General features: G+C 38.7%; 3 protein-coding genes across 4 annotated transcripts; 1 reads left to right on the top strand and 2 right to left on the bottom strand.

Moving 5' to 3' along the window:
- Positions 1–35207: 35207 nt before the first annotated feature.
- On the bottom strand, positions 35208–38335 carry LOC104234212 (SNF1-related protein kinase regulatory subunit gamma-like PV42a). Its single transcript, XM_009787743.2, has 3 exons — positions 37815–38335; positions 36358–36712; positions 35208–35824 (listed from the first exon to the last, which is right to left on the bottom strand). The coding sequence occupies exons 1-3, from the start codon at positions 38240–38242 to the stop codon at positions 35486–35488; spliced, it is 1122 nt and encodes a 373-aa protein (XP_009786045.1). The 5' UTR covers positions 38243–38335; the 3' UTR covers positions 35208–35485.
- A 519-nt stretch (positions 38336–38854) lies between these two features.
- LOC104234213 (uncharacterized) lies at positions 38855–42771 on the bottom strand. Of its 2 annotated transcripts, XR_712908.2 has the most exons (6): positions 42421–42771; positions 42226–42322; positions 41598–41697; positions 40683–40771; positions 39483–39735; positions 38855–39163 (listed from the first exon to the last, which is right to left on the bottom strand). XR_712908.2 is itself a non-coding variant. In XM_009787744.2 (5 exons), the coding sequence occupies exons 1-5, from the start codon at positions 42578–42580 to the stop codon at positions 39561–39563; spliced, it is 621 nt and encodes a 206-aa protein (XP_009786046.1). In that variant the 5' UTR covers positions 42581–42771; the 3' UTR covers positions 39332–39560. The 2 variants fall into 2 exon arrangements, 1 of the variants encoding a protein (XP_009786046.1); XM_009787744.2 differs by lacking the exon at positions 38855–39163 and having other exon boundaries at positions 39332–39735.
- A 14436-nt stretch (positions 42772–57207) lies between these two features.
- Positions 57208–60895, top strand: LOC104234214 (uncharacterized). Its single transcript, XM_009787745.2, has 5 exons — positions 57208–57590; positions 58306–58438; positions 59502–59692; positions 60026–60199; positions 60425–60895. Exons 1-5 carry the CDS (start codon positions 57390–57392, stop codon positions 60509–60511), a joined length of 786 nt encoding a protein of 261 aa, XP_009786047.1. The 5' UTR covers positions 57208–57389; the 3' UTR covers positions 60512–60895.
- Positions 60896–72089: the final 11194 nt, after the last annotated feature.

Below are 72089 nucleotides of genomic sequence, written 5' to 3'. Positions count from 1 at the left end.
TTTCTTTAAAGACTTGTATCTCCCTTCTTTTATACTGCTGGGGATTTTATTTCCTTCAAAACTTGTTTTTATCTTCTTTCTTTCCAAATGGCTATCTGACTTTAAGAAAATTTTCGAGGCAAGAGAAAATTTTCTGCCCCAATTTGATAATCTTCTTTGTGGCCATGTCTTCCCGCTGTCAATAATATTTCATTTCCCTGCTTTAAAAAGAGAAATTTGTTAGTATAAAACATGGTGAGTGGTCGTGACACTTCTGCTGCGGATGGTTTTCCCTTTTCCTTTCCCTGCTTTGCTATAAAACTTGTTGGGGGATGATATTATTTGCTGAGGATGATACTCCTGCTGGGGATGGTTTTTCTTTTCTCTTCCTTCCCCGCTCTGTGTTGTTCGACCTTTGCGAAACTTGGTCGAGAATCTGTCGGAGTTGTTCCTGTATCTCGCAAATCTGCTGGGATTCTCATAACCTTTTAACTGTTGCTTTTCCGTTTTTCTCCAACTTCCCCTGGAAATTTGGTCCTTTTGGGATCTAGACCCATTCATCATTTGGTCTTGCGACCAACTTCTTTTGGCTTTGTCGCCTTATCTTTGGCCTGTCCTATTCGCATTTTACTTTGCACCATTTTGGCAACTAGTAGTAAGCTCTGAAAATCCTTTTTCAAAAACAAACTTTTGGGGAAGTAAAGTCTTTAAACCAAGAAATGAGAAAATGATGATTTCAAAAAATAGAAAAAGAAAAAGCCTTTCTGAGCAAATGCTGGGGAAAAGAAAGAAAAGAACTTATCTGAGATATAACCGATCCCATAGATCATGTCGTGCATTCTGGATTGGTCAACCCAGTCTATTCGTATCAATCAATCTTTCGGATGGCCCCATTTTGCTGGGGATAAACAGGCATTCAACTCTTCGCCAAATGCGGATCCTTTCCGCCAATCTTGTCTTGTCGCCTCATAGTGCCCTTCGAGGGGTTTTCACTGATAAGACTCTCTCGTTTCTCTCAACTCCCGTCGCCTTATGGTGTCTGTGAAGGTTTTCACCGATAAGACTCTCTCATTTTATTTCTCTCAACTTCTGTCGCCTTATGGTGCATGTGAAGGTTTTCACCGATAAGACTCTCTCATTTTATTTTATTTTTTCAGCTGGGGATTGGAGTGCTGCTGATATGACTCTCTCTGTCGGGGATTCTTTCGGCTATCAATTTATTTCCAACTTATGATCTTCTTCTTTGCTGGGGATCGGGGGGGTTATCCTCGACTTCCGTTTGCATGACTTTGCACTTCTCGGATACTGATCGGGAGGTTTTTTTTTGGACATCAATATGGGTTTTCGTGTCTGGCTAAAAGAAAAGGCTATCAAAAATTCAAAAATAATTTTGATGGGTGAAACATTACAACTCTTGGAATCAAACCTCTTTTGAAACTTTAAAACATAACTTCTGCCCCAGTTTTCTTGCTTTGTGGATTTTTATTTTTTTGTTACACTATGACCGAGCCGTGAGGCGCCTACGTATCCTTCTTTGAGGAATCAGGTCAAACGTAGTTCCCACTTCCTTTGTTTTTCTTGTGACTTTTCTTTTGTCTTTATTATCATCATTTTTCTCTTTTTCTTTTTCTTTTATTTTAATTACTGATTCCAAATGAGGGATATGAAAGAATGAATAAGGCTCAAAAAGGAAAGCAAATGATAAAGTGTTTGGATATAAGAAAGAATTGCCTCCGTCATTTCATTCTCCGATAAATGCCAACCACAAACAACAACAATTACAATCAAAAGAAATCACACATAATATCTCTTAACTGCGTCGGAATTGATGGCCATGTCGACGCATTTCCCGTCGATATCTGTTAAATATAAAGCGCCATTGGACAATACTCTGATTATAATGAACGGTCCAAGCCAATTCGGGGCGAACTTGCCTTTTGCTTCGGCCTGATGTGGCAGGATTCGTTTCAACACCTGCTGCCCCACCTCAAATTTTCTGGGGCGTACCTTCTTGTTGTAGGCTCTCGCCATACTCTTTTGATATAACTGGCCATGACACACAACTGCCAATCTTTTTTCATCAATCAAGTTTAACGGTTCCAAACGGGTTTTGACCCACTCGTCATCATCAATCTCAGCCTCAGCGACAATCCAAAGGGATGGAATTTCAACTTCTGCCGGTATTACTGCTTCAGTTCCATATACCAACAAATAAGGGGTTGCCCCTACTGAAGTCCGGACAGTGGTGCGATAACCCAACAATGCAAATAGTAATTTTTCATGCCATTGTCTGGACCCTTCTACCATCTTCCTCAGTATCTTCTTGATGTTCTTGTTGGCTGCTTCAACTGCTCCATTCGCCTTGGGACGATATGGGATGGAATTGCGGTGTGCAATCTTAAACTATTGACATACTTCTTTCATCAAATTGCTATTAAGATTAGCACCATTATCCGAGATGATCACTTTTGGGACCCCAAATCTACAGATGATATGGGAGTGAACAAAATCCACCACTGCCTTCTTGGTTACCGACTTGAAAGTTTTAGCTTCAACCCACTCTTAGTGAAATAGTCGATGGTCACCAGAATGAACCTATGACCGTTGGTAGCTGCCGGCTCAATAGGTCCAATGACATCCATGCCCCATGCAACAAATGGCCATGACGCTGACATTATATGCAATTCTGTCGGCGGAGAATGAATCAAATCTCCGTGTATCTGACATTGATGGCATTTCCGCACGAAACTAATACAATCACGCTCCATAGTGAGCCAATAATACCCTGCTCGAAGAATCTTCTTCGCCAATACATATCCACTCATATGTGGCCCACAAACTCCAGCATGTATCTCCGTCATAACTGTCGTGGCTTGATTGGCATCTATACATCTCAGCAATCCCAAATCTGGAGTTCTTTGTTACAACACTCCTCCACTAAGGAAGAATCCATTTGACAATCGCCGAATGACTCTTTTTTGATCTCTAGTGGCCTGCTCCGGGTATATCCCCATCCTGAGGTACTCCTTGACGTCATGAAACCATGGCTCGCCATCCACTTCTTCTTTTATCATGTTGCAATAGGCATGCTAATCACGAACCTGGATGTGCAACGGGTCAACATAAATTTTGTTTGGGTGGTGCAACATCGATGCTAAAGTGGCCAATGCATCGGCAACCTCATTGTGAACTCTAGGGATGAGTCTGAACTCCATTGACCGAAATCGCTTGCTCAGATCATGCAAACATTGTCGATATGGTATGAGTTTCAAATCCCGTGTTTCCCATTCACCCTGAATCTGATGCACCAGGAGGTCCGAGTCTCCCAAGACCAAAACGTCCTGGACATCCATGTCTGCAGCTAATCGCAGACCCAAAATGCATGCCTCATACTCAGCCATGTTGTTGGTACAATAGAAATGCAGTTGGGCTGTAACAGGATAATGACGTCCTGTTTCGGAAATAAGTACCGCTCCTATTCCAACACCCTTCGCATTTGCGGCTCCATCAAAGAAAAGCTTCCAACCTGGTTCCTCAGGTAATTCCAACTCATTTATATTCATTACTTCCTCATCAGGAAAATACGTCCTCAATGGCTCGTATTCTTCATCAACAGGATTCTCAGCCATGTGATCTGCCAGTGCTTGGGCCTTTATGGATGTCCTCGTCACATAGACGATGTCAAACTCCGTTAGTAATATTTTCCATTTCGCTAACCTCCCTGTGGGCATAGGCTTCTGAAAAATATACTTTAACGGATCCAAGCGGGAAATGAGATAAGTAGTATATGAAGACAAATAATGTTTTAATTTCTGGGCCACCCAAGTTAGGGCGCAACATGTCTTCTCGAGTTGAGTGTACTTAACCTCATATACCGTAAACTTCTTGCTGAGATAATAGATGGCTTGCTCCTTCCTTCCTATAATGTCGTGTTGCCCCAACACACAACCAAACGAATTCTCCAGGACCGTTAGATAAAGAATTAACGGTCTCCCTAGCTCAGGTGGAACCAATACAGGTGGATTTGATAAATATCCTTTGATCTGGTCAAATGTCTCCTGGTATTCCACCGTCCATTTTACCGCGGCATCCTTCTTCAATAGCCGAAAGATGGGTTCACAGGTTGCTGTGAGTTGTGCAATAAATCTGCTGATGTAATTCAACCTTCCCAACAGACTCATTACTTCTGTCTTGTTCTTCGGCGGTGACATATCTTGGATAGGGTGCGTGTACATGTCGATGCTTTATGCTGAGGGCGGCACAAAATTGGGTAGGGGAGAGTGTCATGACCCGCCACATCATCATGCCACATAGGTGTCACTTGGCATATATTTTTGCCATATAGAAAGCTTACATATGAAATAGACTAGCACATGTGGGAAGATTCTAGAGAAATATGGAGATTTTTTGTGGAACACCTTAGAACCCTATGGAATTGCTAGGAAAGTCCTTAGAAGATTCTAACTATATAAAAAATTCTAGAGAATGTACTTACTTGTAAATAATATGGGCCTTGTGTCATAATTATTATTTACTAACTAGTCCCTAGGAGACTATCTCACTTGCTTCTGAACAGTTCTTTTTCTTTTCTTTCTTTCTTTTTCTGGGGTGGGGGTTGGCTTGCAGAAAGCATTAGCTGATGCGGTATTCCCTTTTCGAATAAGACAAAGAAGATTTACAATCTCGGATGAGCCTGTAATTTTCTCTCTGAATTCTTATCTGTTTTCTTGTACGTGGAAAGACAAGGCATTAGTGTAAGTTTACGAATTTTTGTGCATTAGCAGTGCTGTTATCCCTGCAAAAGGATCTATAGATATGTTTGCGTTGGTTTTATTTTCTGAACTTGTCTTCAGTGCTTGTGTCTCAGGGGGCTAAATGTACTTCCCTTTTGGCTTAAAATTTTTTCATCATGTTCATTTGTTGCTCATAACTCCTGGATGGTGAGAATACAAGTCGAAAAAGCTTAGTACGTAGTTTAGTTTTCTGTTCCCATTGAAATCCATGTTAGAAAACTCATAGAGTTGTGGACAAGTAAATTGGATCTTATTTAGCTCGTCTTTTATTGAGTTCAGTCATCAGTGGTCGGGTCAAAAATAAAATGCAAGTGAGGTTTGAAACACTTGCAAATGTTGGAGTTAAACACCACATCATGATGAGATTATAACATTGATATTACAAATATTCTGCTTGTAGCATGTGATTTATTGGTAATTATTTATAGCCTGGTTGGCCAAGCTAGAGAAATCAACTTATTTTGAGAAGTGCATTTTTCAAAAGTGCTTTTGGAAAAAGTACTTTTGGAGAAAAACGGTTTGTGTTTGGCTAATCTGTCTGAAAAGCACTTTTGAACAATAATTTGTGTTTGGCCAAGCTTTTTAGAAAGTGCTTTTAAGTATCAAATTAGACATGAATATATTTACTTAATAGTTAATATTATAAGTAAATAAATAATCTCAAAAATTTGTTATTACATGCAATAATTAAATCTTTTCATTTTATTTTAGTAAACTATAAAAAATAAATTTAAAAGTACTTAATTCTTGTAATATAAGTTAAATATATTAAAAATTATTCAACAAAATATAAAAATATTCACCCCTAAAGTCACAATATATTAGAAAGCTATCCTAAAAATAATAAGAAATATTTATACATTAATATCCTAAGTATTGGGTTTAACGGTTATTTTGGTATATACTATATTTTGTTAAGGGTATTCTTGGTAAGAAGAAAAGTCAAAACTGCTTCTGCTTTTGCTTTTGGGAAGAAGTAGGGGTGACAAACATACGGATCAGATATGAGCGGGTCAAAACGGTTAAATATTTCACCCGGCCCATATTTGAGACGGATAAAAATTGATTTATCCGGCGGATAGTATGGATATTCATATTATCCATGGCTTCTTAAATATGACTACTTATGAAAGAATTTCTTGTCTTCCAAACTTGAGGAACTCCAATTTGAAGCTTTACAAATGTAAAAGTTAAACACATTAGTTATCCATTGGTTATACATTTGGTTAACTATTTACTAAGTGAATAATATGGTTCTTTATCCATGTTTGACCCGTTTTTAAATAGTTCATTATCCAACCCATTTTTTGATGGATAATATGGGTGGATAACTGTTTTTTTTAATCATTTTGCCTCCTCTAGGAAGAAGCTACTTTTTTCTGTTTCTGCTTCTTCTCAAAAGCACCTTCCCCCAAAAAGCTTGGCCAAACAACTCAAGTTAGGAAAGCCAAACAGGCTATTATTCTTTTCAACTCTTGCTTCTTATCTCTATGTGTTTCTAATTCTAATTTCTAATTATGCTTTCTGGTTATTATCAGTTTTGCAGGGGTTACTATAACCTCGACTTGATCAGAGCATGCTCCTTAGCCGATATAGGGTTATTGGTAAAATTCTTCCCTCTATCTTAACTCGTTCACCACTATTGCGTGAATCATATCCAGATTTTGAATCTCTCTCTCTTGTCCTTACTGCTCTATGGTGAAGGTCATATCCGCTTTACTGGATGAGTTTGAAGCTGGATATCGACAAACACGTGAACATTTCATACTCGCAAAGGCTCTTGGAGTTTCAAGGTTTGTTGTTCTTATAAACAAAATGGATGCTCTTGGGTGGCCGGAAGAAAGGTGTTCTTCTCTTTGCTGCATTTTATTATGCATTTACAGATCCTTTTTGTTCTAGCAATTAATCTTGATCCATTTTCATGCAGGTATGCTGAGATCAAGTTGCAAATGAGCTCATTTTTGGTGTCGACTTTACACAAACTAGCGATGGAAGGTGATAAAGCATCTCTTGTTGGTTTATGTTTGTGATTTTAATGGTTAAGTCTATTATCTGAAGCTGATTTCATACCCTCTCATTAAGAGCTTACTCTTGATCCTGGATAGGTAAAAATGTCTCGATGTATATACTGCTTTTCATACATTATACACACGTTACTTATTTCTCAAACCATAAATCATTTATTGTGGTGAATTACAATTTCAACTTTTCCTGCATATAATATTTCAAGCTAGTTATCTAAGTGGAAATAAAACAAAATCACTTTTCAAAATGTTTTAAATATCTATGAAATATAGGCAGTTGAAGGTAGTCTCCGCTGATTTTCTTTGGCAAGTTCTATTATAGATGCAAATTTTCCTTGTAATTATTGGCTTAATAAGTTCTAGATATATCCCTTTTCTACCAAGAACGAAGTGGAATATGGAACTGCCAATCACAAGAAAAAAGAAATGGAATGTTTGATCTTATGTATCATCATTATCGTGAGTGTCAATCTGTTATTCTCTACTTCGTTTGAGGATTCCACATATTAGCTAAGCTGCAAGTGTGCTTCCTGCTCTTTGTGCTGGGATATCAGATGTCGTGTTCCTTCCGATTTCTGGGCGGTTGGCTTTAAATCTGGAAACTCCAGTTGCAAAAGCATGTCCATGGTGGGATGGTCCATGCCTATTGGATGTCCTTGATACGGTCAAAGTTCCACCTCGAGATCCTAGGGGTCCACTGAGGTATGTTCTGAACCCTCTCTTTGCTAATGCTATGAAGTCTTCCTATTTACTATCTTTTATCCTCTTTTCCTAAAACCCTAATTTCAATACTCACCCTCTTGTTAAATTTGCTGAATCTTTCTCTTTTGGCTAACCAAGAATTTTTCGAGGATCAATGGTGAACAGCTCGAAAATTAGGATAATGGCCTCGCTCCTCTTCACTTCTCCACTTAAGTACCATGATTTTGTCTGTGTTATACCCACATATTACTTGTCGCGCTTTTACCACTAGATCAAAGCTCTGAGGCTAAATTTGTTGAGTCTATGTGAAAGTTTGTTATTAAATGTTCTCATTACCTGCTCTACTCCTTGTCCACTTCTTTTTTTCCGAAAAGAAACCTGTTCGGCTTTAGATGGAATGCCATGGTGTTGTTTGTGTGCTGCATGCACCATTGTCATTTGCAACACTTTATATTTTGGGACAAGCATTAAGGGGAAAATATGATGTGTGGAAAGAGAAGAGCTTAGATTTGGAGAAGAAAATTGCAACGAATAGACTAAAGAGCAAGTCTTACCATGGGTCACCATAAACTTAGTTTTTTTTATTGCCTAAATTTTGTTGGATAAAGTTACCAGATACATGTATTGATGGGAGATAGTAGGTACCAGTACAATAGTAGAGGTGCAAGCAGGGCTGCCCAGACACCACCATTAATTAAATAACAAAAACAGAAAAGAAAGTAAATACTAAGGAGCACACTTATAGATTGAGAAAAGAAAATGTGAAGAGAAATTAGTTATAGAAAAACATTTGCGAGAGAGATTGGAGTCTAGGTCTTGAGAAGAAGATGGTGAAGAATGGACTGAGGAGTAAAACTTGCATCAATTATATTTTCATTGTATTTGACTTAGTTTTATTGTGTAGTATTTCTATAAAAGACTTAGTTTTATGTCAAACATTTTTCTTATTTCCCTCACCTGTTTATAAACAATTCCCTCCGCCCCCTTTTTGTTTCCTCCTAATTCTCTTGTTAGTATTTGTCAAGTATTTGACATGTTTTCTAAATTTTTCTTTCTTTCTTTTTTGTGTGTGCAGAATTTCTATAATTGATGTATATACCCCTGATGGAACCCCAGAGGGGACTCCATTTGTCGAGGTTACCGGGAAGGTTTTGTCTGGAACCATACGTGAAGGTGATGAGTTAGTTGTGTTGCCAAACCAGGTGATGTTTTAGATGAAAATTTAGACCCTTCTTCCTGAATAAACTCTGTAATTGATAGAATTCTTTGGTTCTTCCTAAATAAACTCTGTAATTGATAGAATTCTTTGGTATTCACCTTGCAAATTGATTTTTAGGTGGATGTTAGAGTTGAATACATCATTTTCTTTGGAGATGAGCCCAATACAAGATGTGCAGGCCCTGGTGCAACAATACATGTCGGGTTACGTGGAGTTGTGGAAGCTCAAATCTCCCCCGGCTTCGTCTTATCTGATATAGGTATATAACAATGACATATTGCTGATGAATAGGTTGGAGGTTTTTGTGATCAAATGAAAACCTAGGGACTGAATTTCTCCTATTCGTTATCTGGCAAACCAACATTAACCCTTAGCTGTTTTTGAGGTAGCATACATTATGGTCAATCAGTGTACTGACAAGTAAAGATAAAGGAGGAAGATAAATACTTCATTTTGTTAGTGAAAAGTTTCTTTACATTTTCTTTTTGTAACCAAAGCGAATAATGAATTTCCATATTGGTCTAAGCTTTTGTATGTTTTTAACAAGTTTCACATTTGCAGCAAGTCCAGTACATGCAGCTACAGAGTTTAATGTAGAATTAGAGTTTCTGGAAGGGCGGCCACACATTGTATGCGTCAAACCCTGATTTAGCATTTCATTCCCTCTTGGTTTCAAATTATACATTTGTAAATGATCCCTTCTTGTCTCAGGTTCGTATGCAAGACTACTTCAGTGGTGTACTGTATATTCATGCTATTGAGGTGGAATGTCATGTTTGGCTGTCGTATCAGCTTGATCACCCCCTTCAATACTCTCCGGTTGGCCATATGTGTTCAACTGATAGGTTACATGATTGGGATCTGGAGGAGTACAATATCTCTTATTGTTGTCGTCCGTTTCTTCAGAGGCAGAGGGAGGACGGTGTTAAGTTCCTTGGCCATATTGAGGTTAGGTCTCTTGTTGACTTGTTATTTATAGATCATTATGTTGTATTATGTTTGATCCCTCCAAAATAATCATGCCAGGTGGATAATGCTATATGTATAGATCTCAAACAAGGACCTGCTGGATTTGTCTTGATTCGTAATGGTAAGTTTATAGTAGTACTTGTGAGCACGTGATTTTTGTTTCACACGACAATCACTCCAAAAAGAAATAAAAAAACAAATATAATTGGCCCTGCTGTACAATTTCGGATTTTTGTGCGACACTTTGTTGATTTATTTATGACTTTGGCCCATTTTTATTTATTTACTTTATTAAAATAAAATTCAAAAAAAATATGTGTCCTGCATAATTCAAACCGTAATCCGGTCGTTAAATAGAAAATCGTGATTAGGCATTTTCGTCCGTGATTTTATTTGGTTTGACCTTACCTGTTTTGAAATATTTTAGTATGTGTGCAAATAATTGTATTTGAGTGTGTATTTAATTTTAATTTGATTTTTGGCTTAGTTTTGTTTTAAAATAAATAAGAAAAGAAATAAAAAAAAAAAAGGAAAGACCCCTTCCGGACTTGGGCCAATTTGTTAAAATTGGCCCAACAAACTCAGCCCAAACGGACAGCCCAAGCCACCAGTCCAAACAGCCCACCCCCAGGCCATGAAACGACGTAGTTTAACACCAAAGCTACGTCGTTTCGATGCCAACCCATCACAACCGTTTAAACCAAGCCGATCCAACGGTCCAAGATCAATCCCCATAACCCATCAACAAACCCGACCCGTTTACACCCGGACCAAACCCAAACCCTCAACACTTGAAACGACACCGTTTCACTTAAGACCATCAGATCCAAACCGTAGATCTAGATTGATCTAACGGTTGAGATCAACCCACCCACTAACTATATAAGCCCAGATCCTTACCCTACCCCCCCTATCCAACACCCCAGCCTCGTCGTCTTCACCCAAACAGCCCTAAAACCCTAGCCGCCCCTGCGTACTTCCGCCATGAAAGCCGGCGGCATGGATGCCGGTGACCTTCCCCTGAACACCATAGAACCCCCATGCCATCCTGAACCCAAATCTACCAACCCCATGATTCGAATCACCCCCCAGGTCCTCGAATCTTCATTCGAAGATTCGAGTCAAAACTCGATCTAACCCAACCAACCCCAGTTTCATACCAGACACTCCCCAGACCCCCCTCGTGACCAAACCATACTTGGTTTGGTCCGAATCTGATCAGGGAAGCATGAATCCCAGATCTGAGTTTTGGAATTTGTGGGTTCTTCGTCACTGGTCCATATCCGTTCGAACCGAAGAGGTTAAGGTCTAATGGACTTTAATCCAAGTGTTTCTCGTCTGAGAAACACTTCGTTTAAAGTCCGTTCAGCCTTAAGAAAGGCCTGACCAAGTCCGAGTTAAGGTTTTGATCTTTTTGCGGTTTAAGGTGAGTTTTCTTTCTTTTCTTAGTTGTTTTGGTTTGTTTGATGGTCTGTTCGTTTGCTGTTTATGTCCTTGACCTCTATCAACTGTGCTTCAACCACTTCGCCTGAACCTCTGTTTGTTTGTCTAAATTCCCCCTCCTATTCTGATAAGGCATTATGTATTTGTTTGTGCAAGTAGCTGATTTTCGAGTTTGGACTGACTAGTTGACTCCTCGAGTGTATTTCTGCTTAGTCAGTATAATGCGAACCATGTATCAATACTGTTTAAATGTCTGATTTTTGGCTACGATTGTGTATGTTAATACTAATATAGTCGAGTCGACATGTGTCGTCAATTAATTTCAACTGTCTGAGCATAGTAAATCGATTTGCTTCTGTTGAACATTTGTTGAAATCAATTCAGAACCAGTTTTGTTTACTTATAGCTGTTTGATTTGGATCAGTCAATGTGAAAAGGATTGTTTATGTTTAAATTCTGAATTGGAAGGCATGTGCACTCGTGCACAGCATGTGCATTGGTGCACCTCATGTGCTTTGTGCACAGCCTGTTTTTTGCATTAAGAAGCTTTTAAGTATTAAACAATCTGACAGTATATGCTGTCAGATATATTCTACTGCCCATACTTGCTTTTAGATAATAAAATGAAAAGTTAAAGCCTGCCAAGGGGATGTCATGGGATTAATACTTAAATAGCTGAGTGGAAACTGAAAAGAGATGGGCACATGGGAGGGGTATCTGATTAATTTAACAGGCTGTAAAAGGTTTGATGTTGAGGCTTATAAAAGAGAGGACATCTGATAGGGGCACACGGAGAGAGATACACATACAGAGAGGAGAGGAAAAGAATACCACCTGATGTTAGGAAAGGAGATAGAGGGAACTGGAAAAGGTTTCTTTTGATAATTCAAGCATAAGTTCAAAACTGAAAAATTGATTTTGGGTTTTGGAAAGAAAGGAGATAGAGAGTGGCTATACAGAAAGCATAAACTGTCTTTTCTTCCTGCTAATTGTTCGATTCCCAGTTTGTTTGACCTGTTTCAAATAAGTGTTGATTTCCTCTCAAGTATCAGTCAGGTTTCTGCTGTTTGGTTCTTATTGGTTTGTTTTCTTTTGGAGTTAGACCATTTGAGTTCTGAGCCTATTCCCCTGCTTGTTGCTCTCATTTTGTTATCTCTTCCCATTGGCTATAACTGCATCTTGCATTGGGATTTTGTACCTGCTATTACTGCTGTTGTTTGGTGTTGCTTCTATTGTCCTGCTGACCCCTTGCTTCTGCTGTTGTATCCGACATCCAGGTACATACTAAGATTTCGCATCTGATGTAACAATGAAAGCATGAAATCAAAGATATGCAGGAGTTTAATCATTCGTTTGCTGCAGTTACAGTTTTACAAATGTTATTAAGATCTGTGTAACTTGTTTAGTTTGTAATTCAATAAAGAAACACGTTAGATAGCCTTGTACTTAACCGTAGCTTAGTTCGTCCTAAATTGTGATTTCATGTGTTTAAGGGGTTGTCTAACGAGGAATGCGTGAGTGTTCTTTAACACATAGATAATTAGGTAATTTTAAACTGACATTCCGCATGTATAGAAAAGATTGCTTTAAGCCTGCCAAATATGATGCTTAGTTTTATTGAATCTTTGTAAATAGTTCACAGGATCCTATTCAAACTCTATTAGTAGTAGTTTCCGATAAGTTAATTCCACTGATTTGGTTTAAATAAGCAAGTTTCAAACTTAGATCTGAAGAATATTTACCATAAGCTTTTTAACGGCTTTATTAATCTTGTATGTTAATTTTCCCTTGACAATTTAGCAACATGCTCATCTATGAAATAAGGCACTAAACAATTCACGCCTCATAAAAATCAGATAATCAAGTAAGGATCCGAAGCTGGTCAAGCATGTAATTAGCACGTAACCCTTTCTTTTTTAGAGACAAATGCATTAGAAATGTAGCCACTTTAGGATACCTTTTCTAAAATAAAGATGAGCCTCGCCAAATAAAAATGCAAGATTGCGGGGCCCTCAATAAATAACCATAATAATTATTTAGAATTCAGGATAGGCCGTTTAGTGAATTTCATGGCCTTCTACAAAATAATAACGCGTTAGACCCTTTAGGCACGGCTTAATTAAATTACATTCTTAAAACTCGGGTGCACATTGATGTGACCCAAATCCAAATCTCAACGGAATCAAAATGTGTTGACGATCACGGGTGCATTGATTGTGACGTGGTTCGAGATGCATTTTCACGACGTTGCAATTCTATAAAAATAAATGATAATAATAAAAGCGGTTTTTTTTAAACTTAATAAAAGCACGTAAGTCATAACATGTATTTGAATCAGATATTTAGCCATTATAACAATTTAAGCGACCGTGCTAGAACCACGGGATTCGAGGGTGCCTAACACCTTCCCTCGGGTCAACAGAATTCCTTACTTAGAATTTCTGGTTCGCAGACTTCATTTGGAAAAGTCGAAAATTTCCTCGATTTGGGATTCAAGATAAACCGGTGACTTGGGACACCAAAAACCAAACCTTTCCCAGGTGGCGACTCTGAATTAAATAAATAATCCCATTTCGAATATTGTCACTTAAATTGGAAAAACTCCACCCGCGCATCTAACCCTTCGGGGCAGGGCGCGCAAAAAGGAGGTGTGACAGCTCTGGCGACTCCGCTGGGGAAACGGACCCAGAACCACTGGTTCAGGGTTCAAGAATTCGAGCTTAGAATAATTATTATATTTGGCTTTATTATCTGATCTTTATTACATGTTTTTGCATAATGTGCCAAATGCTGTCTTTTACCGCTTTGATATTATCTGAACTGTATATAAACTGTGCCGAAACCCTTCTCTTCTTACCTCCGGGGAGAAGCTCGCTGGTCGAGACTCCCTATTCTGTTAATGTCAATACCTAAAATAAGAAAGAGGACGGACAAGTTACAAAGCCGGACGATCTCGCGGGTCCCCGGTACGTAGCCCCCTCCTCGACTCGAGTTGTCCGCTCGGGTACACAGTCTAGAACAAATACCAAGGTTTAAACCTAGTATAACGAAACTTCATGCCGGATCCCTAATAGGAACGCTTATTTGCATCACATTGCATTTGACTTAGGGGACTCAACACAGGGGTTGGGTCCGTCTAGGACAGGCAACCTGAAATGGAAAGACCATCATGCTGCATTCCTATCTGTGTTATGCATTTATTTGCTTCGATTCCGCATGTCGACCGGTTCATAAAAAAAAAAAGGGAAAGTAACAGCGTAGGGGAGATAATTACTTAATTTTGGAAAAATAAAACCAATGTCCAAGTAGTGTCAAAACCTTGCCGAAATTTTCTTAAAAAAAAAAGAAGAAAAAAAACTGTCTTGTTTATTGAGAGTCATTAAAAAAAAAATTTATAAAAATCTTCTTTTATCACTTTCAAAATCAAAAAAAAAGGGGTATTTATTTTTAAAGTAAAAAAAAAAAAGTAAAAAAAAAAAAAAAAAAATTCATAATTCAAAAAAAAATGTGTTGTTTCTTTCGTAGTGCCCCTTTTATGAATTCAGACTAAAGGTCCAAATTTTTCCTAAAAAGAAATACAATATAATCTTTATCTTTTTTCAAAAATGTAAAAAATACGCATTCTTGATTTCTAGGTTTATTCGATTTTTTTCCCTATTTTACGATATCCCCGAACTACGCCGGTTTGATTCTCACCGGATGTGAGATACGTAGGCAACCCTCGTCGGGTTCAACCCCCATTTTGCTAAAATAGCCAAAATCAAAAAAATATATGTTTCAAATTTTTAAAGAGTCATAAATAAGTCAGGTGATGCTGTTTTGACATGAATAGCCGAATGGTCCCGAAAGGGGACGCCGGAAGGCTGACTTTGCATAAATAGCCACTTTTGGGTTTTGCTTAGCATTTTTAGACCCACACAGCCTTAAAATCTTCGTCCCCGAAGTGCTTAAAGGCCGTGTTCAAAGCTTGGTCCCCTCTGTAAAATATTTTGAGTCAGTCATTTTTGTTAAAATCACCTTAATAAATGTGCAGGATGAGCACGATGCAAAATGAACATTTTTCAATAATGACCAAAATCCCTATCAAGTTACGGCTATGGTGGAATGATCTAGGTGTTGAAGGGCAAAATGAGGTTAAGAAAAATCTGAAAGGTCTTGTGGGTCTGTTGGAAATCCAGCCTCGGGGAGATATCATAAGAGCTTTGGTTACCTATTGGGACCCGGCGCACAATGTTTTCCATTTCCCTGATTTTGAGCTCACCCCAACTTTGGAAGAAATGGCCGGATACATCGGGAATACTGAACTTCCGTTGAGGGAAAAATACTTGGTCGCCCCAAGAGTCGTCACGGTACATCGGTTCCTGGATTCATTGAAAATACCTAGAACAGTCCACAACCCGGATCTAGCAGCCGGATTCTGTACTCCAGACTTCATATATGATAGATACGGTCACGAGGGGGGATTCAATAATCCAATCAACAAACTGTGCAGCAAAGGAGTTCGTCAGAAGTGGGACGAGCACAGACGGGTGGCGTTCATGATAACGTTTCTGGGTCTTCTGGTATTTCCCAGGAAAGATGGAAACGTTGATTTGAAGATATCTGGGGTCGTCGGCACTTTACTCACGCAAAGCAACAGTACTCTCGCGCCTATGGTGGTATCCGACATCTTTCGAGCTCTCACAGCTTGTAAAGCTGGGGGAAATTTCTTCGAAGGTTGTAACTTGCTTTTGCAGATATGGATGACCGAGCACCTTTGCCATCATTCCGAGATTTTGAGCCATGGTTCCCCGGGTAAGACCCGCATAGAAGAATCTTACGCAAGAGCCAAAGAGATCAGTTTGCCCGAAGGAGTCCTGGCTTGGACCTCGTTCTTTCAAGCTCTTACTGCCAGCCAAATACAATGGAAGTTGGGATGGTTGCCCGTTGATGAGGTCTTATATATGTCAGCGACTAAAACTCATTTCTTGCTGATGGGGCTTAAGAGCATTCAACCTTACGCACCCGGCCGAGTTTTAAGACAGTTCGGAAAATGCCAGACAGTACCTCATGAGGAAGATCTAAGCACTCAAGCAATCGAGATAAGTCCTAACGGACAGTTCCCAGAAGCAAAGATTCGCCAAATCTGGAATGAGGGTCAATATTTGAAATCAGATACTTGCGTGCGGGATCAAGCCAAAGGAGAAACGGCGCCAGGTTACCTTGCATGGTACAGAAGGGAACTCGAGCATGAAAGGCCAGCTAAGAGACCCCACATCCGGAATTTTACCGAATCATCACAAAAGCAGTGGGATTGGTTAACAAAAGAAAGAGGCTATTGCACCGAAATCAGCAGGTTAAAGCAACAAGTGGAAAACTTGAAATATGAACACAACGTGCAAGTTGCTACCGATCTGGGAGAGCGGAACAGGTTGATTCAAGAAAATGAAATGCTCAGAGCCCAGATCAAACAGATAAGGTTGGATGCAGATAGACAACCAAGGCGTCGATCGGACGAGCAGCTGATAAAAGGGCTAAAAGGTGAAATCAGGGAATGGCGAGATGGTTTGGAGAAATCTGAAAACATCATAGCAGAGCTCAAAGCACAGTGGGATACAAGAACGGATAAGCATCGCAGGTACCTGAATCGATTGGAAAGCGACCATGAGAAGACTGTTGCTAAGATAAAGAGAGAGATGGCTGCACTTGAGATCAAAGCAGCTAATCAGGCCAAGGATTTCCAAATTGAGAGCAGATACTGGTACGACTCAATAGCCCGGATGAAGTTGGAAGTACGACGATTGAAACATCAGCATGTACAAGATGCTCAAGTTTTCAAGATATGCAGCGATCAGACAAAACGCCTGCTCATAGAGAAGAAGCAAACCAGAGATAGGATCAAGGCCATTGCCCATGCCATCACCAGACGATGCCTACGATGTGAGAACATGTCCAGCGCTACCGTCCTCTCGGCAGTAATGGGTTATGTCAAGCAGACTATGCACGAGCTAGATCAACTTGAGAGGGATCTCACGCCTAGGACCGCGGCGAGGCCGAACGACGCCCCGCGGAAACCAATTTTTAAAACCATAATGCATTCATAGGTCAAATCTGTATCTTAGCATCTTCTGCCTGTCCTTCATCAGGGTGATTTTTAGTCTATTTTTGAGTCTAGGTTTATTTTCAAAGTTTGCTTTTTCTTTTGCAAAATGTAGTTTGTAACAGACTGCTTCAATAATAAAGAGTTTGCTTCTTTCACGCTCATTCGTGTTTTCGAACTACGTAATGATCTGATTCACGTGAGTATCGTGATACGTAGGCAATCCTCATCGGATCCGATCGCATTTTATTTTGCTACAAAAAAAATATAAAAGAAAAATAAATGAAAAAAAAAAAGGGGGAAATGAGAGGAAAATACCGGAATGACGCATGCTCTCGTAGCAGACATATAGTAATCCACTTAACTGTATAGGTGCATCATGCCCAACGTGAGATTAACTATCTGTTATTTGCTGCAAATTAACCGTGCGCTTGTCATTGAGCATGTTTCCAGGGTTTTTGAAAAGACGGTTGGTTTGGTGAAAGTCTGGCCTCGCACTCATACTTCACGAGGTCAAGGAGAGGTGTTCAACTACCTATTGTTAGGACCAGAAACAGTACTCACACCTACTTCACCAGGTCAAAAGGAAGTGTGGAAATGTCTTCGGAAATTCCATTGCAAACAGTCCCCGTCTCTGAGGAGAGCTCAATCTCAGCCGTCCTCACGCCTGAATCCGCAACTGCGGAAGAAAATAGAATCCTACGGCTCCGCATGTTGGAAATGCTGGATGATTGGAACAACGGGAAAGAGCCGCCAAGTGTCGTCCCCGGATTCCCTGAATTATTCTCCAGGTCAGGTGGGACTTCTAATGTCCCCATAAATTACCCTGCTACCCCATTCGGGTATCCAGCCAACTCCGTTTTCTCCGCCGGATCACCTTCTGAGCCTCATCCCCGAATGTCGGCCACCGATGCAAGCATGAATATCTTTACTGCATCGCCTTGCCCAGCTACGGCACAGCCTGCCACATACAAGCCAAGCTTTGACTCATCCTCTTTTACATTCCAAGCACCATCGTTCTCAATGGAACCAACCAGGTTCGCTACCAACAATAATCCTCTACCGCCTCAGTGCGAACTCGCACCGGGACAGGAACAGAACCCCAGGATTGCAGAACAAAATGAGATTGCTAAGAGAATGAGAAGCCTTGAACAAAGTTTGAAGAATATGCAAGGTTTGAGCGGGCAAAAGAGCGTCTCTTACGCCGACCTGTGCATGTTCCCTCACGTGCACCTGCCGACGGGTTTCAAGACCCCCAAGTTCGAGAAATACGATGGGCACGGTGACCCCATTGCACACCTTAAAAAATACTGCAACCAATTGCGGGGAGCCGGCGGAAAGGAAGAACTGCTAATGGCGTATTTTGGGGAAAGCTTAGTAGGGATAGCTTCGGAATGGTATATGGATCAGGAAATGTCCCGATGGCATATATGGGATGATCTCGCCAGAGATTTTGTAAAGCAATTCCAGTATAACATCGACATTGCGCCAGACCGAAACTCTCTGTCGAATTTGAAGAAGAAGCCTTCGGAAAGTTTTAGAGAGTATGCTATCAAGTGGCGTGAACAGGCGTCGAGAGTAAAGCCTCCCATGGATGAAGTGGAAATGGTCACTACCTTTCTCCAGGCTCAAGAGTCTGACTATTTCCAAAACATGATGTCGGCCATGGGTAAGCCATTCGCGGAAGCAATCAAGATAGGAGAAATGGTAGAGAATGGGCTGAAAACGGGTCGGATTCTGAGTCAAGCAGCCCTAAGGGCAACCTCTCAGGCCATCCAAAGCGGGTCTGGAGGGACGACAAGGGGGAAGAAGAAGGAAGAAACGGCTATGGCAGCCTCTGAAGCAAGGGAGTATCGTCATCACAGGCCCCATTTTCCGGAAAGGGCCTCACAACACTACTACCCCCACTCAAATGCGGCATATGCTCATCAACCTTATATGGTCATGAATGCCCAACCTTATAACCATTCACCACAACAAGCTAACCGAGGCCCAGCTCCACCTCCCAGAAATCAGCCTCCTTACCGCAACCACTATAACCCACAACCCCCGCAAAATAACTACCGCCCCCAAGAGCCACCTCGACGGCGGACTTTCACGCCCATCGGTGAGCCATACTCGACTTTGTTCCCAAAGTTGGTTCAGTTAGGTTTCCTACAACCCATCCCTCAAACAAGGCAAAACCCGACATCTCCTTCTTACAAAGCCGGAGTCAGATGCGCCTATCATTCAGGGGCCGAGGGGCATGATACAAACGACTGCTGGTCATTGAAAAGAGTGGTCGAAAATTTGATAGAGCAGGGGAAGATAGTGCTAAGGGACGAAGAGATCCCAAATGTAACTAACAATCCATTGCCCGCTCACAATAATGGGCCGCTGATCGGCATGATTTGTGAAGACAAAGAGTTCGACCCTGCCTTGAAAGCCATAATTGCCATTGTCGACACAGCGAGGAGGCCTGAAACAGACCAGAAATCAGAAAGGGGGGAGGAGGCCAAAGCTGCAGAAAGCAAGCCCGAAAAGAAGGTGGAGAAGAAAGTAGTACCAGCAAAGGGTGGAGTTCTTTACATACCACGAGGTCAAGCCAAGAAGACGCAGAACCTCGGGATCAAAAAAGCAAAACCTATGTACGTGCCAAAAGGGGCCTATGTGGTCCGGGGGACGATTCAACCACCTCGGCTGAATGAGCCAGTGGTTATCGGACGCGTGCCACAAAAGCCAATGACCAACCCGTCCACAGTGCCGTGGAATTATCAAAAGACTTTGGTAACGTATAAAGGTAAGGAGGTCAGGGAAGAACTTCCAGAAAATACTTTCGTTGGAGGGTACTCAAATACCCAAGAACTGAACAACGCCACACAAAGGCGCTTCCCTCCAAAGGAGCCTGTGAGTGTTGAAGAAGCGGAAGTATTCTTCAAACAGATGAAGATGCCGGATTACGAAGTGATAGACCAGCTGCGCAAGCACCCTGAGCAAGTGTCCATGCTGTCACTATTAATGAGGTCAACCGAGCATCAAAAGATCCTGTTGAAAACCCTGAATGAAGCATACGTACCGGTCGAAACCTCGGTGGAGCAACTAGAGCGGATGACAGAAAGATTCTTCGCCATCAACCAAATCTCCTTCAGCAAGAACGATCTACCCCCGGAAGGAGCCGCACACAACAAGGCATTGCATTTAACAGTCAAATGTGAGGACTACTATGTCAAGCGGGTGATGCTGGATGGGGGATCAGGTGTTGACATCTGCCCGCTCTCCACGCTGCAAAGAATGGAAATTGAGACCGGAAGAATCCGACCCAACAACGTCTGCGTGAGAGCTTTCGATGGTATCAAGAGAGACACCATGGGAGAAATAGACCTGTTGCTGGTCATAGGACCAGTCGAATCTCGAGTCACTTTCCAAGTGATCGACATGGACACATCTTACAATTTCCTCCTTGGCAGGCCTTGGATCCATGCGGCAGGAGCCGTGCCTTCTACTCTTCACCAGATGGTGAAGTTCGAGTATGAAGACCAAGAGATCGTGGTCCATGGAGAAGATGAACATGCCATTTATCGGGACCCATCTATCCCGTATCTTGAACCAAGAGAAGGGAGTGAGCATACGGTCTATCAAGCTTTCGAGGTGGTATTGGCAGAGCAGCACGAAGAGGGAGTACCTTGCCCCCAGCCTTTCTTGTCTAACGCTTCGGTTATGGTGGCCAAAGAAATGATCCGACACGGATTTAGGCCAGGGAAGGGGCTTGGACGAAATCTTCAGGGAACGACGGAACCCATTACTTTACCAGTCGTCAAGAAACCTTTTGGACTAGGTTTCAAACCTACTCCAGCAGACGAAAAATGGGCAAAGAAAAGGAGAAATGAGGGCTGGAAGTTGCCTCAACCACTGCCGGATTTACATGCGACTTTTGTCAGGCCAGGGTACACTGAAGAAGAAGAAGATGAGGTCTTCACAGTTGAGGAAATCGAGGAAATATGTGGGGCAATGAGGGAAATGCTCTACGAGGTCCACATGGTTCAACCAGGCGAAGGCACGAGCACTGCTGAGATGATATACATGGGGCCAAACGCCAAGCTCCAAAACTGGGAGATCACGCCAGTCCCAACTAGACGGAAGTCCGGGTAGACCTGTCCTGCCACCTTTCCTGTATCACAAGTTATCTCCGGGACATAACTTGAACGTTTTCTTCTTTTCGTTTGTTATTCCGAATTCCTAGTTGTAAACGTTGTTGTCTTCCAATTTTCAAAAGAAAATAATAAAAAAAATCATCATTGCTTTCCTATTCTTTCTTTCGTTCTGATTTTATTACTTTTCCTCTTATCTTCCTTTTCAGTCCTAATAATGCGGCTTTAAATATGACATGCTTGCGGACTTCACGCCCGGATCACAATGAGCTATTTAACTGCGAATTAATGGATCCAGAACCAGAATATGATGCGGAAGAGGCTTTTAGGGAGATAAACCGAGAGTTGGAATATTTCGAGAATAAACCTAAGCCAAATCTGAATGACACTGAACCGGTAAATTTAGGAACCCCGGAAGAAATCCGGGAGACCAAGATAAGCATTCACACGGACAAGAAAACGCGAGAGGCGATAATTCAACTTCTTCTTGAATTTAAAGACGTGTTTGCTTGGTCATATGATGACATGCCGGGACTAGGTGTCGATCTAGTGGTTCACAAATTGCCGATTCATCCTGATTGTCCTCCGGTTCAACAAAAGCAACGAAAGTTCAAAACCGAGGTCAGTGACAAAATTAAAGAGGAGATCACCAAGCAACTGAAAACAGGAGTGATCCGAGTAGTCCAATATACAACATGGTTGGCGAATGTGGTTCCAGTACCGAAAAAGGACGGGAAAACTCGAGTATGTGTAGATTACCGAGATCTGAACAGAGCAAGTCCTAAAGATAATTTCCCGCTGCCCAACATCCACATCCTCGTTGATAATTGCGCCAAGCACGAGATACAGTCTTTCGTAGATTGTTACGCTGGGTATCATCAGGTATTGATGGATGAAGAGGATGCCGAGAAAACTGCCTTCACCACGCCTTGGGGCACCTACTGTTATCGGGTCATGCCGTTTGGTTTAAAGAATGCTGGGGCTACTTACATGAGGGCCATGACCGCCATTTTCCATGACATGATGCATCAGGAAATAGAGGTGTACGTGGACGATGTAATAGTCAAGTCCAGGACACAGGATAATCACATCCAAGACTTGAGGAAATTCTTCGAGAGACTAAGGAAGTATGACTTGAAGCTAAATCCAGCAAAATGCGCTTTCGGAGTTCCGTCAGGTAAACTTTTGGGTTTCATCGTAAGCAGGAGAGGTATCGAGCTAGATCCGACTAAGATAAAATCTATCAAAGATCTACCTCCCCCAAGAACGAAGAAAGACGTGATGAGTCTTTTAGGCAGGCTGAACTACATCAGTCGGTTTATTGCCCAGCTGACAAGCACGTGTGAGCCCATATTCAAGTTGTTAAGAAAGGATGCGGCGATTAAGTGGACAACGGAGTGTCAAGAAGCCTTTGATAAAGTCAAAGAGTACCTTTCGAATCCCCCAGTCTTGGTCCCTCCCGAACCAGGGAGGCCACTTTTCTTGTATCTGACAGTCTTGGAGAACTCCTTTGGCTGCGTCCTGGGGCAACACGATGTGACCGGGAAAAGGGAACAGGCGATCTACTACCTGAGCAAGAAATTCACCAGCTACGAGGCCAAATACACTCTGTTGGAGAAGACATGCTGCGCTCTCACATGGGTTGCTCAAAAGCTGAGGCATTATCTCCAAGCCCACACTACATTCCTCATAAGCAGGTTGGATCCCTTGAAATATATATTTCAGAAACCAATGCCTACTGGGAGACTGGCTAAATGGCAAATCTTGCTTACGGAGTTCGACATAGTTTATATCACTCGCACGGCAATGAAAGCCCAGGCGTTAGCAGATCATTTGGCCGAAAACCCGGTCGATGAGGAATACCAGCCATTGGATACCTATTTTCCAGATGAAGAGGTAAACACCGTAGAAGCGATCTCGGAGGAAGCTCATGTTTGGAAGATGTTCTTTGACGGAGCCGTGAATACCAAGGGTATAGGGATCGGGGCAATTTTGATCTCACCTGCCGGTCAGCATTATCCCGCCACAGCTAGACTTCGTTTCTTCTGCACAAATAATACAGCTGAATATGAAGCCTGCATTATGGGCATACATATGGCAATCGATCAGGATGTCAAAGACTTACTGATTATGGGAGATTCTGACCTGATCATCCGGCAAGTTCAAGGCGAATGGGAAACTCGGGATGTCAAACTTATCCCATACCGACAACATGTGGAGGACCTCAGCAAGCGCTTTAACTCAATAGAATTCAGGTATATTCCGAGGTTTCACAATGAACTGGCAGATGCACTTGCTACTCTGGCTTCTATGCTACCCTACCCGGGCAACGCCCACGTCGATCCTTTGGAAATCCAAATCAAGGAAAGACACGGTTACTGCAGTGTAATCGAGGCGGGATCAAATACGCAGCCTTGGTACCATGACATCAAGAAATTCTTGAAGACACAAGAATACCCCGAGCATGCAACTGGAGATCAAAAGAGGACCATTAGGCGACATGCAAGTGGTTTCTTTTTGAGCAGTGAATTGTTATATAAGAGGACTCCGGACCTCAATCTCTTAAGATGTGTCGATATCGAGGAAGCAAGAAAGATCATGCACGAAGTACACGCAGGTGTATGTGGACCTCACATGAACGGGTATGTCTTAGCGAAGAAGATCCTTAGAGCAGGTTATTACTGGATGACCATGGAAAAGGATTGCTTTAGCTTTGTCCGGAAGTGTCATCAGTGTCAGGTGCACGGTAATTTGATTCATGCACCTCCCACAGAACTGCATCCCATGTCCGCACCTTGGCCATTTGTCGCTTGGGGCATGGACGTCATTGGACCAATTGAACCAAAGGCTTCGAATGGACACAGGTTTATACTGGTTGCCATCGATTACTTCACAAAGTGGGTAGAGGCTGTCACTCTCAAGTCGGTCACCAAGAAAGCTGTAGTGGATTTTGTACACTCAAATCTTATCTGTCGCTTCGGCATTCCTGCGACTATCATTACAGATAATGCAGCAAACTTGAACAGTCACTTGATGGGAGATGTGTGCGAGCAATTCAAGATAACACACAGGAATTCCACTCCTTATCGGCCAAAAGCCAATGGTGCTGTAGAAGCTGCAAATAAAAACATCAAGAAGATTTTGAGGAAAACAATACAAAGTTCCCGACAGTGGCATGAGCAGTTACCTTTTGCGTTATTGGGGTATCGCACTACGGTGCGCACATCGGTGGGAGCGACTCCTTATCTTTTGGTTTATGGAACCGAGGCCGTAATACCGGCAGAGATAGAGATTCCTTCACTTCGAATCATTGTCGAAGCAGAAATCGAGGACAGCGAGTGGGTTAAGACTCGACTGGAGCAATTGACGTTGATTGATGAAAAGCGGATGGCTGCAGTTTGTCACGGACAGTTATACCAACGAAGGATGGCCCGTGCTTACAACAAGAAAGTCCGACCTCGGAATTTCGAAGTAGGACAATTGGTACTGAGGCGTATTCTGCCGCATCATGAAGAAGCAAAAGGAAAGTTTGCCCCAAATTGGAAAGGCCCATACATTGTGAGGAAGATACTGCCGCGGGGAGCATTGTATTTAGGTGATATCGAAGGAAATGACCCCGACACAGCAGTAAATGCATATGCAGTCAAGAGGTACTACGTCTAAATCATACTCCGGTGGTCCTGACACATTCGAAAATGGCAAAGGTGTTTATTCCCCACTACTCCCTAAACACTACCCAATTCTCGCTACCACCTTTTGAGCCGTTATATATATAAAAAAAAAAAAAAAAAAAAACAAAACATTGATTGAGGCCTGAACTACGTTTGACTTGATTCCGAAAGGATACGTAGGCAGCCTCTCCCTGAGGTTCAGTCACACCAACAACAAAATCCCATTCACCCTGAAATGGAAAACCGGGGCATGTCAGACACTTTGAGAAGTTTAGTATCAGCTACCTCTCTTCACCAGGTACAAGCCTTCAAATCAATTACCAAAGATGGTGGGAAACCAATAAGCATCACAAAAGGAAACCAGCACACCCTGAGTTGAGAGAAATAAAATGAGAGAGTCTCGGCGGTGAAAACCTTCGGGCACCACGAGGCGACGGGAGAAGAGAAACCAAAATGAGAGAGCTTGTTTAGTAAAAACTCGCAAAGAGTGCTATCAAGCGACGACAGGAAGAGAAATGAGAGAGGTCAGCCAGCGAAAACCCGCAAAGGGCGCTGTTGGCCGAAAAGAATGACGCCACCCCAAGAAGGTCGCGGCAAAGTTCCACCAGTTTTGGAACCACAGATCTGTTCTGGTCTAGGAAAACGCAAGTTCATGGAAGGTCAGACGTCCAGTCCAAAAGGCATGTCATGTCATTTAAAGCCAGCATTATCTTCCTCAGATAAGTCTTTCTCTCCCCGAAAAGGGTATTTCTTTTCTGATTTGTTTTCCCCTTTTGTTTCTTTTCGAATCCCTTTCGCATTTTAACCCCGAGTTCAGGACACACCGGAAAGGGTAGGTGGCATGGTTTGTTTACACGGAATCCCGTCTCATGAAGGAAAGCACCTCATCTCGTTGATATGATTACCCAAGCATGATGAATCATGACGTTTGATGGTGTTCCGGAGAAAAGGAAAAGAGAGAAATCTTGAAATCTTCCCCAGCAAGTCCACCTTCGGACAAATCCCCACAGAGTCTCCCCCTGTACAAATCCCAACAGAGTCTTGTACAATCTCCCACAGAATCTCCCCAAATTATAAAATTATAAGAAAAAAAAAAGAAAGAAAAAAATGGAATCTCCCCAGCACATCCCAGCGGGTCCTTTGGTAGACATCCCCAACAAGCTTACCCCAACAAATTCTAGAAATCCCACTTTGAAATAAATCCCCCAGCATGCCCATTGTACAAAATCCACACAAAGAATCCACTTTGTAAATATTCCCCACAAAGCTTCCCTTTTGTACAAATCCCCACAAAATACCTCCAATAAAACCCCCGTTGAGAACCTCCAAGCAAAACGGGACACAAAAAAAAAGAGAGCCTTACGAGGCAAATCATCACAGAATCTGGAAATACAAGCCTGAGCGGTCCAAAGGGTTTCGGCATATGAATCAAATCAATGGCGGGACTTCACAACAGAAATGAAGACGCAACAAAGCAACTGGGAACGATCGAGGTCACCGAACCGACCGTCATTTCCGAACTAACAATTGTTCTTTATCTGAAAAGTTGAAACAGGTATAATCCAAGACAACCGTGCAAGAAGCAGGTGTCGCCCAAAGAGGAAGGTACAAGAAACATTTTGGCAATAAGGAATTCACTCGAAAGGTAAGCTTCCACGAAACTCCCTTTTATCTAAAACAAGAAAACTCAAAAATAGATCGTGTAGTATTCTCGAGCTTTATCCCCAGCCAGTCAGCATTAGGGTTTTAAACCCTAAACTGAACTTTTCCCTTTCAGCCAGCATTAGAGTTTTAAACTCTAAACTGAGCTTTTCCATGCAATCAGCATTAGGGTTTTAAACCCTAAACTGAATTTTCCTTTAGTCAGCATTAGGGTTTTAAACTCTAAACTGAACTTTTCCTTCTAGCCAGCATTAGAGTTTTAAACTCTAAACTGAGCTCTTCCATGCAATCAGCATTAGGGTTTTAAACCCTAAACTGAATTTTCCTTTAGTCAGCATTAGGGTTTTAAACCCTAAACTGAACTTTTTCCTTTTAGCCAGCATTAGAGTTTTAAACTCTAAACTGAGCTTTTCCATGCAATCAGCATTAGGGTTTTAAACCCTAAACTGAATTTTCCTTTAGTCAGCATTAGGGTTTTAAACCCTAAACTGAATTTTCCTTTAGTCAGCATTAGGGTTTTAAACCCTAAACTGAATTTTCCTTTAGTCAGCATTAGGGTTTTAAACCCTAAACTGAACTTTTTCCTTTTAGCCAGCATTAGAGTTTTAAACTCTAAACTGAGCTTTTCCATGCAATCAGCATTAGGGTTTTAAACCCTAAACTGAATTTTCCTTTAGTCAGCATTAGGGTTTTAAACCCTAAACTGAACTTTTTCCTTTTAGCCAGCATTAGAGTTTTAAACTCTAAACTGAGCTTTTCCATGCAATCAGCATTAGGGTTTTAAACCCTAAACTGAATTTTCCATGCAATCAGCATTAGGGTTTTAAACCCTAAACTGAATTTTCCTTTAGTCAGCATTAGGGTTTTAAACCCTAAACTGAATTTTCCTTTAGTCAGCATTAGGGTTTTAAACCCTAAACTGAACTTTTTCCTTTTAGCCAGCATTAGAGTTTTAAACTCTAAACTGAGCTTTTCCATGCAATCAGCATTAGGGTTTTAAACCCTAAACTGAATTTTCCTTTAGTCAGCATTAGGGTTTTAAACCCTAAACTGAACTTTTTCCTTTTAGCCAGCATTAGAGTTTTAAACTCTAAACTGAGCTTTTCCATGCAATCAGCATTAGGGTTTTAAACCCTAAACTGAATTTTCCTTTAGTCAGCATTAGGGTTTTAAACCCTAAACTGAATTTTCCTTTAGTCAGCATTAGGGTTTTAAACCCTAAACTGAATTTTCCTTTAGTCAGCATTAGGGTTTTAAACCCTAAACTGAACTTTTTCCTTTTAGCCAGCATTAGAGTTTTAAACTCTAAACTGAGCTTTTCCATGCAATCAGCATTAGGGTTTTAAACCCTAAACTGAATTTTCCTTTAGTCAGCATTAGGGTTTTAAACCCTAAACTGAATTTTCCTTTAGTCAGCATTAGGGTTTTAAACCCTAAACTGAATTTTCCTTTAGTCAGCATTAGGGTTTTAAACCCTAAACTGAATTTTCCTTTAGTCAGCATTAGGGTTTTAAACCCTAAACTGAACTTTTTCCTTTTAGCCAGCATTAGAGTTTTAAACTCTAAACTGAGCTTTTCCATGCAATCAGCATTAGGGTTTTAAACCCTAAACTGAATTTTCCTTTAGTCAGCATTAGGGTTTTAAACCCTAAACTGAACTTTTTCCTTTTAGCCAGCATTAGAGTTTTAAACTCTAAACTGAGCTTTTCCATGCAATCAGCATTAGGGTTTTAAACCCTAAACTGAATTTTCCTTTAGTCAGCATTAGGGTTTTAAACTCTAAACTGAATTCTCTTTAGTCAGCATTAGGGTTTTAAACCCTAAACTGAACTTTTTCCTTTTAGCCAGCATTAGAGTTTTAAACTCTAAACTGAGCTTTTTCCAATGCAATCAGCATTAGGGTTTTAAACCCTAAACTGAATTTTCCTTTTAGTCAGCATTAGGGTTTTAAACCCTAAACTGAACTTTTTCCTTTTAGCCAGCATTAGAGTTTTAAACTCTAAACTGAGCTTTTCCATGCAATCAACATTAGGGTTTTAAACCCTAAACTGAATTTTCCTTTAGTCAGCATTAGGGTTTTAAACCCTAAACTGAACTTTTTCCTTTTAGCCAGCATTAGAGTTTTAAACTCTAAACTGAGCTTTTCCATGCAATCAGCATTAGGGTTTTAAACCCTAAACTGAGTTTTCCTTTAGTCAGCATTAGGGTTTTAAACCCTAAACTGAACTTTTTCCTTTTAGCCAGCATTAGAGTTTTAAACTCTAAACTGAGCTTTTCCATGCAATCAGCATTAGGGTTTTAAACCCTAAACTGAATTCTCTTTTAGTCAGCATCAGGGTTTTAAACCCTAAACTGAACTTTTTTCCTTTTAGGCAGCATTAGGGTTTTAAACCCTAAACTGAATTCTTCCTTTGTTTGGCGTAAGGGTTTTAAAACCCTACACTGAACCTTTCCCCAGCTAGTCGATATTAGGGCTCCAACCCTGAACTGAGCACGCATATCCTCTTTCATCAATTTTATGAACTTCCTGGTGAATAAGTAACGAAATTTTCCTAGTGGAACTGGGGCAGAAAATTTCGTTTGTTTGTTTCTTTTCTCCCACAGGTCTGACCTCGAGCCACATGGATCGAAATGACCCACGAGATAAATCCCAGTTCGGAATCAAAGAAGAAAAAAAAAAAAAAAAAAAAAAAAAGAGATATCCCGAGATATCAGAGTAAAGGGAAAGCAAATCGACTCCAACATTTGACTAAGGTCCTGACCTCTGCCAGTCACATTTTATTCGGTATCCCGGAGATTAAAAACAAGTCGCCGCAACTCGCAAGCATCAAGATTCAGATCAGAGTCTACAAGCAGAATCAGCTAAGACCCAAGATCAAGTCGTAAAAGAATCATAGATAGGAATCTTGTAACTAGCAGTTGACATGCATATAAGTAGTTAGTTCAGTTTCCAATTTTCGTTTGGTTGTAATAAGGCGGTCAGTGACGTAGCAGTGACAACAGCAGCAGCAGTAGCAGCAAGCATTGCAGTCCCATGGTAGCCCCAGCTACCAAAACTTCTCGAACTACATTGACCTGATTCCTGTTTAGCCCAGGATATGTAGGAAATCTTTGAAGCAAGATTCGGTCAGATCTTTCAAAAAAAAAACATGCTTCATACGGAGTGGTCCATAGGCAAAAATCGTTCATACACGCTCACTTTATCTTTGCGCGAAAACTCTTCGTGTTTCCGAACAAAGAGGGGCAGCTGTGAGCACGTGATTTTTGTTTCACACGACAATCACTCCAAAAAGAAATAAAAAAACAAATATAATTGGCCCTGCTGTACAATTTCGGATTTTTGTGCGACACTTTGTTGATTTATTTATGACTTTGGCCCATTTTTATTTATTTACTTTATTAAAATAAAATTCAAAAAAAATATGTGTCCTGCATAATTCAAACCGTAATCCGGTCGTTAAATAGAAAATCGTGATTAGGCATTTTCGTCCGTGATTTTATTTGGTTTGACCTTACCTGTTTTGAAATATTTTAGTATGTGTGCAAATAATTGTATTTGAGTGTGTATTTAATTTTAATTTGATTTTTGGCTTAGTTTTGTTTTAAAATAAATAAGAAAAGAAATAAAAAAAAAAAGAAAAGACCCCTTCCGGACTTGGGCCAATTTGTTAAAATTGGCCCAACAAACTCAGCCCAAACGGACAGCCCAAGCCACCAGTCCAAACAGCCCACCCCCCAGGCCATGAAACGACGTAGCTTAACACCAAAACTACGTCGTTTCGATGCCAACCCATCACAACCGTTTAAACCAAGCCGATCCAACGGTCCAAGATCAATCCCCATAACCCATCAACAAACCCGACCCGTTTACACCCGGACCAAACCCAAACCCTCAACACTTGAAACGACACCGTTTCACTTAAGACCATCAGATCCAAACCGTAGATCTAGATTGATCTAACGGTTGAGATCAACCCACCCACTAACTATATAAGCCCAGATCCTTACCCTACCCCCCTATCCAATACCCCAGCCTCGTCTCCCCAAACAAACAGCCCTAAAACCCTAGCCGCCCCTGCGTACTTCCGCCATGAAAGCCGGCGGCATGGATGCCGGTGACCTTCCCCTGAACACCATAGAACCCCCATGCCATCCTGAACCCAAATCTACCAACCCCATGATTCGAATCACCCCCCAGGTCCTCGAATCTTCATTCGAAGATTCGAGTCAAAACTCGATCTAACCCAACCAACCCCAGTTTCATACCAGACACTCCCCAGACCCCCCTCGTGACCAAACCATACTTGGTTTGGTCCGAATCTGATCAGGGAAGCATGAATCCCAGATCTGAGTTTTGGAATTTGTGGGTTCTTCGTCACTGGTCCATATCCGTTCGAACCGAAGAGGTTAAGGTCTAATGGACTTTAATCCAAGTGTTTCTCGTCTGAGAAACACTTCGTTTAAAGTCCGTTCAGCCTTAAGAAAGGCCTGACCAAGTCCGAGTTAAGGTTTTGATCTTTTTGCGGTTTAAGGTGAGTTTTCTTTCTTTTCTTAGTTGTTTTGGTTTGTTTGATGGTCTGTTCGTTTGCTGTTTATGTCCTTGACCTCTATCAACTGTGCTTCAACCACTTCGCCTGAACCTCTGTTTGTTTGTCTAAATTCCCCCTCCTATTCTGATAAGGCATTATGTATTTGTTTGTGCAAGTAGCTGATTTTCGAGTTTGGACTGACTAGTTGACTCCTCGAGTGTATTTCTGCTTAGTCAGTATAATGCGAACCATGTATCAATACTGTTTAAATGTCTGATTTTTGGCTACGATTGTGTATGTTAATACTAATATAGTCGAGTCGACATGTGTCGTCAATTAATTTCAACTGTCTGAGCATAGTAAATCGATTTGCTTCTGTTGAACATTTGTTGAAATCAATTCAGAACCAGTTTTGTTTACTTATAGCTGTTTGATTTGGATCAGTCAATGTGAAAAGGATTGTTTATGTTTAAATTCTGAATTGGAAGGCATGTGCACTCGTGCACAGCATGTGCATTGGTGCACCTCATGTGCTTTGTGCACAGCCTGTTTTTTGCATTAAGAAGCTTTTAAGTATTAAACAATCTGACAGTATATGCTGTCAGATATATTCTACTGCCCATACTTGCTTTTAGATAATAAAATGAAAAGTTAAAGCCTGCCAAGGGGATGTCATGGGATTAATACTTAAATAGCTGAGTGGAAACTGAAAAGAGATGGGCACATGGGAGGGGTATCTGATTAATTTAACAGGCTGTAAAAGGTTTGATGTTGAGGCTTATAAAAGAGAGGACATCTGATAGGGGCACACGGAGAGAGATACACATACAGAGAGGAGAGGAAAAGAATACCACCTGATGTTAGGAAAGGAGATAGAGGGAACTGGAAAAGGTTTCTTTTGATAATTCAAGCATAAGTTCAAAACTGAAAAATTGATTTTGGGTTTTGGAAAGAAAGGAGATAGAGAGTGGCTATACAGAAAGCATAAACTGTCTTTTCTTCCTGCTAATTGTTCGATTCCCAGTTTGTTTGACCTGTTTCAAATAAGTGTTGATTTCCTCTCAAGTATCAGTCAGGTTTCTGCTGTTTGGTTCTTATTGGTTTGTTTTCTTTTGGAGTTAGACCATTTGAGTTCTGAGCCTATTCCCCTGCTTGTTGCTCTCATTTTGTTATCTCTTCCCATTGGCTATAACTGCATCTTGCATTGGGATTTTGTACCTGCTATTACTGCTGTTGTTTGGTGTTGCTTCTATTGTCCTGCTGACCCCTTGCTTCTGCTGTTGTATCCGACATCCAGGTACATACTAAGATTTCGCATCTGATGTAACAATGAAAGCATGAAATCAAAGATATGCAGGAGTTTAATCATTCGTTTGCTGCAGTTACAGTTTTACAAATGTTATTAAGATCTGTGTAACTTGTTTAGTTTGTAATTCAATAAAGAAACACGTTAGATAGCCTTGTACTTAACCGTAGCTTAGTTCGTCCTAAATTGTGATTTCATGTGTTTAAGGGGTTGTCTAACGAGGAATGCGTGAGTGTTCTTTAACACATAGATAATTAGGTAATTTTAAACTGACATTCCGCATGTATAGAAAAGATTGCTTTAAGCCTGCCAAATATGATGCTTAGTTTTATTGAATCTTTGTAAATAGTTCACAGGATCCTATTCAAACTCTATTAGTAGTAGTTTCCGATAAGTTAATTCCACTGATTTGGTTTAAATAAGCAAGTTTCAAACTTAGATCTGAAGAATATTTACCATAAGCTTTTTAACGGCTTTATTAATCTTGTATGTTAATTTTCCCTTGACAATTTAGCAACATGCTCATCTATGAAATAAGGCACTAAACAATTCACGCCTCATAAAAATCAGATAATCAAGTAAGGATCCGAAGCTGGTCAAGCATGTAATTAGCACGTAACCCTTTCTTTTTTAGAGACAAATGCATTAGAAATGTAGCCACTTTAGGATACCTTTTCTAAAATAAAGATGAGCCTCGCCAAATAAAAATGCAAGATTGCGGGGCCCTCAATAAATAACCATAATAATTATTTAGAATTCAGGATAGGCCGTTTAGTGAATTTCATGGCCTTCTACAAAATAATAACGCGTTAGACCCTTTAGGCACGGCTTAATTAAATTACATTCTTAAAACTCGGGTGCACATTGATGTGACCCAAATCCAAATCTCAACGGAATCAAAATGTGTTGACGATCACGGGTGCATTGATTGTGACGTGGTTCGAGATGCATTTTCACGACGTTGCAATTCTATAAAAATAAATGATAATAATAAAAGCGGTTTTTTTTAAACTTAATAAAAGCACGTAAGTCATAACATGTATTTGAATCAGATATTTAGCCATTATAACAATTTAAGCGACCGTGCTAGAACCACGGGATTCGAGGGTGCCTAACACCTTCCCTCGGGTCAACAGAATTCCTTACTTAGAATTTCTGGTTCGCAGACTTCATTTGGAAAAGTCGAAAATTTCCTCGATTTGGGATTCAAGATAAACCGGTGACTTGGGACACCAAAAACCAAACCTTTCCCAGGTGGCGACTCTGAATTAAATAAATAATCTCATTTCGAATATTGTCACTTAAATTGGAAAAACTCCACCCGCGCATCTAACCCTTCGGGGCAGGGCGCGCAAAAAGGAGGTGTGACAGTACTTATCTTTTTGCACCACGAAATGGATTTAAGAGAAATATATATTTCTAGCCGCCTCCAAAAATAATAACCAATAAAATGTATTATTTTTTTGCATATTTATATATTGTATGCATATAATATACATATTTTGTACACTTTTTAGTTAGCGAATGCAATTAGTTTATGTTGTAATTTGCCCAATCATAATAGCTGCTAGTTGTGCAGGGATATTTGCGGCCAAGGGGACTATAATGGGCGTTGCTGGGTAACTAAATTGCGACAATGGCTCATGTTTGCCCACTCTGATATCTTGTTCGTCCCGAATTAAATATAAAATGTTTTCTTTCTTTTCGATAGTCAATTATACTGCAATACTAGCTTCCTTGTGGCTTCACACATCAAATTGTCTTAACTGGTGCTTCTATGTCCTGTCGTTAATTATCTCGATTTTCAAGCTTTTAACCTCTATTTTTCTTAAGTTGCATATATTTCTCTTTTGCCCTTCTTGTCCTTTCTTCATGGTTAGGTTTGGTTTTACCAAAAACCTAGCAAATCAAACCGTGAATACGCGTAGGTAGGGGTGGGCATAGTTTGGGCAAATCCGAAATTCGAATTTTTAAAATTTTTGGTTTGAATTTTCGGATTACGGATTGGATTTTGAATTTAATTTTTAAATTTTTTGAATTTCGGATTGGATGTTGGATATGGTACTTTGGATTTTTGGATATCCGAAAATTTCGTACTTTATATTTCGTACGTTATCTATATGTCAATAATAATAAGTTAAATACCCTATCCATTAGATATTATTTCATATATGTAATATTAATTACTAAGATACTGTTAGAATATATTCTATTTGGGCATGATTTACTATTACTGCTTCTTATCAGCCGTATTAATGTCTCTGTTGCATTTTCTTGATTGTAATTTCATTACTTGAATACTTTATTTGGATGATTGCGGTGAGAATGAGTAACTTTTCAGGTAATTTAATATGAATACTTCATTAGGATATTAATTTTTGTAAAAAGAAGAAACATGTCAACTTATAAGCTCAAAATCGAAAATCCAAAATATCCAACCCCATTAATCCGAAACCGAATTTAAAAAATCCGGTCCAATCCGAACTTATTTGGATTGTTATTTCTTCAATCCAAAAACCGAAACCGAAAATCCAAACCGAAATTCTATATTTAATCCGAACTGCCGGAAGACCAAAAGACGAACATTATCTCATAAAAATGCATTCCCCCTAACCTGTACGTATCTTCTTAAAAAAAAGTGCCTCCACCATGTTCGATCGCATAATTCAATGATCTTTGGCAAACGAAATGGAAAAACATAATGTTGCAATACATAAAGCATCTCTCTTAGCATTCCTAATAAAACTCCATGATACATGCTTAGTTGAACATAAAAAATGTAGGCACATTTCAGCATAAACCCATATTACATCACGCTCATGAATTGTGCATATCTCGCCAAAAAGATTAACGTGACAAGATCTTTCCGATAGCAAATTCTTTAGTAAAAGAGACAGATAAAGGAAACCCCACTCGCTAACCAGACAAAGAAATTGCAGATACAAAACCGCCCGCAAAACATCTCCCTGACACTAGAACACATTATTGCAAAATCTCAGTAAGATACCAGAGCCGAATGACTCTTATCATATCAGTGAGGGACGCTACTCCCTCTAGCAAGCCTTGTTCATCCACCACCCAAACACGATGCACATGATTCGAAACCGCTTTCTCTACCGCTTCCCTTAGGGATGATTCTGGTTGGCAAGTAACGAGTTCCCTCGACGAAGATCTCAGCCCTGTAGATTCATAGAATTGTGCTGCCGATAACATCTTCAAGAAATCAACAACCCCTTGATTTAATAAAGGCTGCAGTTGCCATACAGGACATCCTCTCAAGTCTGTTGCCGAAAATGTTCCTATGATCTTCCTCTGTTTCCCCTGTAAATATCAATATGAAACTTGACAGTGTAGTAACTACAAATAACAATTCAGAAAGTATGACTCTCGACGTGAAAAAAAATAACTACAGATAACAATTCTGAACAAGTATGTCTAGCGACGTGAAAAAATAGGGCAGGTAACTGAGGACAAGGACATGCCTTGATAGGAAGGTGCGGAGGTCGAGAAGTAATGTTGTGGCTACGTCTAGTCTTACCAGTAGTATTAGTACTCTTCTTATTTTTTCCTATTCCTAGTTCCCTGTTATTACAGGGTCAGGGTGCGTCATTATTTCCGGTAGGATTGGTTCTATCCTACATTCCGTGTCTTATTGGCTCTATCCTACCGCTTCCGTGTCTTATTACCTTATTATTGCTACTGTTTGTTTATTGTTTCATTTTCACTGTTCTTGAGCCGAGGGTCTTTCGGAAAGAGCCTCCCTACTCTTTACTGGGTTCGTTGTTGTTGTAACAAACTGCTACACCATGTTAACTAAATTCACAAGGAGCGAACAAACCAAAGTTTTAACTTACATTTACAAGCTGAGTATGATCTTCTACTATGTCATCAGACGACTCCACGATTGGTACAGCATTGAGCGAACCTGCTCTCATACATTTGATGACGTCGATAACTTTTGCTTTATTAGTAACTCCGAATACAGAAGCTGTGACTGCTTGTAATTGTTTGTCCGAGACCTTATGCGACATGATAACTTTAAGCTCTTGGAAGTCATTCAAAAACCGTAGCAGATCCATTTGTGTTAGCATTCGATAACATGATGCGGACTCTGTGAGCTCAACACCAGCTACATTTTCTGATTGTCCATCGATTGGCACCATAGCACGGTGTATACCTTTGCTAAACACTTCCATACAATCCACAATGCTTCAGATATAATCCAACAAATGCAACCAATTAGTACATGAATTGGTTTGCTTATTCTAGTCATATACATAGATTATACATTGATTATACATAATTATACACATATACTACATAAATTATGCATATACTGTAAGTAGTTGGGTGAACTTCTATTTGGGTTAATTCTGGTAGGACCGAAAAAGCAGGTGTCATGCAGAAGCTAGCAAAACAAACCTTTAGCGACGATAAATCATATAACAAAGGAAAAATATGAGAAGCATAAAGTGAAATTATTTCTAAAAATAGAAATATAACCTTCCTTTGGATAGACTAAAAAGCAAAGTCTGCCACATAAGTTGAGCTAGGTTGAGTACCCCAATATCGCTGGTTAACCTCAATATCTTCGTGATGAACAAAATTTTGGTCTTTTACCCCAATATCGCAATCGGTAGTTATATCATAAAATTTATTTAAATGGAGATAATTAGGAACAACTTAGCCCCTTTTAATTTTTATTCTAGCTCTAAGCACCTCAGATTAGACCATTTTAACTTTTCATTGTTGGTTTAAACTTCACGACTAACAACAAACCCAGTGACGGACCCAGGATTTTGGTCGTAAAATAGTAATTGTCTAGTGGGTTCAAATAAAATGATTATACAAAATTATGCGGCTTTTATCGTAATTTATAAATATAAATAGTATTATTTTTTGGTGAAGCGAGTTGAACCCGTTGCCACTGGACAACGATAGTTGAACCCGCTGCCACTGGACACAAATGCGATCTGGGGAGGATTTTGTGGACGCGGGTTCAATCCTAGAATGCACGTAGTAAAATAGTAATTGTCTAGTGGGTTCAAATAAAATGATTATACAAAATTATGCGGCTTTTATCGTAATTTATAAATATAAATAGTATTATTTTTTGGTGAAGCGGGTTCAACTGAACCCCGTGCCACTGCCACTGGACACAGATGGGATCTGGGGAGGATAATGCGTTCCCGAACCACAAGGTAGAGAGGTTTATAGACACTCTGCTCAAGGAATAATGAAAATAAAGTAACAAACGGTACCAACAACAACATAATAGCAACAATTTAAAAAATAATTACCAACAACATACCTAGTATTAGGATTGAGGGTCCACAAACTAAGACTTTCAATACAATGTCCTATAATAGAGGAAACAGGGACCATCATCTTTTTAGCAAGATCAGCATCATCAGCACTACCATTTGCAGCAATATGAGCCAAAACATCAAGCATGGTAACCATCCCTATGTAATGTTTCCTTACAACACCAGTTTGTTTATCAGACTCCAAAATCATAGAACCACCAGCTCCTATCCAATGTCCCGGCGGCGCAGCCACCGGAACAGCCACCACCTTGTTAGCCATCAGAGTATTTATTGTGTCTGCTAATGTGGCTGTATATGGAACCTCCACTAGCCTTCTTTTGTCTACCATTAAATCCTTCACTTGCTTGTCTTTCAGCATTTGGTGCTGCTTAGATTTTTTGGGGCTTTCTTGTACATCCATAGTTGCCTGCATAGTTTGTAAATACTCTGTTTCTTGATTTTGAGACTTGGTTTTCTTTTCTTCCTTTTGGTTGATTCAGAGATGGGTTAAAAACAAGAGAGAAGTAACTTTGGCAGACTCGAGAAATGGCCTAATATAGGGTCTATCCAGAAGACAGGAATGATCTGGCTTAATACGTGTCAGCATTAGGGAATGGTAGAATGACATGTGTTGTTTTTGTTTGCTACGTGGTACTTGTGTCTTGAGCAATACCCTGTTTTGAGATTCTCTCTTCCTATCCGTCTTAAAGGGGAATTAGTATAATTATAATTAGTAATAGAGATGTTTAGAGCGTTTTATCATTACTATAGTGGATAATCTTTCAATTTAGCGGAATAATTAGTTTTTAACTTATATGCACTGTTAAGTTTTTGTTACACCAATTGATTATAGCAGGTTAGCTGTTGTTTAATTATCCAGCAATTGGAGAAGCTATGAAATATATGAGATGATTCAAAATATACTGATATACTATCTAATTTTTTTTTGGTTTTCACCCGATGTTTAATACCCGCATTGGAGCCCGACTATAAACTATCCACTTTGTTGGACTCAATATTTCTCAAAATTATATAAAATTCGAGTGGACAGTGAGTCACTTTAGCACAGTACTTTCCAACCTCGAGTGGACTAGGCTACAAACAGCCTTGCTAAAATTTTCTTTGCAACTTGTCTCCCCTGAGTGGTATTTCCTGATTGTGTGTCATTTTTGCTTTATCCAGCTTCTGCTATTGAACCTGTACCATTTAGTTCCACCACTTATAGTACCGTTTCGAGCCATGAAATCAGCTACTGATGCTTGTATTAAGGTAAGCTGACACCTACGTCACGCCCCTCGGGATGCGGCCCTTTCCGGGATCGTGAACGCGGGATACCCTTTTTATATCACTTTGCCTGGAAGACAGAAAATTAGAAAACGGAAGGATGGAGCTATGATCTATATATAACATAGAACTGAGAAATCTAAGCAGATCGTATTAACTGATCCTATCATATAGCACAATCTTTCTAAGAGCACGCTAGCTACTATCTACTGCATTGAGGAGATTGGAGTAACTAAGATGAGCATTGAGCGCTTTGCTAATAACAATTGAACCAGCACTCACAAATTACAGATTGAACAACCTATTCACAATAAACAAAAAAGATAATGATCTTCACATTCAACAACATATACAGCACCACAAGCAGTTTGGCACCCCTTTCACTCTACCTGGTCAGTTTTTCAGCTCTAGTTAGTATTCAAACTTCTAAAGACCCATCGGTAGCATAGTGAAGGTGAATACAAGTCCTAGAACTTTCTTGTGGCCCAAAATTTTGATCGAGATAACCATCCTTTTAAAAAATGAGACCGCTTGAATTTTGGTGCAGGAATTGCGTCCTCGTCTAAATCACCAATCATTTTGCTTTTCTCTTGGGCATCAATGTTGGCATGATCTTCAACATTCTCTTCATGGGCATTTGAACTGGCAAAGGAACTGTTAGAGAATGCCACTAAAATTCTGTTCACAGATGATCAAATTATATAAATACAAACATGCAGTGCTACGTTGTATAAGCCAAAATATGTGTTCTCAGCAATTGAAGCCACTGTTAGAAATCAGTTATTTGCTGGTTACCTAGTTGCAACTTAACTCTTTGACTGCCGATGCTCTCTGTTTAGTTTTGCACCAAAGACAAATCTCATCTCTTTTTACAGATGAGTCTGCCCCAAAATTCAGGGATTGTCTGTTACTAACGCTCGTGTAACCATTTTAGAGGATAGGATGTTGGCAGACAAGTAGAAGAAGATGGTCCACAAGCATAACACTTTCCAATTATGGAGTCTCCACATTATATCAGTTAAGAAGTATTGACAACTTGTGAACTATGAAATGAGGTCCACAAGCATAACACTTTCCAGTTATGAAGTCTCCACATTATATCAGGTCAGAAGTACTGACAGGTACTTGTGAACTATGAAATGAGGTCCACAAGCATAACACTTTCCAGTCATAGAGTCTCCATATTATATGAGGTAAGAAGTATTGACAGTACTTGTGAACTTGAGGTGGAGGTTCAAAACTCATGATCACACAATCCTCAATGTAAGAATGGTGAACCAACCTAAATATTCATACCCAGGCAATAATGAACTTCTAGGGGACTATAGGCCTAGACTTAAGCTAATCGGTTCTTGAAAATAACATCTTACACAACCAAAAGAAAGCATTCAGGCAAAAGAAAGCAACCAGGTTCCTTATCTTAATTATGGAGTAATATTCAGCTTTATCTTAAAATGTCTAATGGGGAAATATTGGAGTATCAAAATGACATACAAATGAAGTGGTATACTGGTATCAACTATATCTTTGGTCAGTCAAATTTGCTCTCTTCAGAAAAGAAAGGTCACACATCTTAGAAATGCCCTTACATAGAGCATTCTTTGGACTGGTTACTCTGGCTTCCCCATTTTTGTTTAGCTGGCCTGTACTCCAATGTCGCATGCTGTGCAAACTGAAGCTGCAGACTCCACACAATAAAGAAAAAGAGTGTAAGACCACGATTGTAAGAAGCACAAAATGAGTGTATTGGGAGACCACTCTTGAAGTTCATAAGAGCATTTCGACTAATGAGAGCTTGATTATGAAGTATTCAGAAAAAGTGTATGTTTGACTGCTTGTGTGTGTCTACATACATTTATGTGTATGTTTGTGTTTGTACTACAGAGGCAGAAACTGGATATAGAATGTTCACTGCTTGTTCTATAAGCCACATAGGTTTTCCAATTACTAGCTATATTTATCAATTCAGTGCACATCCAAAGCAGATTCATATTCAAAAGCAGAATCATATCCAATAAGTAGATACATTTATCAATTCACTGCACATCCAAAGCAGATTCATATTCAATAAACTGGGATGAATTTCCAATACCTCGAATCCACATATTATCTCTCCTAGGTTCCAGTCTTAGTTAGGATACAGGTACTAGCTTATCTTTGTCATAGGAACCAGCAAGAGATAGGCACAAAATTTTCAGCCGAGGCAGATATATTACTTGATCAAGAATTTATTCTAGCTGGAAGATTCAAACATATCATGAGGCTGAAAGCAAGAAAATTGTATGCTTAAGAACAAATTCTTTGCTTTGGTCCCGAAAATGTGGAGCTATGCTAACTTAAGTAATATGTGATGCCTGAGCTAGTATGTACGTACGGTTCTTCAAGCACTGACTGCATCATAAGCCCACATGGCTATCCATCGACAGAACTCATCACATCTCATAGTTCCTTTAGCTTTTTTTTAAAAAAAAATTCCAAATCAGTAAGAAAAATAGGCTACTGACCTGATCTCCATCTTTGATTCCCAAACAGCTAACCAAAGCTTTGTCATTAACAAGTTTCTGACTTCCATAGCACAAACAGAAGTGGCTCCATACGAGCGACCTGCATCAATAGGCAATACAACTTTTAAGACCTACCATATTTACATCAAGATGGAAGTTCAAAATTTCTTCCCATCTTAATTTACTCCATTTATTTCAGTCAATTTGCATTCAACAAGATTGCTGTCACTGACATTACACAGTGAAAATTTCAAACACCAATTACTAGCAAGCAGTTGAATTAATGACAAATTCTATTATAACAACCAATTCTAGAACTTTCTGAACCATTGCACCAAAAAATTATAATATTTGACTCCATTTCCATTATCATATTATCACAGCACATCTAATACAGTGCAACAAAAGCATGTCTCCAATATGGTGATGCCTTCTCGTAAATGCGGATCCAATATTTAAAAACTCACAATTTATGAGTCCATTATATATGAATTTAATTATACTTCCCCTTTTTATGCATAAGTAACCGAATTAAAAGCAAGCTCAATTGAACCCATTGCAAAGGCTAGATTCGCCTTTGTTTCTCGTGTAGTGTCATCAACTGTACAAAATAACCTTTAATTCATACCACAAAATTTTTCCTTCATCCTCCCGCGAGAAATTGAAAGCTTCCTCAACTGCTTGCTTAAGGTCTGCTACTGTAGCATTCCTCGCTATATGAATTACTATTCAAAATTCCATTCAAACAACCGGTATTAGCCATAATACAACAATGAAATGCAATGAAAACTTAACTACTACTCCAATATTCATCCAATTTTACCGAATGAAGAGCCATCTAATTTGAGGACGGAGAGATTGAGTAGCTGTTCAGGAAGTTTGCGGTAACCAAAACTCCGAACGAGTCCATTGTTTAGCAGAAATGGAGTCCAAACCCTAGAACTCCGATTTGGAAGCTGAAAGCACGCTATGATCTTCACCATTATTAGCTCACACTCAAAAATTCCTAGTTTTTTTTCTATTATACACGGGAAACGAGAGAGTGGAGAGACATTGAAACAGAAACTCAGAGACGTTCGGTTTTTTAAAGAGATGACCGTTAGCTTGGTCACGCTTTTAAGTAGGGAAACGAATTTATACTCAGCAATTTCAAGTTGCACGCGCTGTCAGTCAGTTAATTGACTTATCAGCTTTTTCATATGCCGCGCGAGTGGAGACAAAAAGAGTTACTGAAGGGGGATTGGGCATTTGTCAATTGGTTCATGAGAATATTTTGAGTTTATCAATAGTTCGTGCATTCGATATTACTTTGGATACTACATTGGATGCTATATTGGATGTCCATATTGTGAATAATTTAAAGATTAAATTTTCTACTTTATGTCCATCATCTTTACTTTTTATGCATATAAAATGTCATGTAATTACAATGGAAAAATACACCATAGTGAAAGAAGAAAACACTTCTCTCTTCTTTCTATCTCTTCTTATTTACATTTTACTGCATTACTTTTATTTTATTACACGTTATCAACACGAAGCTCTAATTTTATTCTTAACTCCCGCTAAGTTGAGCCATATTTTATTAAGGTATGTATCATTATAATCATCTTATTTATAGCAGTACATATCATATGCTCACTGTTTGCAGATTACTTGTGCGCTTGGGCATCTTAAATAGTTTAAGTACATTGCAGTGATTAAATAACTATTTCCTTCCGTGCTTAACTCTTAGAGGACCTCAAAGTCATCAAACTAGCTATGTACTAATGTCATGGACTCTCTGGATCAAAACATATTTTTAAGGCATTTTGAAGAACTGTGAGAAATGAATTGACAAGCAATAATTTTTTAATTACTTTATATTTATTGGAACATATTAATAATGTTAGTCACGTTCAATTCTATTAACACATATATATCAATAGTATAAAGTGAAATGAAACAAGTATGTAATTTCTACTTTATGGCAAGAATAAAATGAAATAGTAGATTGTTAACATGATATAGCTCTATTTTCATTTCTTTTACCTTAATCGTTTTGTTTTCATTAATTGTTTATTATTATAATTATTTCTCTAACTTATTCATCTTTTATGATAGTTTTCACTATGTCAAATTTATCAAAACTTGAATTTGTGGCACTTGACATCACCGGAAGGAACTATTTATCATGGGTTCTTGATGCTGAAATTCACCTTGACGCTAAAGGTCTTGGAAATACTATTATACAAGGAAATGAAGCATCAAATCAGGATAAAGCGAAGGCCATGATTTTCCTTCATCATCATCTACATGAAGGGTTAAAAACTGAATATTTAACCGTAAAAGATCCACTTGAATTATGGATTAATTTGAAGGATCGATATGACCACCTAAAACTTACGGTATTACCGAAAGCTCGGTATGAGTGGATACATTTAAGGTTGCAAGACTTTAAAACCGTAAGTGAGTATAATTCTGCTATCTTTAAAGTAAGTTCTCTATTAAAATTATGTGGAGACACTATCACAGATGAGGACTTATTGGAAAAAATATTTTCTACTTTTCACGCTTCAAATGTGGTGCTACAACAACAATACCGTGAAAAAGGTTTTAAGAAATATTCTGAGTTAATCACATGCCTACTTGTGGCTGAGCAGAATAATACTCTATTAATGAAAAATCATGAAGCCCGTCCCACTGGGTCAGCTCCATTTCCGGAAGTGAATGTTGTAGCAACATATGATAAGTTTGAAAGAAAACAAAATAATTACCGTGGTCGTGGACATGGTCGTAAACGTGGACGTGGCAGGGGGCGAAACAATTATCGTCATTATGGTGGAAATAAATTGGAGAACAATAAGGGTTCTCAAATTAATCATTCAAAAGGTAAAGCTAGTATGTGTCACCGATGTGGTATGAGAGGTCATTGGGCACGCATTTGTCGTACGCCAGAACATTTTGTCAAACTTTATCAAGCCTCCCTCAAGAAAAAAGAAAATAATGTGGAGGCACACTTGACCTTTCAAAATAATGATGATGAAGCAGGTCCCTCAAATAAATATGATTCTAAGGCACATCTTGCATATAAAGATGATGATTTTGAAGGCCTAACAAATATTACTCATTTAGAAGTTGGGGACTTCTTTGAGGATATTGACTGAAGAACTAATCATCTTACTGGGGAATGAAGCTATAAAAGTTGTTATGTTTATGTTTGCAACTAGTTTATTTTTCTTGAGTGTATTTTCCTAATGCATCATGTGTTGCTAGTTTCTACATTTCTAATGTATTTCTTAATGTTTTTTTCCTGCTTGTCTTTCATATTTCTTATGATGTATTATTTGTCTTTTTTATGAAGAATATGAAAATTCCCCAGTCTTCAGTTGGACTCAAGATTAATAAAGATGATATATGTCTTCTGGATAGTGCTACAACACACACTATTTTAAAAGATAAGAGATATTTCTCTTATTTGGTAATGAAAGAAGCGAATGTTAATACAATATCCGGTAGTACAAGATTAATTGAAGGTTCTGGAAGAGCCAATTTATTACTACCAGGAGGAACAAATTTGGCTATTGATGAAGCACTATATTGTAGTAAATCTCAAAGAAACTTATTAAGTTTCAAAGATATTCGCCAAAATGGTTATCATATTGAGACTACAAATGATGAAAAGATTGAATATCTTTATATTACTACAATAATGTCTGGTAAGAAATATGTGATTGAAATGTTACCTGCTCTTTCCTCCGGCTTATACTACTCAAGTATTAACAGGATTGAAACACATGCCATAATAAACGAGAAGTTTACTAATCAAGATAATTTTATTATTTGGCATGATCGGTTGGGTCATCCTGGTTCTAATATGATGCGTAAAATAATTGATAATTCGCATGGACATGCAATGAAGAATCAGAATATTCTTCAATTTAAGGAATTGTCTTGTGCTGCATGTTCTCGAGGAAAATTAATTATTAGACCATCAACTATTAAAGTTAGGATGGAATCCCCTGCATTTCTGGAACGTATACGGGGTGATATATGTGGGCACATTCACCCTTCATGTGGACCATTCAAATATTATATGGTTTTGGTAGATGCATCTATAAGATGGTCACATTTGTGCTTACTATCAACTCGCAATATGGCATTTGCGAGATTGTTGGCTCAAATAATAAAGCTAAGAGCACAATTTCTAGATTATGCAATTAAGACAATTCGTCTTGATAATGCTGGTGAGTTTACATCCCAAGCCTTTAATGATTATTGTATTTCAACTGGGATAACAATTGAGCATCCGGTTGCTCGTGTTCATACACAAAATGGTCTGGCAGAATCATTGATCAAACGCCTCCAATTAATTGCTAGACCAATGCTTATGAGAACAAAACTTCTCATTTCAGTATGGGGTCATGCTATTTTGCACGCAACAACACTTGTGCGGATAAGGCCCACAAGTTATTGTGAGCACGTGATTTTTGCCCTATGTGAGAATTACTCCCAAAAATTTAAAATAAAACAATTTCCCTTTGTGTGCAATTTTGAGAATTTTCGTGGCATTTTTGGATAATTATTTGTATTTGTCCGTGCATGTTTATTTATTAGATTAATAAAAAATACAAAAATATGTCGCATTTGCATTTAAGATTTAATTCTACAATTAGGAGCAATTAAGTATGTTTTACAAGAACAAAAAAATCATAAAAAATAATGTACGCTGCATTTTTAGCATTTAATGTCCAAATTGTGTGATTTTATCGTAATTGCTATTTAATTATGTGTTAATTGTTGTTAAGAGTTAATTAGCACTTTTAATTTAGTTCTATAGGTTAATTTAGGATTTTTAGAATTTTAGTTTTATTTTAAGAAGAAAAAAGAAAAAGCAGAAGAAGCAATAAAAGAGGAAGAAAATCGGATTGGGCCTTTTCTTCAATTTTAAACCACAGGCCCAAAGAACCAAACCCCCACCGGGTCGACCCGACCCGATCCGCCCCATAACCCAAACAAACACCCCCCTTTCTTCCATTTTCCATTTCCATTTTTACCCCAAAACCCTAAAACACCCGCCACCCTCTCTTTCTCCTTCTCCAAGCAGCCCCTCAAGCTCCCATGGCTGCCCTCCTTCCCCCTCACCACCATCTGCCCCAAGCGACCTCTCCAGCTCCAAGCCCTCACCTCCATGGTAGATGCTGCTTCACTCATCTTCGTCCAAACAACCACCCTCCCAAGGCTGCCCTTCTGCATCTTCTTCGTCCCTATCACGTCAAGCAGCAACACCTCCAAACCAAACGTTGTTGCTTTTTCTTCTTCGTCATGCTGCTGCTTCACCCATCGTTGTCGAGCTCCATCCATCTACGACCAACACCCCAGCCAGCCCCATCGTCATCGAGCTCCAGTCATCTTCAACACCTTCTCGACCTCCAGCTCCCATGCCCATGACTTCCCTCCTCCTCTCACCATGACGACCAACAACTCACCCATAACACACACAATCGTCTTTAACAGCCTCATGTCTTCATCTTCTTCATCGTCGTTCACCTCCAAACCAGCGGCACAACCAGCTCCACTGTCATGCCACTGCTTCTTCTTCGTCAGCCACTGTTGCTGCTTCACCGATGCTGCCTCACCCATCGTCCTAAACGACCCCTCCATCTCCAAGCCACAGCTGCTCACCCCAACCCCATCTCCAATCAGTCGCAACACCAACCAACACCCACGCAAAACAGTTTTAAGTTGAGGTTGGTTCGAGGTCATGCTTAGTCATACGTCGAGGCAGTACGTCGAGGTTCCGTTCGAGTTCGTGTCTGTTAGTCAAGCATCGAAACAGTGTTACGAACAAAGTTGTGTTTCATCGGAAGTTCAACATTGTTCGACGTCGGATCGTTAGCATAAAGGTCAGTCGTAGTTCATTCACGAATTTTTGTTGTTTTGTCTTTGGTTTTGTTTGGCCTGGAAACAGCCTCCTTACCCTTCGGGGTAGGGGTAAGGTCTGCGTACATATTACCCTCCCCAGACCCCACTTGTGGGATTATACTGGGTCGTTGTTCTTGTTGTTGTTGTTGTCTTTGGTTTCGTTTTAATATGTGGTTTCATTTTGAACATTTTCGCATGATATTCCTACTGCATATTCACTGAAATTGTGTGTGTGTGCGTTTTGATGACTTTCCTACTGTTTTGAGTTCGATTGATGCTCAAGTTAGTGATTGAAATCTACTCGTTTGTTCCGTGAAGTTTGTTCGGATATGAATCTGACTCTGTTGTTAATTCATGAACATTGTCGATTAGGAGTTTGTTTGGCAAGTTTGTCTATTCAGATTTGATTATTAATTGGAAATTGATTAGATGAATTGGTTATAGCTGTTAAAGTTTGGTTAATTGATTGGATATAGTTGATGGGGGTAGAGTGGTAATTTCAGTAGTTTCAGGGGCATTTTCGGGATTTTAAGTTTTAAAAAATGATTAATTTGAGTGCTCTGTCCACTAAGTACTAATAATATTAAAATAATACATTGTTTAATACATGGTGGGGGACAAGACATGTGGTAGTGGGAATTAATACATTGTTTAATATAGTGGGGGACAAAACATGCGGTAGTGGGGAATAAAGGAATTAAATAAACAAAAGACATGTGGTAGTGAGAATTAATACATTTATTTAATATAGTGGGGGACAAGACATGCAAGTGTGGGAAACAAAACATAATGGCATGAAAAGTTTAAAAAAAGATTGATTAAAATATGTTGCCCATACCTGTTTTGGGTTATAAATATGGTCATTTCAAGACAGAAAAAGGGGGGATTTTGGAGAGAGTCTAGGCCGGATTTTTAACATTTAAAAGTTCAGTAATCTGAGAGTAAAAAAGAGGTTGGTTATTTCTGAGTTTTCACTGAGGTTTTAAGTGGATTTTTTGAGTTTGTTATTTCTGGTCTGCGTTGGTTTGTGTTGGTGTTGTTTCATTGAGTGTGCTAGAACCCTGTGATTTTCAAATCTATCACTGGGTGTACTGTTTACTGGTCGTTGTTGGTTATTGCTGCTGCTGATTTCTTCTTCTTCTTTTGCTTCTTATATTTCAAACATCCAGGTACATATCTTGTAACCTTCGAGCTTGTGGACATGAAATGAAATGCTGCTTGAGATGATTTCTGACTTCTCATATTTTGTTTTAGTTCAAAAGTGTAGTGCAATTATGTTTATTCGAATTTAATACCATGTGTATAATGAGACTATTTGAGGTAGTGTAGGATTCTTAACTCATTTAATTTGTGTGAAGAATTGGAACACCATTTTTAATCTGGCTTACTCCTTAATTCGTGTTGTAGTTAAATCTGATATTTGGCCTATGATAGTTTAGCATGAGAGGTTTGTGATAGTTAGTAGTAAAAATTTGATTCTCGAATTGTTAATGATACGGCTTGTAGTTAGTTTTGAAATAAGGGTCAACATGTAAGATTTGAACATTCTAGGCCATTTCAGTATATTAATCATGAGGACTGCATGAAAGTAATACCATTTGCCATGGTTATATGGAGTTGAACTGCTTACTCTGTAAAAAATCAATTAATTGTTGATAGTTGCTATTAGGTTGGTGAATAGTCATGCCCGTCTGCGTACTTAGGTTTCAATTTTAAACGGGTGGTGTTCATGACCCAATTATAATAGCTCTTAAATCATATAATTAACTAGGACTCCTCCTTTTATTCTAGAAACGAACTAAGTAGAACACTATAGATTACTTTAGGTTTGCCCTTTAAAGATAGTAAAAATGAGATGAGCCTAGCTGGATAAACACATAAATGGCGGGGCCTTCGTTAAATGTATGTATTAAATACTTAGATTCTGGGACGGGCCGTTTAGCAAATTTTACGGTCCTACCCAAAATAATGATACGCTAGTCACTTTAGGCGCATATTTAATAATGTTATCTTCTTAAACTCGAGTGCACATTTATGTGACCCAAATCCAAATCTCAACAGAGTCGAAATGTGTCGTTAATCACGGGTACATTGATTGTGACATGGTTCGAGATGCATTTCCATGACGTTGCAAATTCCTTTAAAAAATAATGAATAAGACGAGCCTCGACAAACAAGAATACACAAACTGTGGGGCCCTCAACGGACAGTTATTTCCAATGCTTAGATTTCGAGACAGGCCGTATAACAAACTTTAAGGCTTTTCTCAAAATAACAATGCGTTAGTATCTTTAGGCACGTATTTAATAATGTTATCTTCTTAAACTCGGGTGCACATTTATGTGACCCAAATCCAAATCTCAATGAAAATGGAACGTATCAAAAATTGCGGGTACATTTATGTGGTGCAATTCGGGATGCATTCTCACGATGTTGCAATTCTTTGAATAAATAATAACAAAAGCGGTAAACCGTTAAAATTTGCACATAGGTTCATAATTGTATAAAATCAGATAATCAAGCCGAATATGACAGTTGAGCGACCGTGCTAGAACCACGGAACTCGGGAATGCCTAACACCTTCTCCCAGGTTAACAAAATTCCTTATCCGGATTTCTGGTGCACAGACTGTTAAACAGAGTCATTCTTATGGTCTAGCAGAATCATTGATCAAACGCCTCCAATTAATTGCTAGACCAATGCTTATGAGAACAAAACTTCCCATTTCAGTATGGGGTCATGCTATTTTGCACGCAGCAGCACTTGTGCGGATAAGGCCCACAAGTTATCATAAAGTCTCCCCATTGCAATTGGCTTTTGGTCAGGAGCCAAATATTTCCCATCTTAGGATCTTTGGTTGTGCGATATATGTTCCAATTGCTCCACCACAACGCACAAAGATGGGTCCTCAAAGAAGGTTGGGGATATATGTTGGATATGAATCTCCTTCTATTATAAAATATCTAGAGTCGATGACTGGAGATTTATTTACGGCAAGATTTTCTGATTGCCATTTTGATGAATCAGTATATCCAACATTAAGGGGAGAAAATAAGCAACTGAAAAAGAAGATAGATTGGAATGCATTATCCCGACAGGACAATTAATTAAAGCAAATGAGTCTAAGTCATGCTTGAAACGTGGTAGACCAATCGGTTCTAAAAGTAAAAATCCTCGAAGAAGAAAAAGAGCAAGTGATCAAAGTGAACATAACACAGAGGTAGTGGCTAAAGAAGAGCCCCAAGACGTAACAAATGATAAGACCTTAGGAGAGGTCCAAGTACCTGAAAATAATGAAAATGAAGAGATATCAATAATGTATGTCTCAACCGGAAAAAGATGGAACCGAAATAATATTGTTATCGATAACATTTTTGCTTATAATGCTGCTGTTGAAATAATGCAACAAGATGAGGATCTTGAACCAAAATCTGTCAATGAATGTAGACAGAGAAATGATAGGCCAAAATGGAAAGACACTATCCAGGCAGAGTTAACTTCACTTGGAAAACGTGAAGTCTTCGGACTCATAGTTCGAACACCTGAAGGCATAAAGCCAGTAGGGTATAAATGGGTTTTTGTGCGAAAACGAAATGATAAAAATGAAGTCGTTAGATATAAAGCGTGACTTGTGGCACAAGAGTTTTCTCAAAGGCCTGGAATTGATTATATGAAGACATATTCTCCTGTAGTGGATGCTATCACCTTCAAGTATCTCATAAATATGGCAGTGCAAGAAAAACTTGATATGCATCTAATGGATGTTGTTACAACCTATTTGTATGGATCATTAGACAACGAAATTTTTATGAAAGTACCTGAGGGTTTTAAAGTGCCAGAAGCATATAAAAGTTTTCGAGAAACTTGTTCAATAAAGCTTCAGAAATCTTTATACGGATTGAAACAATCAGGTCGTATGTGGTACAATCGCCTGAGTGAATACCTGTTGAAAGAAGGGTACAAGAATGATCCAATTTGTCCTTGTGTCTTTATAAAAAGGTCTGGATCTGAATTTGTTATAATCGCTGTGTATGTTGATGATTTAAATATCATTGGAACTCCTGAGGAGCTTCCAAAAACAGTAGACTGTTTGAAGAAAGAATTTGAAATGAAAGATCTTGGAAAGACAAAATTTTGTCTTGGTCTACAAATTGAGTATATGAAAGATGGAATATTTGTCCATCAATCAACATACACCGAAAAGATTTTAAAGCGATTCTATATGGATAAAGCACATCCATTGAGTACCCCGATGGTTGTGAGATCACTTGATATAAAGAAAGATCCATTCCGACCTCATGAAAATGATGAAGAGCTTCTTGGTGCCGAAGTACCATATCTTAGTGCAATTGGGGCATTAATGTATCTTGCCAATAATTCCCGACCAGATATAGCTTTCTCAGTAAGCTTATTGGCAAGATTTAGTACTTCGCCAACACAAAGACACTGGAATGGTATTAAACATATATTCAGATACCTCCAAGGGACCATTGATATGGGTTTATTTTATTCAAATGAATCCAAGCCATCATTGATTGGTTATGCAGATGCAGGATATTTGTCTGATCCACACAAAGGTCGATCTCAGACAGGCTATTTATTTACAAGTGGAGGTACAACCATATCATGGCGTTCGACAAAACAAACTATGGTTGCTACTTCTTCAAATCATGCAGAGATAATAGCCATTCACGAAGCAAGTCGAGAATGCGTTTGGTTAAGATCTATAACTCAACACATTCAGCAAACATGTGGTCTTTCTTCGAAAGAGAATATTCCAACAATATTGTATGAAGACAATGCTGCATGCATAGCTCAATTAAAAGGAGGATATATCAAAGGAGATAGAACAAAACACATTTCATCGAAATTCTTTTTCACTCATGATCTTCAGAAGAATGGTGAAATAGATGTACAACAAGTTCGTTCAAGTGATAATTTGGTTGATCTGTTCACTAAGGCGTTACCAACCTCAATATTTGAAAAGCTGATTTATAAGATTGGAATGCGTCGTCTTCGAGACATTAAGTAATTTTTCATCAGGAGGAGTAACTACACGCTGCACTCTTTTCCTTAACCAAGGTTTTGTCCCACTGAGTTTTCCTGGTAAGGTTTTTAATGAGGCAGCAAACAATGCATATTATAAATAACTATGTACATCCCAATATTTTTTTTGTAAGTTTTTAATGAGGCACATTATCTTACATGGACATCCAAGGGGGAGTGTTATGAATAGTTTGTATATTGGATACTACATTGGATGCTATATTGGATGCCCATGGTGTGAATAACTTAAAGATTAAATTTCCTACTTTATGTCCATCATCTTTACCTTTTATGCCTATAAAAGGCCATGTAATTGCAATGGAAAAATACACAAAAGTGAAAGAAGAAAGCACTTCTCCCTTCTTTCTATATCTTCTTATTTACATTTTCTGCATTACTTTTATTTTATTATATTGAAAAATTAATACACTCTCCAATTCATAATAATTGACCAATTTTTTTTTTATTTTGATTCAAAATTAGTGTCCATAATCAAGAAAGAATTCAATTTGTTTTTACAAAATAGCCCTTATGTACATATCCCTATAAAAAGTTTTCTTACTCCTCACATTAAATGTTTAATTAGGGGTAGTTTAATTATAGTAGGTATTTTTGTATGAAATTTAGTATATTCTTAATGGGCGTGCTAAAAGCAAATTGGACACTTATTGTGAACCGGATGGAGTATAGAAAAAGAAGGGCATTTCTGCATCAAGCATGTGGACTAATTGTTGTTGGGCTCCCCTTCGTAGTGGGTGAAATAATATGGGCTAGTCAGTTTTCAGACTGATAATTGAAAAATAGTGAGCGTTTGCAAAGTTAATTGCCACTATTTTGCTGCAACACAGAAAGTTCCACTGGAGATTGGTACACATGTGTATGAACTTATAGCATATTATGCTGGAACTCCACCCCACGGAAAGTTCCAGCATAATATACTGGAGATTGGAGCATATGTGTATGAACTTTCAGCATATTATGCTGGAACTCCAGCACACGAAAAGTTCCAGTATAATATACTAAAGATTGGAGCACATGTGTATGAACTTCCAACATATTTGCTGGACCAGTATATTATACTGAAACTCCAGTATATTATGCTGGAATATTTTTCGGATTTTAAACAGTGTTTTCGTTCAAATTTATCTTTGCATGAAAAGTTGCTAAATTTCGATTACTTTTGAAACTGTGTCTATTTTTGAATTATCACTTGTAAATCTAGTTATTTTTAAATTTTACCCCATAAATTGAATTATCTTCATACTAATTGCTCTTGGGCTCCCCTTCTTTTGATGCCCGTTTGGACATACAAAAATTTTCCTTTTTCTCAAAAAAAAAAAAAATTAAAATAATATTTGGTTATCAAACTCGTACCAATTTTTCAATTTCACTTGAAAATGGCAATTTACTAGTTTTTAGTTTTACAAATTTGCCCCATATTTTTAAAATTTATAAAATGACTCCATTAGTTATTAACCTACAACTACTCACAGAAACTCAAAACGCGCCTTCTCAACAAAGTGTGCGGCTGCCTTTGCCATCCCAATCCGGTAAGGGGTTGTTTATTTCAAGTAGGATAATTAAATTGGGGTGATTTTGATATTTTTTACAAGTTGTGGGATATAAATCATGTTTCATGGTTTTGAAAAAAAGACATCCAAATATGTTACAAAAATTATAACCAAACACAACTTCATCTTCAATTCAAATTTTAGTGAAACTCCAAATTTTTTTTAAAAAAAATTAAAATTCATGTCCAAACACCTACGATCGGTGAATAATGAGTCCGCTTCTTCTAATTTTCGGCCAAAATACTATAGCTTTCATCTATTGCAAAGTTGGAATTGTGACTAACGTTCTCATATATTATCACTGCATCAAAGCCCTGATACATAAAAACAAGTCTTTTTAAAATTTTGCTTCGGGAGAACACAACAAATTTCATCTCCTAAAGAATTTTCCGGGAAACTTTGGCTAAAGTCATTCGTGTAAAGTGTATTCTGGTCACAAAAACCTTATTACAAAAGATTCACTATATCTTTTATTAAGATCCAAACCATAAGGCTAAAGGAAATTGAAGTGCGGTTGAGCCTAACATCTTGTTTGGATGGTTGTTACATATCGTTTCATAATGTATCATATCGTACTGTATTGTATTGTACTGTATCGCTTGATGAATACAATGTTTGGATGGATTGTGTCGTTTTGCCGTTGTTTCATGATATCACGTACCAGTAATATGATGAATAAACTTACAATATTGTAAAAAAAGATTATGATATAGTATATAAAAAGGTAGGGTAAATAATAAAATAAAATTATTTAATAATAATGAAGGGTGAGATTGAGAGAAAAAGACAAGGTAACGATGCGACCACACCAAATCGGTCGTTACATAAAGTGGCACATTTCATCGTTACGTAACAACAGATTTAACGATACAATACAATAAAATTTAAGTAACAATCAAAACAAACATTGTATTTAAAATAACAATACAATACGATACAATAGGTAACAACCATCCAAACAAGCCATAAGTGAATCACTGATGTACCATAATTTAAATCAGTGTGCGTGAAATATTATTGCACCACTATTTCTAACTAACAAATTATTGTGTATGATGGTTTAAACTTTTCGTAATTGGTTCTAACTTTTGGAATCTCATATCTTTTCCAAAGTTTATCTCCTCTCATGAAAAGACGCGACTATTAAAACGTAACTACTCATTAATATGTGACCTTTAGAGATTATTATGTATTGATTAATAATAATAATAATAATAATAATAATAATAAAATTATTGTGTGATAATTAATAATGATGGTTATATAAGAATTACTTATTTTACGGGTAATCTTGTTTTTAAATATTCTAATTTTCATATTAATTGTATACGTAAATTTATTTAATAATACATAAATTTTCACATAACTTTATACGATTATTATGTAATACCAAACATTACATTAAGAATTGTCATCTATTTTCTCATTCTTTGATATGATTCTTGTACGACTCCTGTTTTCCACCGTCAAAGTAGATGATGTTGTCACTAGAATATTGTAATTCAAAATCGAAAATAATCAAGATAAAAAATGACAAGGACCTCACTACAATCAAATCCAAAGTTTCCTCCCTTCAGCCATACAACATTTAATTAATTTGTACCTCAAAGCGAAAGGGACATGAACTTAATTGTCAAAGAGAACCAGATTGATCAAATCTGACTATATAATATTCAAATTCTTGGTTAAAATTAAGGGTGTTAAACTGGTGGGCCGTGAAACCGGCCGGTTTCCCAACCAGGCCGGTTACGGGTTAATCTTAATCGGGCTTAACGAGTTCGGGTCTATCCGGATAAAAAATGAACCGTAAGGGTTACAGGTTCAAGGAGCCGGGCCGGGCAGGGTTAGTTTTTTTTTTTTTTTTTGTATTTTGTATAACTATTGTAATTTATATTAATATAAAGTAAAAATATAAAGAATACAATGAAGATGGAAAAAATTACACTTATAATTTGCAAGTGCTTTTTTTATTTCAAACTTACAAATTGAAGTTTGCATTTAACAACAAGTAAATTAACGAAAAAAGAGTAAAACTAAATTTTCATTGCATAATAATACTTCACATTAATCTAACAAACTAAAACATTAAGCATAAATACGTCTAAATTTTAAAATAACACAAATTGTCTCAAATCAACTTAAATACGAATTTTTGGAGGACGTTCAAGACAACTCTTCATATGCCACCTTAAACAACATGTGCCCACCCACTTTAGACGAAGATTTAAAACTAGACCATAGTTATTGCACTTTACTTTGTGAACTTCTTCATTTTCTTCTACCACCTCAAAGTGTTCCCAAACATATGAGCGCACTCTAGAAGTACGGGGCATGATTTAACTTGAATTGAGAATATGAGTTTGAGAAATGAGAGATGAGTGAAGAAATGAAGAAGAGGAGGGAGTGTATTTATAATTTTTCAAAGGGCAAAACTAGTAATTACAAATGTGTTATTTTATAATAAAAAATTGCCCAAAAGGGCTATATGTGCGATAATAACGTTGGGCAACGGCCATAAGGCAACTAACGGTTACCAAAGTTCATCAACCTTAAAAAAAAGAAAAAAAAATTGAAATCTAGCCGATAAATTGGTCCGGGACGGTCCGATCCGAGCCGATTAATCGGTTCTACATGGATTTTGATTGACCGGGTTTGACCAGTCCGGTTAACTGGATGAATGAAAGTGAACGAACCAATCCCCCTAACTCCAGTAACTCAGCCCACCCGACCCTCTAAGTACCGGTCCGGACTGTCCGGGTTTCAACCGGTCTAGGCCGGTCCGATCCCGAGTCAACCCGATCCGTTTGACACCTCTAGTTAAAACTTATATCTAATTGAAGGTTAAAAGTGTTTAATGAATATTGCAGAAACTAAAATCGAAATAAAAGAATAACTGAGGGACTAAAATTACAGTTTCCCCTTTCCTTTATTTCTGCACTTTCTAATAGAAAAAGTTTAAAACAGAAGAGATTCCAACAAAACCTTCCCCATGAATGCATTCGATCACATTCAGAAGCGCAACAATTGGCGCGTGATTGCTAACCTCTTCTTTACCCTATCAACATCCTACCATAAAGAAAGGGACCTACAAAGCAAAGCAAACAAGAAAAAGGGTACAGAAGCTTTGAATCTCAGATACCTCTCCCCCTTATCTATTCTCATGTCGTATGCAACTTCAAAACCCTACTTAACTATCGCTAAATCGTTAACCGCCGACCACAGAATCAGCTGAATTGTTATTTGATTGAACATTTGAAGGTGTGACTGTAAAATGTCTGCTATTGTTTGCGGCAAGAGATCGTTCTTCGAAGATTTACAATCGCCGTCGCCGACTTCAGCATCGCCGCCTATTTCTAAGAAGCTCCGATGTTCCTCCACCTCTCCGATTCGATTATCGTCTTCGTCGCCGCCGCCTCTGCAGGCGGCTGTCATCGATCAGCTGAGAGCTTTGTTTCCTGATATGAACAGTCAGGTATCCGCCCCTCCTAGAAATTTGTTGTTGTAAATGTTCGTTAATCGGAGAAATGTTGTAGAACGTGCTAATATTCTTCTTTCTTCCCTTTTTTTTTGGTTATTATAAGTAAATTATTTGGTATCGTTATGAAATGGTCCGAATGTAGGAGGATGAATATTATAGATGACTTGTTATTTTTATTTGGTTATTGTAAGTATTTCTCTGCGATAGTAAAGAATAAACCATTTTAAGTTACTTTTTGGGCCGGGTGGGGGGGGGGGGGGGGGGGGGACTGGTTTGCAGCTCTTTAAGCTCAAATGTCCAAGCCTGTCAATGAACGACTTTGGAGATGAACCAAAAACGTATCGTTATTTCATCATCTCACGTTATCTACACGAAATTCATTTCAGTTTGGGACATTTTGAAGTGTTTGATACTATTTAAATTCTAAACAACTTTTAAAGTACATTCAAATGTATGAAACTGTTCAACTTTTAATCTCAATGTAATGCTTGCTAGGCTACCTACATGTGAACAATGCTCTGTGCACCGGGTTGTCTTTATCCTGGGTGGTCTTCTACTATAAGAATCTCGAATGCTGTAATCAATTACTTACTTACACGGTGCAAAGATTCTAAATTTTAATGTGTTCTGTATTTCTGTGGAAATACATTGCTGTTGCTTTTGTTTGACAAGTTTCTGGGTACTTAGTGTTTTATTATCTACTGTTCAGCTTCTTGAGAAAGCCTTGGAGGAATGTGGCAATGATTTGGATGCCGCCATTACGAGACTGCATGGACTTCATGTTAGATATGCAGAAGGAAATTTAGTTACTGCTTCAGAAGCTGATGGAGAGATGGACGGTGGTATGTATAAACATTATGTTTCGATATCATGAGTTTGCTGATTAAGGAAATACTAAGTTTTTCCTCATGTTTATTACTCCATACATCTCAAAATGATTCCTAATTTTGTGACGTTGGAGTGAATACATATGCACACGAATGTATTAGCTACATTATTAATTGCATATCGTTGCAAAATTGTGTGGAAAAAGCTCAACTACATCCCTTCCATCAGCCAAAGGGAGATTGTGGGATCAACTTAAGTACTCCTAAATAGGGTTTAGTTCTCAGTGACATGACAGTGGATTCTATGGTGTTTGCTGGTCATTGAAATGGACATTTTCTCCGGAATTTTCTGGCCCTGTCTGTTCCCACAATTGCTACTCATTTTAGTTACCTACTTCTCCAGCATGCTATTTTAGGGTATAGAACCTCGTTGACATAAAAAAGAGTTGTATAAAAATTAACTAAATAACACAAATTGGAGTTATAATTAGGATACAAATTAGACTGTTACTATTTATTGCTTACCGTGGATAAATAAAAACTTTGTAATGGCTTGTGCATGAGGTTCAAAAAGGAAAAGCCTACTAAGTAACTATATGTATTGCTGATACTTCGCAGTTAAAGCCATATGTCTGATGTTATAAGATAAGCATCCGACGGTGCAAAGAAATTTCAAGATATGTTCATGTGACTAGTTCTTTTGGAGGAACTCATACATGTGTCCACTTAGCAGTTCATTAGAATCTTGTGACCCACGTATATTTATCTGATCTGTAGGAATTAGTGTAGAATGGAATGAAACTATTTAGTATTCAGGTGCACACAACTCAGGTGATATCAGGTGCACCTTCTACGTTGAAAACTTTGGCATCAGTCCTCTCTGATGAATTACAGGTTCTTGTTGATATACAAATGTCATGCCATTTCTCTTTTTTCTAGTGAATCTTCATTGGATCAACTGAATGGTTGTTATATTCTAGAAGTAGATTAATCAAAAACCTCATTAGCCAAGTCCAGATTTTCATAAATTGTAGAGGACCAGGGGTAAGGAATCTAATTTGCATGCAAAAATTTGCAGGTACAGTGCCCACTACTTCTGTCCTAAATGATCTTCCGGCTGATGGTGCAGAATGGGTGGAGTTGTTTGTGAGGGAAATGATGAGTGCTACAAGCATAGATGATGCTAGGACTCGCTCAACAAGAGTGTTGGAGAGCTTAGAGAAATCTATTTGTGCAGGTAGTGCAGAAGCAGCCCAAAATTTTCAGAAGGTTGGTGTTGTATTTATGTATATTGTAGTTCGTTGATTTTACCAGACAACAAATTTCCTGGCAAAGAATTGTGGGATGATATTTCACTTCTAGAAACTCCGTCGGCGATATTCACATACTTTTCTGGTGCATTTACTGATTGTGCTCAGAAGAGTTATGCTAGAAAACTGTTTTGGGAATGCCCATATTGTTGGCTCTCCAATGCATTCTAAGATTTCTTTGCTTTGTTTCATGAGCTTGCAGATACTCATGTTTGCAACTTACCTTTTCAACATCCTAGTTTATTGACTTTTGCCTATCATTTCTGATGTTCACCATGCCTTATACTTCCAGGAAAATATGATGCTGAAGGAGCAAATAGAAATGATTCTTCGAGACAATGCCATTCTCAAACGTGCAGTGGCAATCCAACATGAACGTCAAAAGGAGTACGATGATAGGAACGAGGAAGTACAGCATCTGAAGCAGTTGATTGTTCAATATCAAGAGGAATTGAGAAATCTTGAGGTAAAAGCTGGATCTTCATATATTAATTTTCTTGCTTTAACTCACTATACATGGATATGTGTTTTACTTTTATTTACTCCTGTATTTGCACCGTTGATGCAAGTTTGCTCGCAGTGCATGCATATGGCCTAGTGTAATACATAGTAACTATCATCCTACTTCATATATAGACGTATTCAGGTTTCTCCAGTCTTAGACTTCCTGATTTCATAGTCATCATTGCAGGTCAACAATTATGCTTTGAAAATGCATTTGCAGCACGCTCAGCAATGCAACTCTATCCCTGGACGCTTCCATCCAGACGTCTTCTAATATTGATATGTTTTCAAACAAAGAAGATGGAACCTAGAAAGAGAGCAATCCGGTTGACATCTTGTTAGCTGTGATATAGGATGTCTGAATAAATTTCTATTATATCTGATAGTAGTCTCTCGAGTTATAAGGTTATGTTGAGTTGAGCCGGCTGCTGTTGATGATCTCACACAGTAGCATGTATGGGGCATCATACGGGTAGTAAGGCCTAAAAAGGAGTTTCTTCGAATTATGTAACAAAGCTGTTTTACTGTCCAAATGAGTCACTTTCTTCTTGTGCAAATTCAATCATCTCATAGCCTCTTCATTCATTATGAATAGCATCAGTCCTCTGTACGATTTTATGCAATGATATGAATTATAAGTATATTACAACGTCTGTAAGTGTTTTAACCCCGTCTGGAGAGACTGCATTCTTGGTGACACTGAGTGCGTGCAAAGTAGTAGTGCTATTTCACCTGCCAAGCTTTGGATCGCGCTGAGTTTTTAGTCATCCAAAGCTTGAAGTCAGATTGTCAAAAGGGTACAAGTTTTACCTCTTCATGGTACTCTTGAATTTCCCTCTTTCAGTTCCAGGTTGATAAAATGTGCATTCAAGATTACTTTTTAAACAATAGTCTTAATACACTTGTAATTGGTGCATTTAACCCAATAATCTATGGGGTGTATTTAGAGGGTGAAATTCAAAAATAGTTAGATTTACAACTGGTTGTTCAAAAATAGCTCAGTTTCAAAAGTAATCGAAATTTAGCTACTTTATGTAAAGATAAATCTGAGTGAAAACACTGTTCAAAACCCGGAAAATATGCCAGTATATTATGCTGGGGTTCCAGCATAAGTATACTTGAACTCCAACATATTATACTTGAGTTCCAAGATAAGTATGCTGGAACTCCAGCATAATGTGATGGAGTTCCAGCATAATATGACACTAGAACTCCAGTATAATATACTGGAGTTCCAGCAAGTATACCGGTCCAGTATAATATACTGGAGTTTGGAGCACTGGTGCTCCAGTTTCCAGTATATTATACTGGAGCCAGCAAAGTATATCGTCCAGCATAATATGCTGGAGTTCATATACAGGTGCATCGAACTCCAGTATATTTTGCTGGACCGGTCTCTGCTACAGCAAAATAGTGGCTATTTTCATTGACTTGGTAAACGCTGGCTATTTTTGAATGACCAGTCCTAAAACTGTCTATACCATGCTATTTTTACGTATTTAGAGGGTGTCAAATGGGCGGGTAGGGTTGATTTTGGGCGGGTTAAAAATGTTGAGCAATATTGACCCGTCCAAAAGTTATTTGGGCAGAGATATGCTAGGTCAAAATATGCTAAAATTTGGGTTATAGTCCAATCTGCTCAACTCTTACCAGGCTTTAATTAATATATGTTGTTTTTTATGAATTGTTTAATTACCAAATAAGACTTTCTTTTCTTTTGTTATGGTCATATGTACCATATGAAACAAAAAGGAATTATTTTTAGATATTTAAGCAAAGTTGCTCATGGATCAGGGTAAGGCTGCGTATATAATGAAAGATGAGGAAGAGTATACTCTGTAGTGAGATAGTTGTTCTCCTAATCGACTACTTATTATGATAATGAACATTCCACTTAAAAACTAAAAAACGACTCTCCGGGCGGTTACCTTTTTTTTTCATATTCATATTTATATCCTCTGCAACCATTGTTGGGACGGACTTTCGTGGAAAAGAAAAAAGACCTTTATCGGATTGGAAGCGATGACTTAAGCCTCTTTCTTCTTCTTTTCTTATAGGGCGTTTAAAGAGCGTGACTCTTTAGTTTAATTAAGTTCAAATTAGTTAAATTAAAAGGCCCCATTTGATTCAATTCATGAATTAGCCCACTATGAGTCTACTACATTTTATTTTAATAATTATTATAATTAATTAGATAATAATAATAATTAAGTATATCATTCGTGTCTCTGTTACAACACAGCGAAACTAAATGGTTCGAATCTAAATTGATTTTAGGCTGTACACCTAACCCTTGTGGTCCGGCCCTTCCCTGGACCTAACACATAGCGGGCGCTTAGCGTACTGGGTTGTCCTTTGCTCATGGATCAATTTGAGCGACAAATCAGCTCAACATTAGATGAGCTGGATCAAGATGCTCTGACTCAACAATGAGCAGCCCAACCTTGGGCGAATTGGGCGCGTTGATTGATTTGGGCTCAAATTACCATCCAACGTGCCGGGACAAGTGCACAAATAACCATACTATTTAGAGATTAGTCAGTACTTATTTTGTCATGAAATTTTAAATTAAAAATCCTAATTTCACGACAAATCATAACATTTTTATCCTGAAAAATTGAACTAAAATTCAGACACACTAAAAATTAAACTGAAACTCAGAACATACTAGCTAATTTCTAAACAGTTGCCTGAGGTCATTTCTAGCAATGTGCCACGATATAAATGAGAATGGAACGGGTTCAATTTCCTAGGACTCGAACCCAGTAACAAAGGGATTTACTTTATACACACTATTGTCTAAAAATAATTTACGTTATACACGCTATAGGGTAAAAAGATATTTTATTTATTTGAATATACTGTTCTCCCCAAAGACGACATTTAAATTTTATTGGATTTAAATCCATAAAATAATTTGAATTATATTTTAAATTCAAGATATATTGGATCAAATAAATATTATGGGTTAATATAATTGAATTAATTATATAAGTTCAATATATATGGATTAAATAAATAAGTCTTAATCCATTGGGATAGCCCATTTAATTGGGCTAAAGTGATGGGTCCACTTCATAAAGTCCAAGATGACATCTTCCTAGAGGTCCAGTTTGGTGCCACGTGTCAAATGACGTGGCGTGCCAAGTCAAACAGAAGAGCCAATAGGATCATGCCACGTGTCAAAATGACAAGGCATGCCAGGTCACACTAAAAGGCCAATGAAATCGTGCTACATGGTGCAAGTGACATGTTCTGGCCAATCAAATGCAGTCATGTCACACTTCAATTTGATTGGTTGGAAAGAGTTTGTTCTTATCACAACTCTTCCCTCCCACAACTATAAATAGAGGTCTTCATAACTCAGAAAAGACACCAGAAGTTATAATAAGAAGCAAGAAAGAGCTCGTGGATCAAACGCTGCAAATTCCTCCACAAGTTTCAAGCTTCAAATTCAAGTTCAAGAAATCAAGTGCAAGTTCAAGAACGAAGAACAAATCAAGGTCAAGTTCAAGCAATCAAGCTCAAGCTCAAGAACAAGATCATCGTTCGAGGCAACAAATACATATTCAAGATCAAGCTCAAAGGCCCTTGAATTTATTTACTATTGGAAGGAAGAATCAGAGGATTCATAGAGATTGTAACACTCAAATATTCGAAATAAAATACTATGATTGTTGCAATATTTTTTTGATCTTGATTTTATTTTTCTCGACGTAATTTATTGTCTACAAATTCTGGCACGCCCAGTGGGACAATCTCTACCTCTCATCTCAACCTTTCAATCACCAAAGTTCAAGAACATTGAAATGGCTTCAAAGAAAATCAACTCCGGTTCAACTTCCACCAAGGCTGCTAACTCCAGGTTCTATGCTGATGTGGAAAGCATTCTTGATGTTACCTTTGGAAGCTTTGGACCAGTTACAAGGAGCAAAGCAAGCTCTTTAGGACAACAAGCACCCCAAGAGCCGTCCGCATCAACCCCTATTTTCGGATCTTTATCCTCAAAAGGAGCAAGATCTTCCACAAACGCATCTGAAGGAGGAAACGATGTTGCTGAAAAAATCGAGAAAACTTTTGCTCTGCTTGACCTCTCCGAATCCAAGCACTCTGCTGTGTAGGAAGATGATGATGCTTCAAGCGATGGATCTTCCCCACTTACACCACATAGTGTGAGCCAATCAAGGATCAATCTGTGTGAAAATCCATGCTACTCTCTGTCATCCACGACAATCATGCAAGTCATGGTGACAAACACTTCATCTATGGAGGAGCAGTTGGCAAACTTGGCGGAAGCAATTGATGGCTTGACCAAATGCATGCAAAATCAAGAGGCTAGAATTGACAAGCTAACAGACAGAGTGAGAATCTTGATGGAAGAAGAATCTACCCATGCACCCGGCAAGCTCCCAGAAGTTCTAGAGAGTGACTCTCCCCTAAGACAAGCAGCATCCACTAAGGCTATCTCTGTCTCATCTGAAGGGATGATTCCAATCGATCAACTGAAGGAGTTCATCGAAGGAACCATTAAGAACAAATACGAAGTTGCTGCCAAATCCTCCCTTACATATGTAGAGCTGTACACTGCAAGGGTCGATATGTTGAAAATGCCTGCTGGCTATCAACCTCCGAAGTTTCAACAGTTTGATGGTAAAGGTAACCCAAAGCAACATATTGCGCACTTCGTGGAGACATGCAACAATGCTGTGACTTATGGAGATTACCTCATCAAGCAGTTAGTCCGCTCGCTAAAAGGAAATGATTTTGACTGGTACACGGACCTCGAGGCTGGATCTATCGATAAGGCTGTATTGTGGTCCGGGCCAGGGCCAAACGGGCCTAAACAGGCCGGGCTGAGGCGGTCCCGGGCCAAACTGTCCGGGATTCACGGTCCCAATGTGTGGAACCGGCCCACGGTGGTCCTAAGCTCACATGGTCCCGGGCTAAATGGGTCGGGCCCGCGGGCCTAAACGGGCCTAACGAGGTTTTTTTCGTTCCGGGCTATTTTTTTTATTTTTTTTATCTAAGGCACTTTCTTATAAACTATATATGTATATATTAGTATAAATTGCATATATATAGCTATATAAATATATATATATATATATATATATATATATATAGTATATATAGTATGTATATATAAGGGTGTATTATGTGTATATATAATTAAATATTGCCTTATGTCTATATATATATGTGTGTGTGTATGTATATATATATATATATATATATATATATATATATATATATATAGTTTATATGTATTAGATATATATATAGTTTATATGTATTAGAGATATATATAGTGCCTTATATATATGTGTATGTGTGTGTGTGTGTCTATATATATATATATATATATATATATATATATATATACTATATCAAATTTAAACATAAAATAAATTACAAAGAAATATTCAAGGGAATGTCTTATATATTTTACTATTATGACATTAACAAGAATGGCAATATCTTTCTTAGTCTTCCTCCCCCCAATGGAATGAGCACAACAAGGTACTAATACCACCATTAAAAGGAAAACAAACTAAGGAAGATGTGCCAAAATACAAGTTACATGTTAGTCTATGTATTATCTCTAACAAATCTCATAAATCCTTCAACGTCCGGAGGAATTTCCGTTGGTGGTGGTGGAAAAGAAGCTTGTTCATCACCGCTTCCGGGCGAAGTAGCATCCTGCGCAAGTTCCGCTAGCATTTCTTCATAAGCTTCATCTATCTCCGGTTGTGATTCTGCAAGTCCAAAATTTCTTCTTTCCGAACGGATCCAATCTCGGAAGAGTACTGATTTTTCCAAGCTCTCCCTCATAGACGCTCTATGATCACCGATTTGAAGTCTCGCTTGACTGAATGCGCTCTCCGATGCCACTGTTAAGCTTGAACACTTAAAATATCTCAAGCCATCCTTGAAAGAACCGAATAATGTTTTTGTTTGTCCTTCCACCATTCCAAAACATCGAAGGAGCCGTCAGAATTCTCTGATTCAAGTCCCTGCGAAAAATAAACTTGAAGCTCATTTAGTTGTGAACTATCACCAAAATTATCACCTTGAGAACCCCTGAACTCCGTCCAAGAACTAAAGGCTTTTAGGCCCGCAGTTCTTTTAGATGCTTGAGAACTAGACGAAGTAGGAGTTGGAACATTTGGTCTAGTTCTACGGCCAAATTCATCATATTTTTTAAAATAGTCTCTAAGTCACTTCTACGATTTGAATAAAAAAATCAATTAAGAACCATTTTAACCTTTTCAATTTCTACATTTAAAACTTTCATACCAGCACCGACGATTAAATGGTAAATATGACAAATACATCTAACATGAAAAATATTACTAAATGCAGGATTTAGTGTAGTTGTAAGCAAGCCTATAGCGTTAGTGTTACTAGAAGCATTATCCATTAAAACCGACATAATTTTATCTCCAATGCAAAAATATCTACAAATATCTGCAACTGTGTTAGCAATAAACTTACCTGTGTGGTGTGAATTAATTATTCTATAAGCGATAATGCGCTTTTGCATTATCCACTCCTCATCTATCCAATGACTTGTAACAGTTAGATAATCACAGTCATTACCACTTCTACCAATATCAGTAGTAATAGCAATACGACAATCTATATGAGTAAATAAATAGCGCAAAAATTATTCATATTCATGTTTATATTTATAAATATCGCTCTTTACGGTTACGCGAGGCCATCTTTTATAAGTAGGATTAAAAACTCTTCTAATATAATGCACAAAATGAGGGTTAGAAGGAAAACTATAGGGTAAGCACATGACAGTAACCATTTTTGCCAATTCTTCACGATCTTTATTTGGATCATAATATAAAATTCCACCGGTAACAGTGTTAATTCCCGGTTGAACTAGATTTGAACCTGTACTAGGGTTAATCGTAGTATCTACACTTGTCCCCTCTTGCGCAGCTTTCATTTGTAAATATCTAGCTTTATCTCTAGGGTGTTTCAATATGTGTCTAGTCAAACTACCCATACCGCTACGGTCTCCAGTAAATTTATGAACCAACAAAGACCCACAAGTTTTACACTTAGCCTTATTTTGTTCTCTTAATTGAGTAAAAAAAATGCCAAACAAGAGATGTTTCGGGCCGTTTAGAAGGTTTTCTATTAAAAGTAGGGGTTACTACAGGAGGGTCAGGCGGGACATCAGTTGGGTTATTAACAGGACTAGTAGGTGTATCATCTAAATCCGGTTGCGTTTCATCTAAATCATCATTTTCCTCATCATTTTCAAAGATAGTTTTGATTAGGATAAAGAACATTCATAACTTCTTCATTTAATTGTTGACCTGGTGCAACATCATGGCAAAATTGACTATCGAAAAATTAAAAAAAAGGGTTATCACTATTAAGAATAACAGGTGGAGGAGGACGGATAACAGGTCTGGGTCGGGGAGCTGGGGGAAGAGGAGTAGCTTGGCTACTAGATTCACCAATTTTAGATTTTCCCTTACCCTTACCACCAAATATTTTTTTCAAAGAAAAGTCCATATTAATTATAATTATACTAAATAAAACAAACAAAACTATAATATTAAAACTTAAGAGTTAGAACGAGTTTACTGAATTGACGAACAACTTCTTGAAAATTGAATATCGTTGAAGACTTGAATACTTCAATTCACCAACTTCACAATTTTTCACGAAATTGCAATAATAAAGTAAGCAATTATAGAAGATAATTAGAGAGAGATTGAGAGAGATTGATGAATTTGTGAGTAAAAATGAAAGAATGGGGGGGAGGGGGGGTATTTATAGTTGAGAATTAGGAAAAAGTGTAATTATAAAAAGTTTGGGGTTAAAACAAAGTTTGGGGGCCAAATGGCTATTTTTTAAAGTGCCAAACGGTTGAATTTTGATGGCCAACGGCTAGATTTTAAAAATCTGACCGTTGGTCATTTTTTTAAAAAAAGTTGGGGCCCGTTTGCCCCGTTGGGCCCGGTTGAACCGACCCAGGCCTGCCTGCCGGTTCCGGGCTTAATGGTCCCGGGCTCACGGGCTATTTGGGTTGGACCAGCCCGCTACGGGCTTATGCACCACTAGAGACCGGGCCTGATTGAACCGGCCCGTTTGGCCTGCGGTCCTGGGCCGGTCCCAGGCCGGGCCCGGACCACAATATAGCCTTATCTATCGACAGCTGGGATCAACTAGAGCAAGAATTCCTCAATCACTTTTATAGCACAAGATGCACGGTAAGTATGATAGAGCTTATAAATACCCGTCAACGAAAGAGGGAACCAGTTATCGACTTTATCAATCGTTGGAGGAATGCAAGCCTCAACTGCAAAGACAGGCTTAGTGAAGCTTCAGGCATAGAGATGTGCATCCAAGGCATGCATTGGGGATTGCGCTACATCTTGCAAGGTATCAAGCCTGACACATTCGAAGAACTTGCAACTCGTGCCCATGACATGGAATTGAACATGGCCTCTGCTGGAAATGAAAGGCTTCCCATCTACGAACCTCGCAAAGGGAATGACAAGCAAGAAGTCAGGAAGTGGGGCAAGTTCGTACCCAAGTCTGAAAGCAAAGAAGCTATGAATGTCAACACGTCACCTATGAAGTTCACGACGAAGGTGAGCAAGAAGCAGAGTATGAAATCCACTTCTTTTCACGATAAACCAAGTGGAAAGTTGACTCTAAAAGAAATGAAAGAGAAAGACTACCCATTTCTAGATTTCGATGTACCAGCTATCTTTGAAAAACTCCTTGAGTTAAATCTCATTGAGCTTCCAGAGATGAAGCGACCAAATGAAGTTGGGAAAACAAATGACCCAAACTACTGCAAATATCACTAACTTGTAAGCTACCCTCTGGAGAAGTGCTTTGTCTTCAAGAATAAAGTCATGGATTTGACTCGCGAAAAGAAGATCGTTCTTGAAGATGAGAAAGTAAGCGCGAATCAAGTCTCTATCACCTTTGGCTCATTCAATCTATAGGAGTTATGGAGTTTAGCAGGAATCAAAAATGAAGAATTACTGGAGAACAACAAAGTTGAAGACGAACAACCTGATGATGATGAAGGTTGGACGTTGGTGACTCGGCGTAGGCGCCACAAAAGGATCCCACGAACAGAATCAATAGAACAACTAACAAGGAAGATGATGGTAAAAAGACCAATGAAAAAGAATCCAGTTAGGCATTTGAAGAAAGCAAAAGTGGAGATGCACCACCCTCAAAAGCCACGACATCCAGTGACCTTGGAGGAGTTCTTACCAAGTTGGTTTTGCACGAAGATTTTCCATGAAGGCATTGATGCCTCTTGTTGCCATGCTGACAAAAGGGAAAAAAAGAGTGATGACCTACCGTTAGCGCCATCTTCGAAAAAACCCATTGAGTCCACTCCTCAAGAAGTTAATGCTTGTGAGGAAAAGGTCACGTTCACAAATGACGATCTTTTGCTTGGTGACACTCCTCATAACCGCCCATTCTACCTGGTTGGCTATATGTGCGACGAAAGGGTAAATCAAATTTTGGTTGATGGAGGATCCTCAGTGAACATTTTGCCAATACATCTGTGAAAGAACTTGGTATTCCCATGAACAAACTCTCAGAAAGTCATGTGATGATCCAAGGATCCAACCAAGGAGGGCAAAGAGTCATAGGCGCGATCAGGCAGGGAATGACTATTGAAGATATGCAATCAAGTGCATGGTTGCATGTGATCGACGCGAAGACTTCATACAATGTTTTGCTTGGGAGGCCTTGGATACATGAGAATAGAGTAGTTCCATCTACCTACCATCAATGTTTAGAATACTCGAGGGTGAAGTCGAGAAGACGGTAGTTGCTGATGATGAGCCATTCACTAAGGCTGAGTCACACTTTGCCGATGCAAAGTTCTACTTGAAAAATCGCGTTGTGAAGGAGCTGAAAGATGATGATGGCATGAAAAGCAAGAATAAAGAGCCCTCAACTAAAAGAGAAGAGGTGACTACTAGTGAAGCCAAAGCTGTTAGTAAGGAGGTACAACCCAATGCGAGTAAATTTTATAGAGGGAATATTACGTCTTATGGCAAGAAAGTAAGTTCAGCGCTCCAATATGTCCCTAAAAGGAATAAAGACGAAGGTGAACCATCTAATCGCCAAGCTAACATGCTAAAGGAGTTAAATCTTCCGGTTTAACGAATTGAGGCAGTAAAGTCGTCCTCAATGCCGCTTGCAGGTTTTGTAGCCTAAAATCGTTTGCAGAATGTGGCACTCCCTACAAAGCGAACAAATGAAGGTTTTGACCATAACGCTTACAAGCTATTTGCAAAAGCTGGATACAATCCCAATGAGCCGTCAAAGTTAGGGAAGTTCCCATCAGAAGCTGCAACGAGGCAACCACGTGAAGGTTTGGGATATAAGCAACCGTCACTAGTGCGCATCTCAATAAGAAGGGCGAGCAGCAATTTTATCACTGTAGAAGATGAATCAGCCGCTTCTAACAAGCCTTCTGTCTTTGATCGACTTGAAAAATCACCTGTGATGACCTCCGTGTTTGAAAGATTGGGTTCATTAAAGAAGGGGAACAAGTTCCGGAGAAATTCTCAAAGCATAAGGACAACCGATTCACCCAAATCCATGAGATCTCTAAGGATTTCCAAAGTTTGGTTCCTTCTAGAATGAGGCAACAAACAGAACTTGTGGTTTCATGTAAAGAAGTACTGAAGTTAAATCCATATACTGTGGTCTATACTAAGGAACATGATGAATACGAAGAAAGTGTGGGTTCTTCGTATCATGTTACTGTACAAGTCGAGAATGGCATTCCATCTTCAATGGAAGATAATGTGGAATTGGAGGATGTTTCACCGTGTTATCACATATCCTTCAATGATGGGGACCCTCAAGAAGATGAAGATGTGAAAGACGCTCCACCTGAACTTGAAGAAGGAGTGAAGACGACAGTTGATGCCTTAAAAGAAGTTAACTTTAGTACCTATGAAGAACCAAGACCCACCTACCTAAGTGCTTTACTAGAAACTGATGAAGAGAGCACTTATATTGAGTTACTCAAAGAGTTCAGGGATGTCTTTGCTTGGAGTTACAAAGAGATGCCTGGCTTGGACCCGAAAGTAGCAGTCCATCACCTTGCAGTCAAAAATGGTGCTCGTCCTGTTAGATAAGGTCAAAGGCGTTTTATGCCAGACTTGGTTCCCTTGATTGAAATCAAAGTTAACAAACTCATTGAAGCTGGCTTTATTCGCGAAGTTAAATACCCAACATGGGTTTCAAGTATAGTCTCTGTAAGGAAAAAGAATGGCCAGATTCGAGTGTGCGTTGACTTTAGAGATCTCAACAATGCATGTCCGAAAGATGAATTTCCGCTTCCTATTCCAGACCTGATGATCGATGCTGCTACTGTTTACGAGGCAATATTTTTCATGGACGATTCATCGGGATATAACCAAATACGCATGGCACCAAAAGATGAAGAGCTTACTGCATTCCGTACCACAAAGGGCATTTATTGCTACAAGGTAATACCTTTTGTCTTGAAGAACGCTAGTGCTACTTACCAAAGGGCTATGTAGAATATTTTTGACGATCTTCTCCATAAGAATGTCGAATGTTATGTTGACAACTTGGTGGTGAAATCAAGAGAGAAGGGCGACCACATGAAAGACTTGAGGATGGTATTTGAATTGCTCCGGAGAAACCAACTTAGGATGAACCCATTGAAATGTGCTTTTGGAGTTACTTCTAGAAAGTTCCTTGGTTTCATTGTCCGACATCGAGGGATCGAAATTGATCAAGCCAAAGTGGATGCCATTTTGAAAATGCCTGAGCCTCGAGATATCCATGAATTGAAAAGTCTG

The sequence above is a fragment of the Nicotiana sylvestris genome, chromosome 6, assembly GCF_000393655.2.
Source record: "Nicotiana sylvestris chromosome 6, ASM39365v2, whole genome shotgun sequence".
Classification (NCBI taxonomy): Eukaryota; Viridiplantae; Streptophyta; class Magnoliopsida; order Solanales; family Solanaceae; genus Nicotiana; species Nicotiana sylvestris.
This window is presented reverse-complemented; position numbering and strand designations above follow the sequence as displayed.

Coding starts and splice junctions, on each gene's coding strand:
- LOC104234214 (XM_009787745.2), top strand. CDS start 57,390: ATGTCTGCTATTGTTTGCGGCAAGAGATCGTTCTTCGAAGATTTACAA. Junction 58,439..59,501: donor TGATGGAGAGATGGACGGTG/GTATGTATAAAC, acceptor AAAAATTTGCAG/GTACAGTGCCCACTACTTCT. Junction 59,693..60,025: donor CAGCCCAAAATTTTCAGAAG/GTTGGTGTTGTA, acceptor TTATACTTCCAG/GAAAATATGATGCTGAAGGA.
- LOC104234213 (XM_009787744.2), bottom strand. CDS start 42,580: ATGGTGAAGATCATAGCGTGCTTTCAGCTTCCAAATCGGAGTTCTAGG. Junction 42,323..42,420: donor ATTAGATGGCTCTTCATTCG/GTAAAATTGGAT, acceptor AATTTTGAATAG/TAATTCATATAGCGAGGAAT. Junction 41,698..42,225: donor GATGAAGGAAAAATTTTGTG/GTATGAATTAAA, acceptor CTATTGATGCAG/GTCGCTCGTATGGAGCCACT.
- LOC104234212 (XM_009787743.2), bottom strand. CDS start 38,242: ATGCAGGCAACTATGGATGTACAAGAAAGCCCCAAAAAATCTAAGCAG. Junction 36,713..37,814: donor ACCCTCAATCCTAATACTAG/GTATGTTGTTGG, acceptor TTATATCTGAAG/CATTGTGGATTGTATGGAAG. Junction 35,825..36,357: donor ATCATACTCAGCTTGTAAAT/GTAAGTTAAAAC, acceptor TGATATTTACAG/GGGAAACAGAGGAAGATCAT.